Source organism: Sapajus apella, unplaced genomic scaffold (genome assembly GCF_009761245.1).
Source record: "Sapajus apella isolate SASKATOON/1434 unplaced genomic scaffold, GSC_monkey_1.0 scaffold45, whole genome shotgun sequence".
Classification (NCBI taxonomy): domain Eukaryota; kingdom Metazoa; phylum Chordata; class Mammalia; order Primates; family Cebidae; genus Sapajus; species Sapajus apella.
The window spans coordinates 1,893,270-1,965,358 of record NW_022436985.1 but is presented as its reverse complement, the minus strand read 5'-3'; positions in this window follow the sequence as shown (position 1 = coordinate 1,965,358).

The following is a 72,089-nucleotide window of genomic DNA, read 5'->3' as shown; positions in this document are numbered from 1 at the left end:
CTTGGTTCTTATTTATAGCAATTTTTTAAAATGTGGAACTTAACAATTCATGAATTTGTTTGATAGCTGCAAAGGTATATATATTGCTTCGTAGAGTGTCTTTGGTTGGGATTTGCTCAAAAGCAGAATATTTGTAGAGGCAGCAGGTTTCTACAGATATGGTGGTAGTATATTTCAGTTTCTCTTGGTTAACTATGGACAAAAATCACAAAATATTAATATTGAGACAGAAAATGCAATTACTTTTCCGTCCTATATTTATACTGCTAATATACATGAATCGTATCCTTGAAAGTATGTTTTATAGTATTTTTTCTGCTGAATACAAAATTTAGAGTAAATTTTGTATTCTGTCTGGCTCTATAGAAATGGCAAGAATTCTAATATATGGATTTCATTAGATGTGCATTCAGAATTCCTTTTGTGCTTCAAATGGTTACTAGGAAACAATGCACACTGCTGTTTGCCAACATAACTGGAAATACATGGGAGAATTACAAAACCATATAAGTTTTGAACTACTTAACATGGTGATATTAGGGCTTATGGATATAACATGATTGTGCTAGGGATATTTTTGATTGTTATAAAAGTGAATTGAAACTTAGTAAGATAGAAATGTTTGTATTGTTGCTGTTAATAATAAAACAATAATAATTATGGTAGTGCTAATAAATGGATAGGAGGGATAAAGACAGAATAAATGTGCTATATAAGGGCTGCTTAAGGCTTCTGTTAATGTTCATTTAAATACTAATCAAAATGCAGTAATGAAAGATAAAATAGCTAGGTTAGCTCTGATATACAAAGAAAAATGTACTTTTTTCATTCAGTTGGGTTTGGTTTGTGATCAAAGGCAGCCATGAAAGAAACAAGCTGAAGTGCAAGGAATCCCCAAACATATTTCAAAGATTATGTTTGTCTATCAAGGAACAGAATAGCGCTGTCATAGGTTTATCAAAATAAATACAGAGATACCATTATTCTCTCTGTCTTCCCTGGGTGCATTTCGACTGCCCATCAGTGAAAGTAATTTTCCTATTCCAGATACTTAATGTTCCTTGTGTGCTTTCTTTGCAGGTGTTGTCTGGCATACAATATGTTGGTAGAAATAGACTTGTCACTACTTACTACACTTTAGAAATGAAGGCATTTGTGAAGTCTTGCTTTTGTAATTCTTTCTGAGATTCTCTTTTAATTCTCAAGCGACAAATTAAAAACATTTAAAAATTTTGCAATGTAAACTTTTAAAATAAGCTGTGTATTAGTAATTCAACAATAAAGTGAATTTTCAGCGATATGCATAAACGATTTAAACAGATCCTCAAAAATCCACTAAAAACACTAAAAGGAAATTCTATTCAGCTTCTAGTACAGCAGTTTACAAATATTTTTAAAATAAATTTGTAATAGATATTTTGAAAAGACAAATTTTTCTGCATGTGTGTTGATTTTTAAGTTGAATTTTCCTTTGCCAAGTATGAAGTGTTTTTTTCTTTTTTTTCGGTGTCTAAAAATTTGAAACAACCAAATTCTACAATGTGCATTTATCTTTTTTTATGGCAACATTTAGCCGTATCACCCAGGCTTTAAGTATCCTTAGTATCATTTTTAACTTTTCCACCAAAAAACAAAAACAAAACCAGATTAAGATGATTGACTGTCCAATTAAATTTTCTCTTTTCTCTTATTAATTGAATTCTTCTCAATTTTGAGTCAAATTAGCAACAAATAGTTGCACGCTGGTTACAAGCACCTAACTATATTTGCCAAATACCCAGCAGGGGTCAGCCATCAGTTCAAGGAAAACTACAGCTAGTAGTGCATATACGCTTTTATAGGTAGCCCAATAGGTCTTATGTGATTCTGAGAAGTATCATAAGTTCAGGAAATTCTGCAGGCATTGGTCAGATATAACTTTTATGTTCCATTTACATTGATGATTTTAATAAAACATGCATTTTTTCTATTGCTTTTATTCTTATTTATCATCTCCATATTTTGCTTTATTGCAAGTTTTGTTTAAAAACACATCCCAACTCTGTTTCTGTAACAGATGAAATAACAGGGAGCAAAAACACCCTCCTTTCTGAAACAACCAAAAACCCAAATATATGAAATGAAGATGTGTAATCCAATTCACAAGCAGGCAATGAAGTACAGTGATTTCATAGAGCTAATAAATAAACTAGGTGAGTCCAGTGATTGCCCCAATTTCCTGTCCTGAGAGAGTTTTCAGTGTGATTCAGGAGGCAAGAACCACTTGAAAGGACTAGAAATAATAGAGCCCAGCCAGTAATAGTGCCTGTTGCCAATTAGCCAAACAGAAAAATTTCACAGTTCTTGGGGAATAAGGTAGAGTTCTCAGAATAATCAACTCTAAACTAAATGATGTTCTGGCTCTTCCACAAAGCATAAAAGGAAGATCCAACAGGATCAAACTCTTTACAAGTAAATCAGCTGTATCCCAGAATTTTTTTTCTCAGGTGTATCTATAGGAATATAAAAATATTCAGCACCCAAAAAGGTAAAATGTACAATGTTTAGCACCAAGTCATAAAAAACCCTGTGCTATAGACTGAATGCTTGTTTACCTCAAATTCATATGTGGAAATTCGAACCCCCAAGATGACGGCATTAGCAGTAGACCTTTGGGAGATAATTAGGTCATAAGGGCAGAACCATAATGTTTGGGATTAGTGCCCTTAAAAAAGAAGTCCCAAACAGCTAGCTAACCCCTTGCAACATATGAGCATAAGTGAGAAGTCATGGTCTATGAATCAGAAAACCAGCCCTTGCCAGACACCAAATCTGCCAGTGAAATTAGACTCCCAGCCTCCAGTACTATGAGAAATAAGTTTCTGTTGTTCATAAACCACATATTTATGGTATGTTTTTATAGCAGCTAAAACAGACTGGGACACCTGTCATGCAAAGCAGCAGTAACATACTATCCACAATAAGGAGAAAAATACATTAAAACTGACTCAGAACTGATGTTAGAGTTATGCTGCAAATATGTGATAACAGTTATTATGATAGCATTGCAAACTTTCAGAAAGATAAGTAGAGACACTGAAGTAATAAAAGACCCAAATGAAACTTCGGGAAACAAACCTACCACATCTGGGATAAAAAAATATACTGGTTGGGAATAAAAGTTGAATAGTTATTACAGAAGAAATGAGCGGTAAAGGTGTAGACACACCAGTAGAAACTATTAAAATCCAAACACTCAGGGAAAAGAGAATAATCAAAATGAAATTAAAAGTATTTTATTAAGAGTTTATATTATATTATTTATATTATATTTTATATTTTATATAATATTTCATTAAGATTTAATAATATTAAATTATATTAGTAAAACATTAATTTTATTTATATTAATTATATTATATTAATAAAATATATTATATTAATTTATATTTATATTAATTATATTAATTTTATATTAAATTTATATTTTATATTAATATTTTATAAGTTTATATTATATTTTATTAATATAATCCAAATATACTCTTACTGAACAGAGTATTAGTAAGTTCTGTGTGACTTCAAGTGGCCTAACATGCGCACACCTGGGGAGTCTGCTGGGGGATGGGGGTGTAGGGACAAAGTATTTGAAGAAATACTGGCTGAATATTTTCCAAATTTGGTGGAAACTATGAAGCCAAAGACCCAAGAATTTCAAGACTTATAAATCTATGATCATAAAAAAAGACATGTATAAAGAAAATAAATAGATCAATGGAACATAATGGGAAAAAAACTGATTATGGACACTTTGAAGACTGATGGTATGTTCATTACCTTTATTTGTTTCACGGATGTATACAACAATTTTATATGCATTGGTGAAGATGCATCAAAATTTACACTTTTAGTGTCTGCAGGTTATTTTATGTCAGAACTCAATCTAGCTGTTAAAAAATAAGACATTTCCTTAAGTGCAAAAATTCTCAATGTAAGCTCAGAATGATTTTGGAAATAAAGAAAAACACTTCCAACTGCTTTATAATTCAGCTCTTACGAAGTTGAAATTCCTTAAAAATATTTTCATGCTTAAGTTATACCTGGTTTGAAGTATGACCTATTTTTGTGTTTTAGGTATTTACGGAGCAATCACATCATACATAGCAATGTGTAGGAGCCAGGTGTGGTGGTGTACACCTATAGTTCCAGATACTAGGGAGCAGAGGACAGAATAACACTTGAGCCCAGGAGTTCCAGGGTGTAGTGAGCTATGGTCACTCTAACCTGGGTGACAGAGTGAGACCCTACTCTTAAGAAAAAAAAAAACAAACATGAAGGCTATTGACATATACAGTCAAGATGGTAAAGATGGTATATGCTTCCTCCCTTCATTATCTAATAATTTACTTGTGATCCCTTTATTACATAAGTAATTATTATTTTATACTCGTTTATCTGCATACATTCATTTGATACAAAATGAAATATCACAAGGATGGCATATTCTAATTTATTTCAGTCTCTTAGAACTACACCATTACCTGGTCACTGAGACATTCTTATTATGTTAAAAACATTCTACCAAAAGAATTCAAATTTGTTATCAAATGAACTTATATCATGTATTTTAAAAGTTGGTGAACTCTGTAGTTTGAAAAATTATTACTATTTCACTCATGTGAATCTCATGGTCTCAAATCTTTCTGAATACCTATAATAGTCCATTAATATTTTGATGTGACTTTTCATCATTTGACAAGTTTATACATTTTTGTTTTCTACTTTTAAAAAGAAACAAAAATACAATATACATTTATATTAATCTGAAGAAAAATAGTTTGTATTTTCAAAACTAAGTACACAAAATAATCAGATTGAGAATGAGAAAAATACTAAATGGAGAGATCTTACTTTTCTCTAAGGTTGCCAAGCTCATTCTTTCATAATAAATAATCTCAGCGCTTATACATATTTCTATCTCCTGTGGCAATCTGTTATGAAGACTCATTTTTATTTTATTAGACAAGTATTTAACCTATAACATGTCATTTGATTCACTTATTTCACTAAAAATTGGTTAACATAATTTACTATTTAGAAATGTCTCATCTTTTCCAAGAGAAGTTAATCAGCTCAAAAAATATTTAATAATGAAGAAATCATAAGAGAAAATATCATTCTTTAAAAGTGAATGACAGAGACATGGTTAGTGGTAAATTACTTGAAATAAAAAGGGAAGTCAGAGACAATAGCGGCTCTTATTTGTACACTGCTTTGGTGTTTACCAAGCACTTTCACATATATTATCTCATTTAATCTTCACAACACAGCTATGTGCTAAATTTTATTTTGTGGAAGACCAAGTTGACATGCGGAAAATAAAGTAAATTTATTTCTTCCATTTTTTATGGTACCGTGTTTTATTCCACAAATGATTTAGAGTGGCAAGCAAAATGACTTGCTGCAACTTCACTAGTAAGTGGCACAGCTGTGATTTCAATTCATGTTTTCTACCCAGGTCATTGTTTGAAGTTGGCAAAGTATATTGAAAGGTTTACTTAGAATAAATAGCTTTCCAATGATGTATCCTGACAGCTTAGGCTTCTCTGCATTTAACTGTATGATAAATGTGGGTGCCAATGGGCATGAGAACATGCTTAGGCAGCATGTGGCTGATTTCGGCCCGTAAAAGAAAAGGAAGATAGTGTAACTATGATCAGTACATGAACAATTAGGACATGAATACCAATCATAAATAATAATCACAGTGGGTAGGTCAACACCATTTCACTTAGATTGGTCAGTGAAATCAAAATCCACAAATATTTCAATTTCAAAGATTATGTTTTTCATGATGTTGACATTTATTACTGTTCCAAATGCTGGTTTCTTTCCTCTTCAAAATATACTACCTGTTTTCTCCATAATACTAGTCAAACCTATCTATTTGCTTTCACTATTTGCCATTGTCCCTCTTAGAGAAGAGATGATTGTCAAATCACCAAGGCTAGAAAAAGAACGAAAATCACTTAAAATTAAAGTGAGTAGTCTATTAGATGCATAAAACACTGGGATAGAAGTAGAAGCATACCCCTGGATACTGTGTTCCGCTTCCTAATTACATTCTCCTAACTCACCCTCAGAAATAACCAGCATCCTGAGTTGGTGTTGACTATTTCTTTGCTTATAGTTTTTTAAACCTATGTTTATTTTCTTGAAAAGTCACATCTCTTTATGAATAACTTATTAAAAGAAAAATTTCTTAGGGAGAAATATGAAATGGATATTTCTCTGAATTTTTTTTGTGGAATTTCTCTGCATTTCATATTTCTCTCCAGAAACGTTTTATACAAATGTACCACCTAAGAATTCACTGCAATTTATAAAAGAAAAAATTGAAGTGAAAAAAGGAGTAGAATTTCTTTGATAAGGAAGTCACAGTGTAAATTTATTCTTTCAATTTTTAATGTTAATAAATAAAGCTATTACCAAACTAAATGCTAATATTTCCATTTGGAGATACCATCTGAGTTTGCCACTTTCTAAAATATGACTAACTGAATATTCGACTTGTTGCAGATTTCATCAAATGTGTTGTTCGTCCCAAAGTCCTGACAAAGCTCAAATCTTAATCTCTTCCAATGAAATCTAGTTCTTCTGGACAAGTTAACTTGATGATAAGATCTTGTGAATCCATAAAACACTCTTCAATTGATCATTTATTTTAAAAATTGCAGAAAAAATTATTGCCTATATAAAATATAATTGTTCAATTACAAAGGTTCTTAGTTCTGGAATCACTTAAATCCATGGAGTGCTTTAAAAAATAAAATTATAATGCTATATTCCATTGTCTTCACTAGTTAGTATATGAATACTAATCATAAAACGTTTCTATATAGTCTACATGCTACATACCTCTATGCTAAGCATTGTTACTAATTGGGCTTTAATCCAAAATTAGTTTATTTCTCACCTAAAGATTATAATACTAATTATACTGGAGAAAGACAAAGGGAAGATGTCCTCTCGCTAGGATAAGTAAAACAAAGATGCAGAGACACATCCTTGAATTAATTGAAAAGTAAGTATTTAAGAACATTTTAACCAGCAGAAATATGCAGAGCCATCTACAATACACAGGCGTGCACACACACACACACACACACACAGAGACACACACACACACAACGTGTTTGCTCCTTTTGATTTGAGAGTGTAAGCATAAAGAGGATATAATAATCAGCTGTTTGGTTTTCTTCTTATATATTGCAATCACACAGAATTACACTGAGGAGTTCCTGAGGAAGATGAATCCAGGAACACTGATTATTGAAACTAACCAGTGTTTCAATATCATTGTTAAATTAAATTAGTTGCCTTTCTATAGTTTTATGTAGAGCTCTTTCTGTGAAAAAGGAAGAAACTGGTATGAAATTACAATGCTAAAATGTTGTAATGTGAACCTACTAATTATTTTTATTGGCCTCAACAAACTTTTAAATTAAATCCTCAGGGAGAGGGGATGATGTTGAACTGCCAGTTTCAGGTAATTTATTACACAATTTGAAAGCTTGAAAACAAATTCAAGATAGAAATTTAAATGTTTTATATATTTATTTTGCTTTTAGCCAATCAGAAAACCTTCATTGATCATTTCCCAATTCTTGAGGTAAATCATCTCTTAGAGGCTTAAAACCATCAAGCAGCAAAACTTTGGCAAAAGCAGCAAAGCAGAGTATAAGGAAGACACTTGAAATAACCACAGAGGAAAGGACTTTGAAGTAATGGCAGAACCATTACCTTGCCATGTAATAAACCAACTGGAAGATCATGTTTCCCCTAATTTTTTTAAATCCCATAATCAGGGTCAGGAAGTGAGTGCCAATGAACGGAGACCATGACTCTCTTAATAATCATGAAGCATCAGGGGCAGGTGTACCATAAAACCTTCCTTATTAAAGATACTTCCTCCTTCTTAATACATGGTTTCCCCTTGATTTCCAGAACACAACAATCTCCTGATTTTTGTCTCACTCACTAGACATTCCTACTGATTATTGCTGATTTGTCTTGTTCTTTCATATTTTTCAATACTGCAGTATCTCCAACCTCAGTCCCAGCCCTTTCTCTTTCTCCTTCTACATCTATATCCTCATATGAGCTTATCTCATTTCGTATCTTTAAATAGTATGTACATGCTGAGAACTCTCAATTCTGCTTTACTTATTTATTTATTTACCACTAAAATTGCCCTTGTACTTCCATTTGTCCTCCACTACTTCATTTGATACACAGCTCTCATAAAAATCTCTCCTATTACATATTTATTTCCTGACTTCCTCCACTGGAATATAAACTGTTAAAAAACAATTATTCTTGCCCATTTTACTATTGTAAACTTTTGGACTAATACAGTACCTGGTATATGGGAGGGATTTCTTGCCCATTATACTGTTGATTTCTTGTCCATTATACTTGCCCATTATACTGTATCTGGGAGGGATATTCTTGCCCATTATACTGTTGTATGCTTTTGGACTAAGACAGTACCTGGTATATGGGGGGGATTGAATACTTGGCGAATAAGTCAACTAAACACTGAATAGTGAATAAATATTTTAAAATCTCCAGGTTGGTTTCTTTTTTTATGCTTTTAGTTGCTTAATAATGATACCCTCTGTATTAGTCTCTTCTCGCACTGCTATAAAGAACCGCTTAAGACTGAGTAATTTATAAAAAAAAAAAAAAAAAAAGATTTAATTGACTCACAGTTCTGCATGGCTATGGAGATCTCAGGAAACTTGCAATCACGGTGGAAGGCAAAGTAGAAGCAAGGCACGTCTTACATGGTGTCAGGAGAGAGAGTAAGCACAGGGGTAATTACCACTTTTCAACCATCAGGTCTCACAAGGACTCCCTCACTACTGTGAGAACAGCATGGGAGAAACCGTCCTTGTGATCCAGTCACCTCCACCCAGGTCTCTCCCTCCACACATGGGGATTACAGTTCGAGATGAGATTTGGAGGGGACACAGAGCCAAACCATATCACTCTCTATCTAAAGATTCTTCTTAGAATCCTTTCTTTTAAGAGTGACATCCTAGCGTTCATTCAGGAAGTCAGGGATACACGTGAGGTCTTTCTCTCTCTGTTTCACTGCCTCTAATCTTTCACAGAGAACAACAGTCCATCATCCTAATCTATCATTTCTCATACTGATCCTTTCCATGGTCACTACCACTGCCTGAGTTCCGGTTCTGGTCATATTTTATTTTGAATTTTATAATAGTTTCTTTCATGCCCTCTTCCCCCACTCTCCCTACACTACTCTCATCCATCGTACTATATAGAACCAATATTTCAGATTGATATATCAGGTCATGTCACTTCATCAATGTTCTTTTATATCCCTGTTGTTTATAAGAAGAAGGGAAATAATGTAGCATACAGGTCCCAGACTCATTTCCTTCCTCTATCTTCCTGCTCTTCAGTCAGAGTGAATTATGCGCAGTTTTCTGAAAGTTTTCAGTCTCAGTGTTTGCATATATTTTTTCTTCTCCATAGGATACACTCTTTTTCCCAATTGGCCTAAAGTTATTTTCTGACTGATACCATGTGGCTATTGTAAAAAGCTTGCTTAGAATCCACCGGTGACACACTTTCCCTTCTGTCCTCTTATATCACCATTTGAGTACTGTCCGTCTATTGTAATTACTCTTTTAAATTCACCTATTAGGCTGTGAGGCCCTCAAAAGTGAGGGGAATATTATGTTCTTATTTTTCAAATGATTTTTTACCTACAGTACATCCTTTAATGTTTGGCATTTAATAGTGTTTTAGGAATCAAATGTATAAAGAATATTTTAGTGCAAATGAAACTAATTTCATTCATGTTATATTTGATGAGCTTAATTTATTCCATTTGGTAAATTCTGTTTTTGTTTTTTTTTTAGTCTTGTATAAAGTCCAGTTTATTGTTTGTTGGTTAATATTCATATATCTGTAAAAACTTTGCTTTCTCCCTAGATAAATTTTTAAAACCATCAAAACTTTGAAATATATTTTTACAACAAAATCATTGCTTTTTATTCTTTCTAATCAGTAAAGAGAACATGAGTAGTGGAATGACATTAAATAATGTTCAGGATTTAAAACTTTCATTTCCTTTGTAGTTGACTTTAGTTCATTAACACCATAATAGATGTTTTCCATATTCTTTTCAGTTAATTGACTTACATATTTAAGGTTTTTACACGCATGTATTATAATCGTTTGTTTTCCCAAATTGTGGCTACAATCAGTCAAATAGTTTCTGAGTTTGTTCCCTTATCACCCCAGCCATGATTTCAGGAAAATTGAGTGCTTTGTTAGCTGTGTTCCATTATGAGACCACAGAGAACTACAATTTCACAAAGATCAGTTGAGAGACGGATGATTCTAATATTTTCAGAACATTGTCTCTATATGATTTTTAACGATGTTTTAGTTAGTCTTCAGACAACATTTCATTTAGATTTATGTATTGTGGCAGCCATGCAAATGAGCCACTTAGGTCTCCTGCTGGGAAGAGTATAATGAACTGTTGACTCCAGCTGCTGAATGTCAGATGCACCATTGCATTGCATTTGTGACCACACTCTTCTTTCCATGGCCTGCTCCCGGCATATGACTAAACAAGCAGTAGTACTACTGCAGGATTATTGAGTGAGATGCAGGATTCCTCTTATAAACAACTGGGGCTTGAGGTCTCATTATGTGTCTAGCCAAACTTTTCTTGCATCTTTGTTAGAGCCTGAGGTTCTCCCTACCTCTTTTTTTCCCTCTTTAATTTTATAGGCATCAGACGTGCACTGTGGCATGAAGTCTCCCTCTTCCTTCTTTTCCCTTCTCCTATTCAGTCCCCAGTACATACTTTCCACTTTTAATTCCCTCTAGACATTTGCTTTTCTACAGATCCAAACTATTGAATATCTTAAGCAGGGTTGACTCACTTTACTATCACAAAATGTTTGCTAAGTAAAAGTACAGAGAAAGTGTGATAGAGTAAGAAGATTTATATACTATTTTTCCAAGGTAATCCAGCAGTTTCAGAGTCATTCATTCATTCATTCATTCAATTAACTCTTCTTGAATGACTACAATAAACAGACATTTTTGAGGAGAACCAGGATCAAAGATAAAAATCCTACACTGTACTGCAGTTTCCTTCTAAGTGTCAATCTAATTCTTCTCTTATTTTTATGATACAATTCAGCAATATTGAATTACTACTTTCCTAGACATGTTAGAGTGTCTCATTTCTGTATACCTATGTTAGTTGTTCCGCTGCTTACAAAGCCTCTTTCTACTTCTTGCTGTCCACTTAAACATGCCATCTTTCCAAACCTCTATCTACTTAACACTTTCCTATGTCACTTTCAGGCCTCATCTCAAATTCCACCTACTCTGAAAAGAGTTTCCATGATTCTTTCAAGTGGATTAAAATGTGTCTCAGGTTGCCAAGTATGCGATTTTTAAAGGACAAGTAAAATGTTACCACTAAAATCTAAAATATAGATAAGTTGGGATACCTTTCTGTCAATACCATTTCACATCATGCCTCTTATTTTTTGTTGTTCCACAATTCTTTCTATGAAATACATTTAAACACATTTGTTCATCAGTAGGTGCTCTGTCCCATTGACAATGCACTTCGTATCTACTGTCATCATGAGCATTTCCTGATATTAATGTATGTTTTCAGTGCATAACTGTCTTGCAGTGAAATTCTAAGTTTTCTGATCACAAGACAGATGCCATTCATCTTTGTGCCTCTACAGCCAGTAAATAAATATCCATTTAATGAAAAAGAAAGATGCCAGTTAGTAGGGGAAACATATGCATGCACAGATAGGTATAATTCAGTTAGACAAGTTCTTTAATGAAATTGGAATTACTTGTCGTTCACAATAGCTAGCACCTATATATATATATCCAAGGAATTAGAAAAGATATCTCAGTGTCTTGAAAGCTGAATATCTGCCAGTGATCAATGGAGTTCAAGGAAAGTATGTTTTTTTCCTCCCCCAAATCTCATCATTTCAATTATCTTTGATTTTTTTTTTTTGAAATATATGAGGATGTGGAGAAATAGGAACACTTTTACACTATTGGTGGGAGTGTAAATTAGTTCACCACTGTGGAAGACAGTGTGGCAATTCCTCAAGGACTAGAAACAGAAATTCCATTTGGCCCAGCAATCCCATTACTGGGTATATATCCAAAGGATTATAAATTTTTCTATTATAAGGACACATGCACGTGGATGTTCATTGCAACACTGTTTACAATAGCAAAGACTTGGAACCAACCCAAATGGCCATCGATGATAGACTGGACAGGGAAAATGTGGCACATATACACCATGGAATACTATGCAGCCATAAAAAATGATGAGTTTGTGTCCTTTGTAAGGACATGGATGAACCTGGAAACCATCATTTTCAGTAAACTGACACAAGAACAGAAAATCAAACACTGCATGTTCTCATTCATAGGCAGGTGTTGAACAATGAGAACACATGGACACAGGGAGGGGAGCATCACACACTGGGATCTGTAGGCAGCAACTAGGGGAGGGACAGTAGGGGGTGGGGAGTTGGGGAGGTATAACATGGGGAGAAATGTCAGGTATAGGTGATGGGGAGGAAGGCAGCAAACCACATTTCCATGTATGTACCTATGCAGCAATCTTGCATGTTCTTCACATGTATCCCCAAACCTAAAAAGCAATAAAATATATATATATAAAAGAAATATACATAATATAATGAATTGAATATATTCAATTGGAAATATTTAGCCAGGCAAAGAAAGATAAATACAGCATGTTCTCACTTGTATATAGAATCTAAAAAAGTTAATCTCATAGAAGCAGAGAATAGAATAGTGGTTGCTAGAGGCTGGTAAATGGTGGTGGATAGACATAATTGGTTGAAGAATAAAAAACTACAGGTAGATAGGAATAAGTTCTAATTTTCTATAGCACTATATGATGACTATAATTAATGACAATTTATTGCAGATTTTCAAATAGCTAAAAGAGCAGATTTTTAATGTTTCCAAAATAAATAATAAATATTTGAAGTGACAGATATGCTAATCACTCTGATTGGATCATTGCACAGGGTATACATCTATGGAGACATCACACTGTACCCCATACATATGTACAATTATTATGTGTCAATTAAAAAAAACAAATAGAAATGTAACAGTATTTATAAAAAGAAGGGACACTTTTGTTGAAACTTTGCATATCCATTTTCTAATAATTTCTAATCATGTTGCAACAGAGTTGTATAAATATTTGCTTTGCAAATGGAAATGAAATCCTATACTTTTTAATAGAAGCATCTATATGTTTCTGGGGGGAGGGAAAAGTCATAGCCCTTATAACTCAAAACTTTACATAAGTCAAAACCTTTTCCTCCTAAAAAAATGTAACTCATCAAAGATTCAACAAATAGTTGCTATTTCTATGATGTGTCAGACACTCTTCTAAGTTTTAGGATATACTCCATAAAATTTCTGAGGTGAAGAGATGCATTAATAATATACAATAAAAATGGCCTTTTTGGGTAGATTTTAAAAGTTTTTTTTAGGTAAACTTATGTGCTAGACAACAAAATTAAATATAATTAGTTGATATATATATATATGAATTATATGTAAATACTAATAATATATAACTTGCAAGACTCTCTTATTGTATATGTGACATAGTCATTTTTACAATAATACTCTTGTCCTGGAAACAAAAATGGGCAAATTACCTAAATAGCTTTTTCTTCACTTACTTCAAAAAATAAAGACTGCTTATTACTATTACGTGTGTGTAGAATTATAAAGATGGAACAGCCCGAAAAGCACACAGAAGAGCTGCAGCATATGTTGTGCTTTCTATATTTAGTTCCATGTTTGCCTTCCAAAATAAATAAAATATGTGGGATTATCTGGAAACAACATCTAGGGAAGATCTTCAGGGGAAGCATGTAAAGTATGAGCTACCAAAATGGCTGCCTTGTTGCTCCTGGAAAAGTGCGGTGGAAACTTTCCCATCCATTGCTCTGAAATGCCTAATTCAGGTCCCGGCTGACATGCCTAATGGCATTTAGGTCTGTGACAAATCTGATTTATTTGGGTGTTCTTTCTCTGCTTCCATAAAGGAACTGCTGATGTGGTGACATATTAGTCATCGCGCCTCTGGAGCAGTTTCTTCTGCTGGTAGCTGAATCTCTGTTCAGCAGGACTATAAATTTCTTTCAGAGCCAATGTCATGTTTCTGTTCTGCGTGAAGACTCTGTTAGGTCCTCTGTCAAGCAAATCCCTCGACATCCATTTTCTTGAAGTCAAGATGTCTGGCTAGACAACAATTTAGTTAATTAAGAAGAACAGTTCACAAAACGCTGATTGAGTGTGAGAGGAGGGGCTTGTGATGTGTGGGAAAACAGTGGGGCTTGCAATTCTTTAAGAAAAATTAGAATTGAAATGCATCATTAAATATTATTGCCTCTAATAACATCTAAAGCAGTGTTCTGTTCTTTTCTGCCTTAAAATCTAATTACAGTACAACTAAAACTGCCTTCTTTGTAGTAACATTTTTCTTAAATTTTATTTGTGGAGGTGTTTTCTTTCACAATCAGAGAGTCTAGAAGTTGCCTTTAGACCACTAGACTACTGGGGGTTAAACTGCCAATCACTATTTTTTTTTTAACTGAGCCTCATCATTCATTTTTCCTCATGCCATTAACTGAGCTGCGTCTTCCACAACATTCCTACTGTGCTTGCTTGCATCAGCTGTGTAGATCACTTTCCTTTTTTTTTTTTTTCTTTTTTTTCTTCTTTCCTCTCAGGCTAATGAAAAATTTATTGTCAATGTTGCTCTTTATTTGGTAATATTTTAAACTAAAATCTTAAAAATAATATTAACACCAGAGTAAACAGTTTCCTTTGCTTGTTCTTGTCATTCGGTATACTCTAGTGCACATATTATGGTCACCGTTAAGTTAACATATTTTAGAAATAGTAAGTTTTACATTACTTTCCTATTTTTTCTTACTTGACTTTTAATTATTTTTCTTTTAATTGGATTTTTAAATGAACTACATTTAAAATTGAGGAGGTCGTCTCAGTGGTGTGAAAAGTTCAGTGTGTTCTCTTCCTTTTTCACTGAAAGTCTGTCTAAAATTTTTTTTGTAATAGAAAATTTTCAGGCATACTAAAGCTCATGCTTTCTTTATCATGGCAAATATCCATTAAGTATGAACATTCAGGAAAATTATCTTGTGTCATCTTTCATATTACCTGAATCATAGGTATTTCCTTTTGGCTTATAACTATCAATATTATTTTATTCATATTGTGTAATGAAGCTATATTTGAATATCTCAATTTAATCAAAAGTTTTAAAAATATAATGTTATTCTATTTTAGATTATTTCTCTCTAATAAGATGCTAATAATTTGTTCTTATGTGCGAGCAGGCCTGCAAAGCATGTATTAGGGTACCTGACATGTAATAAATACCAAATGTATTTTAGGAGCTAACAAAAAGTATATTGTTAATTAGAAATTGTCATTACCTTGATTCTTCCAATCAGTAATGTATATCTTTTAGCTCCACATGGGTTTTAGCATGACTTACGAAAACAGGAATGAATAGCTTTCTCTCAGGTGCCATGCTGTAAGCTATAGAATTCAGGTGGTCTTTCTGCTCTCATCCAAGGTTAGCAATTATAATTATTCATTTAGTCAAGCTGATTCCTAAGTATCCTCTAAAATTGAGACAGCCTCCTCAATTTTAAATGTACTTTCATTGGCAAATCCAGTTAAAAGAAAAATAATTAAAAGTTGAGTTTGAGGGAAAAGGAAAGTAATACAAAATCTGACTAAATTATTTACTACAGACTTTGTAATAAAGACAAAAGGGATTATTTGAAAATAAAACCTATGCTATGAAATAAATTATGTACAGTTTAAAAATCTGTGGAATGACAGTTCCTGTTGCACAGTATCCTTGGTAGAATTTAGTATTGTCTGATTTTTTTTTAAACATTGCCATTATAATAGATGTGTAATGGTATTGCCTTGCAGTTTTAATTTGCATTTTATAATGAATGAATGATATTGAATCTTTTTTGTATGCTTATTTCCCATCCTGTATCTTCTTTGGTGAAGTGTCTGTTTATATCATTTTCCCACTTTTAAATGGGTCATTGATTTTCTTATTGAAGAGTTTCAAGTATTCTTTATGTATTCCGAATATGACATTTGTAAAAATTTTCTTCCCATCTATGAGGTGTGGTTTTATTCTCTTAAGAATGACATTTGTATACAAAAATGCTTTAATTTGACAAAGTATAAATTTTTACTTATGGTCATATTTTTGCTGTTATATATAAAAATTTATTAACAAATCTAAGGTCAAATAGATTTTCTTGAGTATTTTATAGATGATTTGTAGTTTCACTTTTTACCTCTAGGTCTATGATTCATTGATCCGTTTTCAGTTAAGTTTTGTATAAGTTGTGAAATATGAGTCAGGACTCATTTCTTTTAAATATGAATGCCCAAATGTCTTAGTACCATTTGTTGTAGAGGTTATCTTTACTTCACTGATTTGATTCTCCAACTTTTTCAAAAGTCAATTGATTACATTTGTGTGGGTCAATTTCTGGACTATTATGTTTCATTTACCTATCTATCTATCCTCTTAAGTATTAAAATTATGTAGTGAGATTTTTCTAACTTTCTTCTTTTCTCAGAATTATTTTGAATATTCTAGTTACTTTGATCTTCCATATAGATTTTAAAATAAGCTTGTCTATGTCTATAAAATGCTTGCTTAGATTTTGAATGGAATTTTGTTCAATATATATGTTAAATTGGAAACAATTGTCATTTTAACAAGATTGAGTTTTCCAATCCATAAACACAGTATATCTTCCATTTTGTTAGAGCTTTTATTTCTTTCATCAGAATTTTGCACTTTCCAGCATACATATCCTGTGCATATTTTTTACTTCTAGAGGAAATGGAAAATGGTACAGGTAGTTTGGAAAACTTCGGCAGTTTCATATAAAGTTAAATATCCATTTGCTACACAAACCAGCAGTCCCATTCCTACTTATTCATCCAATGAATTAAAAACTTATTATACTTCCCTACACAAACTTGTATGGTATTGTTTGAAAAAACCAAGGTATTGTTGGATTTAAAAAAAAAAAAAAGAAGAAGAAGAAGAAATTAGGTACACTTATACAATGCAATACTACTTAGTTATTAAAGGAAAAAGGAAATGATGGAACTTATTCACTTAACTTGAAGTAATTTCTAAGTGAAAAATACTGGACTGCAAAGACCACTATTGTATTGTGTTTATTTTGTCCTCTGAAAAGATAAAACTATAGGAATGGAAAATAGATCATTAATTGTCAGAGTTTGCTGTAAGGGGTAGGTTTGACTACACACAGTCAACCCAAGTGAAGTTTTAGGGTGATGGAATAGTGCTTTGAGAAGCTTTAGTGGAAACTTGACTGTATACATTTATCAAAACTCAAAACTGGACACCACAAAATGAGAAATTTAATGTATGCAAATTTTAAGAAAATCAACCAGGGCATTGGAGGATTCTATCATGTAATACAGAATATATCTAGAAATGTGTGACATAATCTCACTTAAAAAGATGGGGGAACAGGAACCAACATAAGTAATTTTGAAACAGTGTTTGACTAGGTACTATAAGGCCACCATACATAATAAACAGTGTACTCAGTTAATAAATGTAATTCTCACAGCCCAATGAATTAGCAATTTTAAAACAATTTTACATGTATTTTGATTTGAACAAATACATAAATAAACTATGGATAATGGGATTCAAGTTTCTCATTGCAGAGGTAGAGTTTAAGCAAGAAAGAGAAGTCTAAGATAAAATTTGTGGTGCTGAATTAAAGTTGGAGATTGGACTATGAAGGTATGTTTCTTTTAACATAGATACTGATAGGTAAAATATGTAAATAAATATAAATGTATGTGTATAATTCTGTAGTATACATACATATACTTCCTAACTCTTTCTATTGAAAGGGCCTAGAAGTTAGAACTTCAATAGCAAAGAACATACCAAGCTCCCAGATCTAAAATTGTAAATATTCGTCTCTAATAAAAGAAAACAAGCTTTCCTGGAGAATTGCTAATTCTATGAACTAATCAGTGAAAAGACAAGATTAACCTAAAGCATTTTTCAATGCCATTAAAAAGAAAGTTAAAATAATTTTTAATTAAAACATTTTAAAGAGGATGTAGCAGTCAATCTGAAATAATTTTCAATAGCCAAAGCTGAAGCAATTTGAGAAAAAACACCCACCAATGATAATAATAGATTATAACATAAGAATATCCATGAATTTATATTGATATTAAATGAATGATTGAATAAATAAAAAATGAGAGAGAGGATCAAATATTTCTTTCTTAATTCTAAATAGTGAATGTAGAAATAATGACAAAAATAGAAACTTAAACATGATTACTATAATTAGAGGATAAAAAGAGAAGACCATACTTGTAATACTCAAAGTATCTCCTGAATGCATTACTGTGGTAGTTTTAAAATTTGACCATAAATTTTGATTCCTCCTTTCAGGAAGTAGAGTTTAACTCCCTTCTCTTTGAGTGGGGACTGGCCTTAGTGACTCACTTCTGACTGATAAAGTATAGAAAGGCAAAAATAGTAGTAACTTTAAACGTGGTGAAATCTGGCAAGCACCACCAGAACCAAGTAACCAAAGCTGAATCACCAGGAATAAGTAATGTTGGTAAGATATACCCCTGATGGGAAGGGCAGGACACCTCTGTGGTATTCTTGCCTTAAATCTGCCCTCTCAATCTAACACTGAGAAACATTCGATAAATGCACACTGAGTAATATTCTATAAAATACCTAAAAATTACCCTTCAAAGGTGTCAGGGTTATAAAAAATACGGAACTGCTAAGAAACTATCACAGAATGGAAGAGACTAAGGAGACATGAATCATAGTAAATAAGAATAAATTTCCTGGAGCAGAAAATTAACATAAGTGAAAATACCATAGCATCTGAATAAACTTTGAGTCTGATGAATATTTTTTGCACTAACGCTAGTTTATTAATTTTGATGAATGCACCAGAGTTGTATGAGATGTTACTATCAGGGGAAACTGAAATGAAGGGTATATAAGAACTTTCTATTTCATCTTCATAACTCTTTGGCTAATCTAAAATTATTTCAAAATGAAAAGTTTAAAAAATATCTGTAAAATAATTTCTGTGCATTCAGAACTATTAGTCTGTCACCAGAGAATATCTGGAAGTGTTTCTCCCAACCTCTGATTTTATCATCCCACCAGTTCCACACAATCTGCTCAACTGTCTCTGCATCCTGTGTTCGAAGTTCTATGATGACTCCACTTAGAATGATCACTTCTTTATGTAGAAATACTTTTTTAAATACAAAAATTTGTTTATTTTCACCAATCTCTTATAGATTACATACCACATATAATACTTAGAATTCCCATAGAAAAGCCAATGCATCTGATGCACAATTCCTGGAATTAGTTCTGAAATGCATATATGCATTCCAGTTAAGGGCTAGATATTGATGTCTGAGAGGACATAGTGCGTTTTTTAGACTTGAAGGAAGCATAGATGTGTATATGAGTGGGCAGATATGTGGCTGGGAAAACGGGCAAGGGCCAGCTCTTAGAAATGTCAGTAGATCATACTCTGCAATAAGATTTTTACAATAGAAAGGGTGAGAAGCCATTCAAGGATTCTAAACAAAGGGAGAAGAAATCAGAAGCACATGTTAGATAAATTCTTCTGGCAGTGTGAAAAACAATGTTCAAGGGAGGTGATTGTGAAGGGGTAAAATATATGGCTTTTACTAAATAATTTAAAGAACTGAAATTTAAGAAATCTAGATAGGGTTATTCTTTATCTAATATTTGTATGGCAAAGTTATGTCTAAAGGTAATTTGCTAAAGAAATAATCCTACATACAAATTTTGTATATCAATAGTGCATAAACAAAATTGAAAGATAAACACGGAAATATAATTGTCAGACATGTAATGCAGGATTTTATGTCTACTCTTCTTAAAACTCATAAAAACATAGGAGCCCACCAAAAGAAAAATTAACAAAGATTATAAACTGGATATTATGGATTGAAATAAGTCCTTCCAAAATTCATGTCTTAAAGTCCTTATACTCAGTAGTACCTCAGAATTTGTTAGTATTTGAAAGTAGTATCTTTGTAGATAATAAATTTAAGATGAGATCATTAAGGTGAGTATGAGTCCAATTTGAATGGGGTTTTCACTAAAAGGATTTTACACAGAGACCCATATACAAGAGAAGACACTGTGAGGGCACAGGAAAAATGCCATCTGCCAATTGGTGTTATGCTGCCACAAGCCAAGGAACTAACAAAAGCTAAAATAAAGACCTGGAATAGATCCTTCCCTGACACTTTCAAAGAAAGGAAAACTCTATCTACACATTGATCTGGAACTTTTAGCTTCCAGAACAGTGAGACAATACATTTATGTTGTTTAAGCCACCCAGTTTATGGTACTTTGCTATAAACTAATACATTACATTTTAACCAAAGAAAGCCATATAAATGATTAGTAAAATATAAAAACATGCTTTACCATATTTGCCAAATAAAAATTCAAATTAAGAAAGTAAAATATAATTTTTAATGGCCCAAGGTTTTTAAAATAATGGTGAGAGTGAGTACGTTAAAATTGGCACTCTTTTATACTGCCCCTGGAAGTACGAACTGTTAGACAGAATACATGTAAAGACGCACTTAATGTATTACAGCACTTGCCATAGTGATAGGTATATTGTAGGAACACAATAAGTGATAACTATAATGAATGGTGTAATTATATATCTGTATTAAAATTATACTTGTTATATTATGATAGCAATAGCAATAAAGTATCTCTTGATAGAAACTTGGCAAAATGTATCAAGCATTAATATGATACTCTCTTGTCTACCAATTCCACTCATGGAAATGTATTTCCTTTCTGTATTTAATAGTACCTTTTCCATGCTAAAGAGAAAAGAAAAGGATTTGGATGATGAAAGAAGTGAAGGAAACAAAAGTGCAAGGTGAGAGGAGGATTGAAAAATGTTTGGAGTGAAAAGAATTAAAAATATAATTAAGTTTTCTTGTCAGAAAAAAGCCTTTTTTTTAAGGTGACTTTTGCACAGAAACGTGAATGAGAAGCAGAAGTCACTCACAGGAAGATATAGGAGGAAAGATTTGTGACCCCCAGTCTGTGGGACCAATCACGAAAGAGCCAAAGGAGCGGTGAACTATTCTGCATTATTTTAAGTGAAGTGAGAAGGCCAAGAGCATTGCACAGATATGTCACTGTGTCCCAACTCTCTTTCTCTCTTTCCTTCGCGCACACACACACACACACACACACACACACACACGCACATATTCTCTCTTGTTCTCTCTCTCTCTCTCTCTTACTCATGTTTTTACTACCTTTGTAATCATTTACTAATGTGCTATTTTCGAAGGCTTAGGCTTCTAATCGCACAGAAGACTGTGCTATCAATCTACCAGTCTTCCAAACTTACTATAAATAAGAAGAGACGTTGACAATTTTATTCCAATAGATGAAATAGAGTTATTTTTTGGATATCCATAGGAGAAGCCCTTCTTAATCTCTCTTGAGGGAGAAAATACTATGGAGTTTTGCAAAAGAGAATGAGCAAAGCAACTAAACTTACCCACAGGAGTTCAACAATAAAAGTCACAGAGGATAACATTTCTGTCTTGGGTATCAAGGAATGCTTGGTCACTACACAAGTGAAAATGAGAGAATCACCTATTACAGACAGACTAAACCACACATGTATAATTGCAGAAAATGTTTTATGAATGGAGAAGAGAGGAAAGGGGACGGAAGGAGACTGTGCAGAGGAAGTAAACAGAAATTGAGTTACTAAGTACCTGTGAGATTAGCTTGTAAAGGATTTTATATATTCTGATAGATAATAAAATATTATAAAACAGCAGGAATACCATATGGACTAAACTATTATTTTCCAGTCACAATACTTTTTGAATATCATTTTATAATTAAATCCAGAACATGTTCACGTTCTAAACATAACATGTATTTAAGCTATTGCTCAATACATTTAATGTACTGCTCTAAGAAAGATTGATGAAATCCTCTTTCCGTCATAAAAAGTAATATATCATATTTTAAATAAAGATGTGTCTTAGTCTGTTGTGTGATACTAAACAGAATACCCGAGTCTGAGTAATTTATAATGAATAGAAATATATTGTCTCACAGTTCCCAAGGCTGGTAAGTCCAATATCAAGGTGCCAGCATATGGCAAGTGCCTTCCTGCCATGTGATAATATGGCAAAAGACATCACATGGTAGAAGGACAATGAGAGAAGGGGAAAAGGGGGCCTAAGTCGCCCTCTTATAATGAACCGGTTTCCACCATAATGAATGTGCTCCCATTATAATGGTTTTAATCCTTTTGTTAGGGCAGAGCTGTCATAACTTAATACCTTTAAAGGTTACATCTCTTACTTCTGTTACAATAGCAATTAAATTTCAATATGAATTTTTGAGGGGAAAACAGCTTTCAAGCCACAGGAGGAGGAAGAACCCAAATCAATGGGGTGGCATTATTATTCTTTAAGTGTTTTTTCACATTAATCTGAAATCTTAACTTTCTCCAAATGATGATATAATATTGTCCCATTTCTCTAAATTTAAGTGTTATGCCTACAATTCTATTTTTAATAAAACTTTTTGTTTTTACTATTAGCTCTTAAAATAGTAATAATATATGTACCTTAATAAACTTGAAGTCATTCATGGCATTTTATGTATGTTGATGTCATTTTTTTTTCTTTTTTGCTTAAAATTGAACTTCAATTAATAGTTATAAGAGTAACAGCAAACATTGACACAGAAGTTAGTATGTGGCAGTAATTGCTTCAAGCACCTTCTATGTATTTACTTATTTTATGCCACTCAGAAACCCTATGAGGTGGCAACCATTGTTATTATCACTTTACAGCTGAAGAAACAGAAGTACAAAGCAGAAACCTTCCCAAGGCATGTATTAGACAGGTGAAATGTCAAGATATAATCCCTAGATATTTTGTTTATTGAAAAGAAGAAATATCACTGCTGAATGTAATTATATGTATTTTAAATTGCAAAATTATAGGAAATGAAATCAGTGTTACTACATTTTCCATAGCATCTTACCTGATTTGGGTCTAATTCTCATTTGTGAATGTCTATAATATTGAATCTATAAAAGAGATTTTTTTTTCAAATAATTTGTTTTATTCTTTTTAGTAAATTGGGATACTAATTCTTTGTAATAGACTAGAAGATCAAAAAATACCCCCATAAAATCATAGGTTCTTTTGAAACAATTAATTGACAATTCTCATGTATGTTTGAAAACCAGCATATGGGGAAAATGCAGCAATCATCACTACTGACAAGGAGATGACAGCAGAATTACAGAGCTCAACCTCCCCGGGCCCTGGGAAGATTCCTTTGGAGAATCAGGGTCATCTTCTTTTCTCCATTTTCTGAATATTCACTTGGATTTTTCTTTTGAGACTGCTTTGTTATTAACAAATCAACCAACCAAGTATTAATAAGGTGCTTATTAATAAACTTCAGAAGCTCTAACAGATCCAAAGAAGTAAAAATATGACTATTTACAAAAATCATGTTATAATTAACTGAAAAAATGATATGGATTGCTGTAAATATACACATACTCAATTATCAGAAACAAATCAGTATATAACACATGCTGAAATAATACAGATGTTTTACTCTATAGCTGCTCTGAAATTGAAGCCATCACTCCTACTAGGTTGTCAAGAAGGTCTTCATTAAAATGAGGTGGGGGAGAGAGACAGAAAGAATCGTAATTTTATCTTCATTATGCTTACCTCCTATACTGTGATTATTTCCCAGTCTTTAGGAATCTAAAGCCATTCCAAGAATCCCTGGGTGCAGGAACTTCCTTTCTATTGCTCCCCATCTTACTTCCCAGCATGCTTTCTGTTCCCTGCAGTGATCAGGATGCAAAACTCAACTATTTCACACATTGACACAAAACATGGTAATTTAGTAGACTTTACTAAATATTCAACTTATGGTGGGGTGTTAGGGAACAAACATGCTGTTACCAGGAAATTTCCACTCACTAAGTCCCCAGACTCTCACCATTGCACTGCCTCCTTCTGTTCTCCTCCCTCTCAGTCTCTCCTTAACACAAACTGTCCAGTTTGCATCACACTCTTAGGCAGAATGCTTCTCATATTTTTATCGGAGTCTTTTCATTTTATGTAGTTGCTCTGAGAAAAAAAATTATAATCATCTTTGCATATCCTAATCACAAACATAATTTGTGATTATGTTTATTTGATTTCATATGTGGGATATTTTTGTCTATTATATTAGAATCTCATCATTTGGAATAATGAATGAAATAAGTTTCAGATAGGCACAAGAGAGTTCGCAAAGAGATTGAGGTGTGATGATCCATTTGAACAGAAGTAAAGTTATGATGCCAATACAAGGGTTGTGAGACATTTACAAGAGATGGTAAATGCCGGTTCAATTAAAATAAGGTTTATATCTCAGATAGCAGGGATTTATTAGAAGTTTTTAAGTAGAATATAAAAACAGTTGGATAAATGGCAAATAATCTAGATCCACAGACTCCTGCTAAAAGGTCATTATAATTAATCTGACCTAAGTGATAATATCAGAAGACATGATGGTACCATCAAGAGTGAAGAGATCAGAGAAACACCTTGGAGAGATTGTCAAAATTTTCTACTACTGTATATTGAAGCCAATAAAATGCTAGGTGCTTCTGGATTTATAAAATTTAAGTGAACAAACGCATATCTCTAACATGGGAGCTAATAATTTTAAACAGAACCATTGCATACATATTTCTGAATAAAGCAACATAAAGACAGGCAATGTATCTAACTCCAAAAATTATTTGAAAAGCTCTAGTAGAATTGCCATGTAATTAAGTATATCAGTGATGAAAGCCTAACTTAACCTTAAAAATATAGAGTCCAGTGTCATGAAGTAAATACATTCATGTTTGTAAATCATTAGCTTATAACATTGAGTCATTCCTAATTTTCTAGCATCAGAATAAAAAAAATCCAAAATCAAGAGGCATCAGAAGTCATTCATTCAACTGTAGTACTGAGCATCTATTCTGTGCTTTAGCACACCAGACTGACAACCCATGCAGGGCGAAGGGCTCATATTCTAATGGGAAAGGTAATTAGTTAGGAAACAAAAAAATGTTGATGCTTATCTTGATAAGATGACTGCATTGAGCTGGGAGAAAATTACCAAGGAGGAGTGAGGAAACATGTAGGTCAGGCTTCTCTAAGAGATGAATTATTCTATACCTTATTGCTCTCTAAAAACCTGATTTAAGAAAGTATCTTCTGCACATCGCTGTATCTAATTACAGTTTCTATCATGAATGTAAGATGAAAGAGAGAATGTGGGAGATTATTTCAACTATAATACAAGTCTTAAACCAGAAAATAAAACAGAACTTCTAGTATTGATATGTGAACCATATTGCTAAGCAGGAGTAAAGAATCTTACTTATAATTACTGCACGAAAATATCTCTTTTGAAATCCATGATGCAGGGTTGCTGCAAACAAGCTCTCCTTGTTATTGAGGTAGTTTTGTACCCACTGAAGTATCTCCAATTTAATCAGGAGTGTCAAAATCTTCCCTCATTTTCTTACTGAATTTCTTCATGTTGAATTAATTTTATTCATTCAGAAACTATTTACAAGGTCTGCATCAAGGACATGCTGGAGTAGTAGGGCCTTGTTCATAGCTTTGGAGAACTTAACCAGTTAGTGAGTTAATGAATTCCCCCTCCTCCATCCCGCTCCGCTTTTTATTTGCAAAACTTCTTGGTTCCCATGTATTGTTTTCATTCTATCCTTGCTCCTGTCAATTCTTAGACTCTTGGTTTCTCCTCCTTCTCTTTCTTGCTTTATTCACTTAAAACCATCTAACTTTTTCCTCTAGGTACTGTCAGTGAATGGCCTGCCCTGAGGTTCCACAGGCAGCACTAATGGAAACATATGTGTTTAGTAAGAAGGCTTGGAGGGGGAGGAGGGTAAGGGAGGAGATTGTAGGGGAGCTTTGTAGGAAGCACTAAATCTGTCTTCTTTTATCATAGGTTAAGTAAATGTGAAAGGAGCCCTAGAAAGCTTAAGTGCTTTTTGATGGTGCTTTCTTCAGAAGATGGAGAGAGGAAAAAGAGCCAGTGATGTAGCATCTTATGCAAGATGCACTTAAGGTCAGATCTCTATATTATTACTCAGCAAGTCTTCCCAATCTTGAAGACATTATCTGGAGGATTTACAGTCCACAGAAATTGTAACTTAGGCATTCTCTCACAAAATGCCTAAGGGGAAGAGAAATATTCAAAGAAAAAATAAGAGTCAATACTATGTCTTTTTAACAATGTAGAAAGAAGTAACTATGAAAATAGTTGAAGAAAAATAGCTCTATTTCAGGGATAATAAATAAGGCATTATTATAACCTATTTTGCAGAACAACCATACTATTTTATGGCAAAGGTATTTTGTCAGATTACATTCAAAACAAAAAGCATATTCCCAATATAAAAGATATACAATGGCAGGCATTTATCAAGAGGAAAAAAATCCTACAAAACCAAAAACAGAGGATTTAAGAATCAGTAACGATTATTTTTTTCTTTTCAAAAATTCTGGATAAACTTTTATTTTGATAATATCTCACTTTTCTGAAGGAAGAGATTGTCATGGTAGGACTGTGTGTGTGTGTGTGTGTGTTTGTGTGTGTGTGTGTGTGTGCATAAATACACACACATACACGTGTATACATAAGAGGATTGTGTACGCATATATATAAAAGGTACTGATGGCTCTGCCTCTGCAACTAAATAGTGTATTCGTGAAAGATGTCAACTAGTGCAGGGGAAAAGAAAATATCTTTTTTTTTTTTTTTTTTTTGAGACAAAGTTTCACTCCTGTTACCCAGGCTGGAGTGCAATGGCGGGATCTCGGCTCACCGCAACCTCCGCCTCCTGGGTTCAGGCAATTCTCCTGCCTCAGCCTCCTCAGTAGCTGGGATTACAGGCACGCGCCACCATGCCCAGCTAATGTTTTGTATTTTTAGTAGAGATGGGGTTTCACCATGTTGACCAGGATGGTCTCGATCTCTTGACCTCATGATCCACCCGCCTTGGCCTCCCAAAGTGCTGGGATTACAGGCTTGAGCCACCGCGCCCGGCCAAGAAAATATCTTTTTCACCCATCTTTAGGTTCATGACAGAGAGCCCTCAGGAGAAAAATTAACAAGAGAAAAGCACACACATTGATATAATAAAAGTTTTATATGACATAAGTGCTTTCATAAGAAATGAACAACCCAAAGAAATGATACACTTGCATATTTTTATGCTTAGGTTTGATATAGATGTGGATTGTTGTGGAGAAGTATGGTTGGACAAAGGGAGTCTGATCTAATGGTAATAAACTGCAGGGAACTTAGCAAGCCCTGCTTATTCAGATACTTTTCTGTATCTTTAGAGAGAAGGGCAATCCTTTTCTCTGGGTATAAGGAGGACACATCTTGAAAGAGAGTCTTGTGACTCCTTGTAGAGGACAGGAGAGGAAGAAGGTCAGAGTGACCTTTCAAGATTTTATGACCTGTTTCAAGGGAGAAGGGCAAGGGGAAAGTAAGGGTGCCCTGCCTTTTTCTGCTATTTTCCCAAATGCAAAGGTGCCGTACTTTAGGATAGTATGTGCTGAACCCAGTGAATTCTATCCTCTACCACACAACTAGAGCAGAAGTTGATAGTCATTTCTGCTCTATCCACTGTTCTCATAAGTGACAATTTTGACTGAGGTTTCTCCTTCCTCAAAGCAGTGCTCAGCCCAGCCTGTAAGCACTCCATCTTCTTTATTACAGATAGTATTTCCTACTTTTTCATAGAGCCTGGGTGGCTGCCTGAGACTCACATTAATGTTACTGTCCTTTAAACACCTGTGTCTCTTGCTGACTGTCCATCATGCCTTTTGATCTATTTTATCTTGTGACATTCTGTAATTTCCACTGTACATTTTGAGCATTGGTCAAATGGAAATAGCAGCTTTCACAACATCAAACTGTGAAGCATGTATTTATGCTGTTGGGTTGTCTGTTATCATAGTCCCTGCTTGGTAGTGTATTGTGGCTACAACACACTGTGCTAATCTAATTGTTTAAAACATGTTGCTTTGAAAAGGTTTACTACAGGGTGACTGAGCAGGGCTTCTATACTTTGGATTTACTGAAAACTACAGAAATGTAGCCTATTTTTTCCAAAGTAGGTATTCTTAATTATGGTTCCAGGTGTTCATTTTAATATTTAAGGACCCGAGATTGTTGGGTGGCACTGAAAAATGAATATCAAGTTTCTTGCTGTTTGCACAATTTTCCAGTGGTAAATAAAAAATATCAAGGAATATGTGGGAAGATCTATTGACTGTATCTCTTTTAGCCATATCTTCATAAGGAAATCATTTTAAGAATGTCAGGCACAGATTTTTAGCTTCATTTCAACATCAAAAATCACAAGTTGTACTGACAGATGAGTCATGAATCTCTTCTCTTTTGGTCTAAGTAAAGAAAAAATAAAACATCAGGAAATACAATGGCATTATAAGTGATTGTTTAATTTAGATCTTGAACATGGGAAGGTATTTTATTTCACTAAACTATCACATAACAAAACATGCTGCTTACATCTTGAAACTCGTGTCTTGTCATTACAATTTATCACACATATCTTTTGGTATGTTTGTTTGGGGCATCTGTGTTCTGTAACTCAATGAAACCTAATCTTGCCCTGTTTAATGCCAAGGGCAGATCCTGGGCAATAGAGTCATACTTCAGAAATGTCAGGCAGACTGAAAAAGTATAAACCACCCGTGGCAACTGCTCCTTTTATTGTCTTCTGAAAGCAAGCACTCAGGCAACTCTAGGTCCGTCATCCTTAGCAGCATTGTTCTTGTTGGAAGTAATTGCATACAATGACTTTAGTACAGAAGGGCATCTGATAAGTATAGGCTAGTTTTGAAATATGTTTTTTCCTTGAAACACATCTTTCAGATGGAAAGGGTGAGATTTTAAAAAAATTTCCATTTGGCATATATGGAAACAAATGCACAAAAATTATTCAGGGTGTACCTAAATAGGTCATTTATTTGTGACTTGCCAGGCCATAAACCTATCTCTAATATATCAATTACAATATTCACCAACTACTTAAAAACAGATATTCAGAACACTGGGAATGGGAGAAGAATATTTTACATTAGTTGTATGCATCTATTTAAAGCGATTTCCAATTTTAAAAATGTTAAAAGAAGCAACAGAGAGACAGAGAGCTGTCCTGTGACAGCTGGTGCCAGGACCACAACCAAATCTCAAAGATCTCACATGTTCAGTTTCCTTTGTTTCTTGAATATGGCCAGGAATATAGCCAATATTATAAATGAACAGCAAAGAGAATAAAAATCTGTGTTATTTTCATTCTAAAAATATAATGAAAGATGAGAAAACTTAAAAATATTTCAAGGTAAACTTTCATCACTGTGCACTTTTTTCTTTACTACATGTTAGATGGCTACTATAATAATAAGCTAGAATAACTAAAGACAAAAAATGATAATAAAAGTTTTCATAAGCATGTAAATTTGGGTCTTATTAAGACCATAAATTAGTAAGTAGTACCTGATTTGGATATATTAATTTCTTTTAAGTTGAGACATTATTCTTGATAATGAGGAATGATATTCAATATAAATGATTGCTTTTAGCTAACAAAAGTTATGCAAAGCACATTTTCTCACAGAGTTTATGGTTTCATTAACGCAAGTGATTCACATTTATTAAGTGTCTACTATGAGCAGGGTTTTGCTTCTCATAGTCTTTCATTTAATTCTCACAACAGTTTTCTAAAGCTGAGATATTCAGAGGTGAAGCGATTTGTTCAAATAAAGTATTAAAATGTAGCAATTGGCAAAACCAAAATTTTATTTTAGATTTGTAAGCCGCCTTCAGAAGGTAAATTCTTTTCATTTTATTCAGTAAAAATTTTAAAAACTATTTTACAGAAAGGAATTTTTAAGGAGATGGCAACATTGAAGAATAACAATCTTAGAATTTTAACAGCTCATTTGTAATGTAATTTTTGTATTTAAAATACTCAATAGAAAAAGTGAACAATATAAGACTGAAAACGGAATTAATAGTTTGGGAAATCAAATGACAAAGTTTCCCACAACAAAAAAATACCCTGTGAAGAATTCAAGAGTGACAGCAATAAGAGAAATTGAGAAGAAATCCAGGGAAAGTACTGAACAATAGGCATTCTGGAAGGCAATGTAAAAGACATTATAGGAAACACAGATGCTGTGAATAGAGCACTCACATTGGTTGAAAAAGAGATGAGGTTTTAAAGTCATGCTGACCTGGTGCCAAATATGGTTAATGAAAACATGGTACACACCAAGACCTAGTCTAGTGAAATTTTATCCACTCTGAGGATGAAGTGAAAAAGCATATAAACTTCATGAGAGCAAAGTAGAGTCAATTTTGATCACACATCACATCTGCACCAATGAATTCTAGAAGACAGTACAATTCTCTGAACCAAGAATTCTTCAATTTGTCAAGACATTTAAAAAAACTAAGAAAAAAAAGTTAAGGCAGCAAGCAAGCAAGCTATGCACATACTTATACACACACACAGACACACAGACTGTTCTCTCTCTGGAACAGTGTGTGTGTGTGTGTGTGTGTGTGTGTGTATGCATATATATAACCCTTGCATACCTGTATGTAAGGGAAATAGACATTATAAGTACTCACACTTTCTGGAACAAAGTGTATATATATATATATCCCTTACATATCTGTATGTAAGGGATATAAACATCATAAGTACTCAAGAAAACAATAAGAATCATGTTATTTTTAATTAAAAAAAATCTCAGAATAGAGGGCAGTTTACTAAGAAAGCAAGAAAGCACAGTTAAAAATGAATTTAGGTGGCACATGGTGGCTCATGCCTATAATCCCAACACTTTGGGAGGCTGAGGTGTGAGGATCACTTGAGACCAGCCTGGGCAACATAATGAGATCCCATTTAAACAAAGAAATAAGAAGTAAAACTAACTGTGGTAGTGCTCACGTGTAGCCCTAGCTACTTGAGAGGTGAGGTGGGAGGATCTCTGGAGCCTGGGAGGTTGAGGCTGCAGTAATCTATGACCATGATCACACCACTGCACTCCAGCCTGGGTGACTGAGCTAGACCCTGTCTCAAAAAAAAATCTAATAGAATTCACAGTTAATCCAAATTTATGATGACAGTATGATTGTGAACACAATTAAGAAGCATTCCGTAAAGACAAAAATAAACAAACAAAAAAAGATTACAATTTTATAGTCCACTTAAAAAAACTTTAGAAGTCATGAAGATTGGGAAAATAAATAAAAAAATAAATTTGTCAAGAAGATTTCCTGTTAGAGGAAAGACTTATAAATTGCCTTTGATACACAGTATTAATAAATAAACATATGCTTAACTGTTATCATTAAAATGATGAACAGCTCATTTGTAATGTAATTTCTGTATTTAAAATATTCAATAGAAAAAGTAAAAAATATAAGACTGAAAGCTGAATTAACAGTTTGGGAAATCAAATGGCAAAGTGTCCCAGAACATATATGTATATGTATATGTATATGTATATGCATAAGGACTTGAAATTACTGACTTGGGGAAAAATAGACAACTTATTTTATCAGACAAAAATAGAAGGTAACATATTGGGCAGAAGATATGTTCTTATTACTCTTAAACAAAACGATTCTAAAATGTTTAAGGAAAATATAAACAAACATCATGATGAAAAAAGGATATGCTCAAGAAATTTAGAGAAAAAGAACTTGAGAAGTCTGATAAACTCATGAGTAGATGTTCACTCTCATCAGCAGGGTGCTTCAGGGGCAAGCTGACTGTGCAACCACATAGGTTCTTGCACTGAGCAGGCTTCTTTGCTTAGGGTTTGATGCTCTGAGGCCATCATCTTGGAATTCTTATATTTTTCCTTCTGAATTTCGGTTTTGTCAGTAAACGCTACTGCGACAAGGGAGCATACACCTCTAACTTGGAATTCCAGGCTAGATGAGGCCCACCTCGGGCCTTCTTCCTGCCTCCTGGCCACCTTCCTGGGTTCTTCTCCTTCCCACTTCACCCACCCCAGTCCGGGGCAGAGATCAGCTTGTGTTAGCAGAGAAAGCCCTCATTTTGCGGTGGCCCTCCCTGCCAGCAGGGGGCATACTCCTCGGTACTGAAAGGGGCGAAGTTAGCACAATCCCCAGTTAGTTTCCGGGCGGGACAAGGCAGCGGGTATCCCGCCGCGCTGGCTGCGTCACTGCACGTTGAGCCGCTACTGGGCGGGGCTCGCGTCCAGGTACCGTGGACCCAGATGTAGAGGCAGCAGTCGCTCGGAAGTCACCCGTCTGCGGTGGCAGTGTGTCTTTCCTGATCCCAGCAGGTGCCTGCATGTTCATTTTTGTACGGGGCCCCACCCACGTAGCCAGTCTTGCTCACTAGTAGTTAAGGTAAGGAATTTAACAACAACAACAACACACTGTGCTATTTTCATCAGACTGACGAAAAAAAAAAAAAGGCATTATTCTGTGGTGTAGTGAGGGAGTGGGGAAATGGGTTCCTCTGACATACTGCTGGTGAGACTGAAACGAGCATCTACGCATTTTTTTTTTTTCAAATTTTGAAAGCTCTTCGGCTGCCTCAGCAATGCCACCCTAGGAAATGTTTCAGACATTAAATTAGTATTAATTTATGCCGGGCGCGGTGGCTCACGCCTGTAATCCTAGCGCTTTGGGAGGCTGAGGCGGGCGGATTGCCTGAACTCAGGATTTCGAGACCAGCTTGGACAACGCGGTGAAACCCCCCGTCTCTACTAAAATACAAAAAAATTAGCCGGGCGTGGCGGCAGGCGCCTGTAGTCCCAGCTACTCGGGAGGCTGAGGTAAAAGAATCGCTTGAACCCTGGAGGCGGAGTTGTGGTGAGCCGAGATCGTGCCACGGCACTCCAGCCTGGGCGTCCTAGACAGTCACAAAAAAAAAAAAAAAAAAAAAAAAAAAAGAAAACATGTAGTATTAATTCTAAATAGATTTCAAAGATGTTTATTGCATCATCATTTATGGAAGCAAAAATCAGGTAAAACCCGAATTTCCACCTAAAGAGGAATGGTGAAGTTGGTTCATTTAAACTGTGGAATGCTGGGAAGCTTAGTAAAATGGAATAAAAACGTATGGCTCCAATAGTCAAGTGAAAAAAGGCACAGTATATTATAGTAACTGTAACTGCAGGCTGTGAAAATAATTTAAAAGCTGTATATGTTTACATATGACTATTAGAAGAGCAAAATACATGGAATAATATGTACTTCTCTGGCAATGGTGATTAAGTATGTGGGACAAGCGGGTGAGGCTGAGGAAGGCAGAGCCTCATGATTTTAAAATTTCATGTTATATATTTTGGCATTTAAGTGGTGTGAACATGTTTTATATGTACCTTAGCAAAGCATATGAATGGAATTATATATAGTTGACTCTGTATCCATGGATTCAGCATACATGAATTCAACCAAATGCGAACTGAAAATATTAGGGAAAAAATTTCTGCAAAGTTCCCAAAAGCAAAATTTAAATTTGCCACCCTCCGAGTACTAGGTTGAATCCATGGCAGTGAAGTGTAAGAGACTTGAGCATCCTTGGGTTTCCTCAGGGATCCTGAAACCAATCCTGCAGGGATACTGAGGAATGACTATACATGTATGTGTGTGTATGTGAATAAATAAATGCATATATACACATATATATGTGTATGATATATTTTCACACATGTACAAAGAGGCACAAAACCCAAATAACTGAATACCTTCTAATTGCATAAGAACTTAGAGTTGCACCAAAATTTATGAGTTTTGAGAGTTGACCAATTACAACAGTAAGCAAGTATTAATAGTCTGTGCTTTCATGAATTCTGTGATCTGATTTTAAATATTCATCATGGCATCACTTTGAAGAAAACAAAGAGAGGCAAACACTTTTCTTTGCATACTTCATCTAGGATTAAGTGTTGACTTTTTTTTTTAACTTTCTGCGGAGAAAAAAGCCCAGATTTTATGGAACTTGTTGATTTTATGTAAATCTGTTTGTGGTGTATTAATATACTCACTTCAGTCCTTAGTTTAGCTTGTGCTGTGCTTCTTCAGTTTGATTATAAGTTGATAAGCTCAGGAATGGCATCTCCTTATACTATATTCTTAGGCTGTTTCAGACTTACTTTCTTTAAACAAAATCCCTGTTTTCCTAGGTTTAGATCCAGCCCTTGATGTCTTAGATGTTGTCCACTGATGCCAATACCCCTTTTCTGTATTTTTATTCCAAGCGATTATTCAGAACCTTGCCAGATAGTAGCCAATTTAGCCATGCTACAAGGAATAGAACCAACAATGTTCTTTATCCAAGAATCAGAAAAAAAAAATATCCTTATAAATTTACCTCTATGAGTTGAAGGGTATAATTCCTTTTATATTGATTTAACAGTATTCTTTTCTGTATTTTAAAAATATTTTGCTAAGGGTAGAGATAAGGTCACCAACTATACTACCCATTGTTATCAGAGAAAGCACCTCTTGCACTGAAAAATTTTATCTAAATAACCGATATTGCTGTTAAAATTATATGTGACTTGAGGACATGCAAGATGGATATGCTGCCTCTCTCCCATTCTTCTCTGAGCTTAGCATCATGCTTGTCACATGACAGGCTTTAAATACATGCCTAAATTTTGGTTATTGTGTAAATTTTGACATCATTTTTAATAAAAGCACACACAGAAAGCAGAGTAGCGCTTTATCATCATCCAATTCACTTTATACCAAATCACACACCAATTAATGTGCTGAGTTGAAAAATAATATAAAATAGGAATGAAGATAACGTGGATGTCCTTGGATACTGATGCTGTTTATAGAAGAAATTGGGAATATGTTTATAGTCATAAGGATTTAGTAGAACTTTTGCTCTCCGTGTCATGGCATCCATGTAAAAGTTAGTAACCCAAAACTTCCTTCTACCTTATTTCAGGTGCAATATTTAGGAGTGCTTTCAAAAAATCTAAAGCTTTCTATGTGTATATGATTGATATTTTTATGAAGATATTTCTTCTCTTTGACTATCTAACTTTATCTGACAGAGGAGAAGGAAAGGGGTTTATGACTTTCCTGTTGATTTGTATTTGTTTTTGTTGAGGTTGAGCCAGTGCCCTCTGACATGAGATTTTTGTAGAGAAGCGTGTTTCTTTTTTCCTTTAGATGTGTAAATCATTGTCGTACAGTCTGTTCTATTAAGCTTTATGACTCACTATACTTACTCACTTGCCCTCAATCCTTCCTTCTCTTTTTTCCATTAGGTATTAACTGGGACCTGCTTTCTAACTCTGGGCAATTAAGGGGACATAGTTAATCTTCTTAGTAGCTAAATGTAAGGTGACAAAATATGCGGTAACATCCCTTTAGTACTCCATTTATTCCAATGCAATTTCTGAAGAAAAAATTCTATACTTCATTCACTACATATCTAGAAGTGAGATTGAGACCAGAAACAACTCTCCACAAAAAAAATCTATAATTACTATCAAATTATTTTTAAGATAAAGAAAGGAAAGAGATTTAGAATACTTAATTGTCTGAAGCCCTGTAAGGAATAAATGCTGTCCCCCAGCTATTGTCAACTTTATAGTGGTAAATGTATTTTAAAATTAAGAATGAAAAGCAGTGAGTCTAGCATTCTTGCTATCTCTTTTATTCCCTCTTCATTTTCCTCCTTCCTTCTTCTCCCCTTTCCCTGTAAATTTTTACCTCCTTTTATTTTGTAATCTCAGAAAATACAATTTTGCTTGACTTTATCTACAATGTGGTTATCAGATAAAAAACTCTTTTGGTAAATTTGGTAAAGGGTTAACAGATACACTTATTTATATACTGAGCCACTCTTTACTGTCCTAGAATTTAGAACTCAGTTACTTTCCTAAGGTTTTAAACATTGCAACAGTTTTCATTTTATGTACAACATTTTTAGGGTCAAATTGATTTTACCTATAATGATAGTTTTGGTATAAAAAGATATTTAGGACTTAAGTCAAATTTGAATTATTTAGGAGTTTGTATAGATACTTACCTCCAGTGGTTCTCCATTCAAAGAGATTTTGCATATTATTTGCATTAAATTAATTGTGTTACAAAAAGATGAGCAAATGGGGAAGTAGATTTTTATATTTTATATGCATATGCCTAAATTATTTAAACACTTAGACTTATTATAAATAGTATGTTTTTTTGTGATTTTTAACATTTGTATTTCAGTTGGAATTATTAAGTCCCTGAAAGAGTTAACATATATGGGAATGTCTGTAAAGTTCTCAAAATACTTTCTCCAATATAATTCTATGAAGACTACTGCTAAGGTTTTAATTTAAATTTTCTCACATTATCAGATGCACCAAATATAAAAAAGATTGTGATAAAAAGTCTTCAAATTATATTTAAGGAGCCCTCCAAGTCTTTGCAGAAATATACAATTATGTGAAACCCCTGTGACCAGAACTTTGCCATTTAAGGTTTTTACTCTAAGGTTAAATTATAATGTTTCTGTCTAGAATTTCTGTGATGCTTAGGATTTTTTTTTTATAAAGTAGCATTAAATTAAAATAATATTTATGTAGGTAACGGGAATAAAATAAAGAAATTAAAAATGGAAGAGCTATAAGGAATCATCCCAGATATTATCCAGAATGACTCTTCAGGGGTTTCTCTGATCTGTAGAATGTTATTGCACCTTTGCCATGTGTGTATGTGTATATGTGTGTGTGTGTATATATATATATATATACACACATGTATATATATATATATATATACATGTATATATATATATATAGTCATGTAGTTATATGTGTGTGTGTATATATATGTGTATATATATGTGTGTGTATATATATACATACACACACACACATATATACACACACACATGACTACATGACTCTCTCTCTCTCTCTCTCTCTCTCTGTATATATATATATATATATAAATGTGCATCTACTACTGTCAGCACTCTTAGTTTAAATAAAACAATTAGAAAAGCTCATTCTCTTTCTATACTCAATTAGACTATTTTGTATATTCTCTGCCTGTTGGCTTTTTTTTTAAATTCAAATGAATTATTTTGTTAGTTAATTAGTTGCAAAATCTAGTTGGAAGAACAAGTTGACTCTGTGTCCAAAAACTTCTGTAATACGTGATTACCTTCCTAATAATTTAAGTAATTTCACATTTCTCTTTCAGCCAAATAAACATATCACTCTCATTTATTGAATATCCATTAAGCACATGAAAAAATGTGAACCAGTTCTCTTATATGTAGAAAACAATTTGATGTTATAAAGTCTTAAGTGTTTCTCTGTGTCCTTGATAGTTGGCTAGGAAAACCAGATGATTCAATATAACTGAATATGCTGTGTCACTGTGTTTTAAACTAATAGGAATAGAGAAGAGAAGAGGTAATGGAAAGAAATGATTCAAAAACACCTCTAGAGAGGAAAGGTCTGTGTCAAGGAGCCTTGGCAGTGAACCAACAAGAAATCTGCAAGGGCTTGTTGAGTCAAGGCTTTCCTGATTTGTAGTTCATATTAATTTCTGTATTCATTGATTCAACACTTACTTATTGAATGCTTACTTTGTGATGGGCACCATGCCCTCATGCCCTGTGCTTCCCTAGCACAATCTCCTCCTGAGCCACAGAAGTTCATTCATTGTCTTATATAATTTTCACCTAGATAAATTCATTCTGACAATTTCATTGCATTTATTGCACTGAGGATATGTCTGGATTTTGCTTCGTTTTTATTAGTTGTAGGAAATATATTACGCAAAAACAATATAAAATAAAATAAAATGTCTATGCGTTTGAGATTCCTCTGGGAGAAAGCAGGATCATCAGTAAGAAAATCACACTTAAGGAGATAAGGGGCTCCAAAATACAAAAGAATGTTCTTTTGAGATATAAAGAATTGACTCAGAATTTAAACCAATCTTTGAAGATTTTTGGTCAATCGTTGATGTATATGCTTATATGGTAATATTATTTAAATTGACAAATTGCGGTTAGTGTTCTAGTTATTACAAATACTTATTGTGTTCGATTTTGTATTGGATTCTAATAGGAATTATAACTCTGGTAATTTCAATTTTTACTATCTAGTGGATTTAAAAGTGATTGCTATACAACATGAGCTAAAATTTCCCACAAAGAAATCATGCAGTATTTTTACCATGCTTCTATTATGCTTTGTGTTCTGTTATGCCTCTGTTATATATGTGAAATATGTCATATAACTGCTATATATGTGAAAGAAGTCTTAACCCAAGAAATAATTGGTTTAAATATAACCATTAACTACTGTGAATAACAATTGTCTCTAAATATTCTTGAGATTTCTTGGTAGCATGTTTCCTACATGCAACTGGTAATAGTTATTCTCTAGCACCACATTATTTTCCTAAACTAGAAAAAAACCCAAAAAGGTAGAATACTATCAAACTGTTGGACCATAAAATATGTAAGCTACCTGTATCTCTTCCAAAACCTTATTGTGCTGTAATTAAATGCATTTAAAAGCTGTAATTGGTAAACCTGGATTTTAACAGAAAACATATTGAATCATAAATATAATAACAGAATACTGATTATTGAATCAGAAATAAAATAATATTTATAATAAAAATAATAAATATTATTAAGTATTTGCATTGTGCCAGGGACTAAGCTTTATGTTTTAGACAAATTACTTAGTTTCATCTTTATAAAATTACTATGAAATTATTTTATTAATCATATTTTACATATAAGAAACTGAGATTTTTGAGATTCAGTGATGTCACTGAGCTAGTAAATTATATATCCAGGAAAAAGTCTAGGGAGTGCCTGACTTTAGGATCTTATTTTTTTTATTTATTCACTGTTTCTACTCTGTTACTTTTATTTAACAAACCCGATTCTGAAAGGGATGTGAAGTATCACCTAGATGCAGTGAGACCCTCATATCTTTAATGATTGTCAATTATTGTAAAATTATATTATAAGATTTTTAGTTGGAAGATTCTACTAAAGACTAAAGGCTTATAAGACCAGTTATCTCAACTGAAAAGATCTAGCTGCATTTATTTTGAGTACCACAGAGAGCTATCCTTAGCATTTGCAGAGGTGACTGTTGATCATATGCTTTTTGGGAAGAATGGTATTCCGGGATTGGTGGATTTTCAGGGGCATAAATGGGTTGAAAACTGTTTGAGACTGCTGTTGATTGGTTAGCCTCAAAGGTGGGTGAACCTTGAGACATTATGCTAAGTGAGATAAGCCTGAAACAAGAAGAAAATTACTGGATAATCTCTCTAGTATGTGGAAGCTAAAATAGTGGAGCTCATAGAAGAAGAGAATAGAATGGTAGTTACTCTGGCCTGTGGCAGAGGAGGGATGGAAAGATATTGGTCAAAGGGTATAAAGTTTTAGTTACATACTTGTGAAGCATGTATATGTCAAATGTTCTCATCATTAAAATTACAAGTGTGGGGGGTGATGTATATGCTTTATTTAATCACTCCACTATATATTATATATATAACATCATGTTGTACCCCATAAATATATACAATGAAAATAAAGATGGATGTATATAAAAGTAAAATTCTTTCAGATTTACTTGAATATTTATGTTAAATGAAACTTTTAAAAATCATGTTGTATCCCATAAATATATACAATACAAATAAAGATACATTTCTAAAAACAATCCTATTTATTGTTTTACTGGAAGGGCTTAATGTTATATTTTGCCATTATGTAAACAAAATTGTTTCTTGTTTCCTTCCCTTGATTCTACTCTCAAAATTTCTTGCTTGGTCTCAGGTAGTATTTGTCTTTTAACATAGGAAATATATAAATATACAGAAGGACATAACTGAATGAAATTCTCCTCGAAATTACATTTGAGATTCCAGTTGGATCTGAACAGACATTGTCTTTCGGAAAGTTAATATATGTCACATAAAATATTTTTATATGAGAGAGATACTTAGTCTTTCTATGTATTCGAATAGCATTTAGTGACCTTTGTTGAATTTAAATACCTTGAAATAGTTCATTTTGTCTGGGTCTTCTCCATCTCTTATCAACTTTATTCTTAAATTTTAAAGTTTACATATTGACTTATAATTGAAACAAGTTTCTCTTTGAAAGAATGCTAATACTACCGATGAAGTAAAACAGCTTGTATGAGATACATTGTTACGCTGTGTACATGGGGGAAAGCAACACTGAGATTGTAATAAATAAACTAATTTTAATGGAAGCACTACTTGATTCAAAGAGTGTGCTTCTTTTTACAGTCACATTGCAGGATCATGTTTAACTTCCTCAACTAAATCAATCATTAACCTTAGTTAGTTTAGCCACATCAAATAGAAACAGTTGTTACTTTTACATATCATTTTTCTTTGGTGAGATTTTAAAATATAGGCCTATTTAAAGACAGGGAAATAAGGAAAATTGCTTCTCAAGTGTTTTGTATTTTAGAATTTACATACTGCTTCCGTCTACTAATTATAGTTTATTCTCATAATCTTCTCAGATGACCTTAATTAAATAAATGTAGAGTGGTTGCTACTATGTACTAAGCACTGTGCTGTGTCCCAGTGGGTTATAGATATAAGCCAATCATTGTCCCTGCCTTAGTAAATCTGAGAGTCGATAGCAAAGAATAGTGCTTTTAAAATGCTAGTAAAACCCTCTCTCTATGCATATACTTAAATGCCTTCTGAATTTACAACATATTTTTTGTCTAATCAGTTGATGATGATATTAAATGAAAATGAAATTACTACACATTAATCAACATGAGCTAATTAGGTCACTTTGAAAAAGAAATGCCTGCCTATGAAGCCATGGTGAGGTATTTGATAATCAAGATTACATTATTTAACACTTTTCTGTGATTGTGGACTGAACGTTTAAAGCTAGGCAATTCTTGTAAGAAGGATTTTACCTTCTTACAAGGCAAAATGGGGGATGTTTCAACATTTATCTCCATTCCTAGAAAATATTTTTTAAGTTCACGAGTAGCATTATTTTTATCTATACAGGGCAAAACATCTTCAACAAATAAATATTAATATTTTCTTTGGAATGTATTGTTGTGAGAAAATCACTTTCTTATGTTTGGGAGATATACCACGTGTCTTTGTCTCTGATCTCATCCTCTGTAATACCCATTGCAGGTAAATTTTGAAGGAAACATAGGAAACATAGTATCTTCTGCCAGTGTAGCAATAGCAATCCTCCTCCATAGAATTAGGACTACAGTCTCCAACTCTGCTTTTCCAGTGTTGTGTTGTACTATGAAACTAAATGTTATATCAACATGAAAGCAGTAATTTAACAAATATATTTGAATTTAGCAGACAATCAATATCCTCAATTATAGGATATAAATTCAGATAACAAATCAAATATCTCCAGAGTAATAGTCATCCACTATCTTTTTAAGGTATGATATAACATAACAGTGTTATATTAAAAAGTTTGCTTTTGAAATTTGACATAAAAAATAAACATTGGCAAAAAAAGATCACAGGGTAAAAATTTTACTGATAAACACTGTATAGCTTTTAGAAAACTCAAAGATTGTATTGAAAGTTTTATACCTAGTATTATATATAATAAGCTCATTATATAGATATCTGTTACTTTGTTGAGTTTTCATTTTCTCTCCCTTTCAAATCTCTTGTGAGTACACTATTATTATTATTATTATTATTACTTTTGCAACAGAGTAGAAATGGAGGCACTTCTTTGCTGGGTGCTAAGCAAGGAATATTGAGGCAGTTCATGCTTAAGAGCAAAACTTCCCAATGGCTTGAAGGTAAAGGTTTTTAAAGGCAAGGGTAAATTTCGGGAATGTAGGAGCCGGAAATCTTTTTTAAAAAATTCAACTTTTAGTTACAGAGCATAGATGTACAGATTTGTTACATGGAAATATTACACGATGCTGAGGTTTGGGGCATGGAACCTATCACTCAAGTAGTGATCATAGTACCCAATAGGCAGTTTTTCCACTGATGCCCTCCTCTCTCCCTCCTCTGTCTGGTAGTTTGTAGTGTCTGTTGTTCCCATGTTTATGTCCGTGTGTGCTCAGCATTCTGTTTCCACTTATTAGTGAGAACATGCAGTATTTGGTTTTCTGTTCTGGGGTTAATTTAGTTAGGATTATGGCCTCCAGCTGCATCCGTGTTGCTGTAAAGGACGTGATTTCTTCCTTTCACGTCACTGTGTGGGATTCCATAGTGTATATGTACCACCTTTTAAAAATCCTGTCTACTATTGAAGGGCACCTAGGTTGATTCTGTGTCTTTGTATGGACTCATGGCAAACTGGTGTTTGTATGGACCCCCTGTTTGGGGAAACTGGTGTTTGTATGGCTCCCTGTTTTGTATGGACTCATGGCAAACTGGTGTTTAAGAGGTCAGGAGACCTGCTGATCTTTCAAAGGACACCCATGTTGTCTACTATTGGAAAGGTCAAGCAACGTTTTCATATTGGTCTTGAATGTCCACACTTATGGGTTGGATTTTGGCCAGTTGAAATCAGACATTTGCGATCTTGGGTTTTTGCATGGAAATTATTGTAATGCTTATAAATGAAAATGAAATCATTCAACCATCTAAGTCAAACACACAAAAAAATAATAAAAGAAACATACTGGCCTTGAAAAAAAAAATGATGAATGTATGAGTGCATGTGTCATTTGGGTAGAATGATTTATTTTCTTTTGGTTATATACCCAGTAATGAACTTGATGGGTTGAATGGTAGCTCTGTTTTAAGTTCTTTGAGAAATCTCCAGACTGCTTTCCAGAGTGGCTGGACTCATTTATATTCCCACCAACAATGTATAAGTGTTCCTTTTTCTCTGCAGGCTTGCCAACGTCTGTTGTTTTTAGTATTTTTTAGTAATGGCTGTTCAGACTGGTGTGAGATGGTATCTCATTGTGGTTTTGATTTGAATTTCTCTGTTGATGATGAACATTTTTTCCGTTTATTGGCTGCTTGTATGTCTTCTTTTGAGAAGTGTTGGTTCATGTCCTTTGCACATTTTTTTTTTTTTTTTTGAGACGGAGTTTCACTCTTGTTACCCAGGCTGGAGTGCAATGGCGCGATCTCGGCTTACCGCAACCTCCGCGTCCTGGGTTCAGGCCTCAGCCTCCTGAGTAGCTGGGATTACAGGCATGCGCCACCATGCCCAGCTGATTTTTTGTATTTTTAGTAGAGACGGGGTTTCACCATGTTGACCAGGATGGTCTCGATCTCTTGACCTCGTGATCCACCCGCCTCGGCCTCCCAAAGTACTGGGATTACAGGCGTGAGCCACCGCGCCCGGCTGCTTTGCACATTTTTTAACAGTGTTATTTGTATTCTGTTTGCTGATTTGTATAAGTTCTCTATAGATCCTGGTTATTAGGCCTTTGTTGCATTATCTTTTTTTTTTTTTAAGAGCAATATATCTGTTTAGCCCTCAGCTATTTTGCCCATGACTCTAGCCATAAGGTAAAATAGTCAATAACTTGACAGAAATAATAGTTCTTTCTGTCTTACAGCACTCTCCCCATGAACAGCATTCTAACTCCATAAATGTGGGAGCAGTAAGGCTGTTTTCTTAAGATTTGACATGTCAACCAAATAGGGGTTTGCCAAAATGATTTTGAATTAACAGGTGGTTGGGATATAGGCATTAGACAGGATAAACATTTAGAATTTAAGTACTAAATAAAGGAGGATGGCTTGGCTTATGGGATATAAATTTAAATGAGATTGGGGTATAATTATGTAAAAATGTGTCAATTATTTCAAGTGGAAGTGGGCACTGACAAGGAACATATAGAATGTTCAAATCTTATTTATACTTCTTTTAAATAATGAAAAAGCAACTTGCAGTTTTTGCTTACAATGTAAATTTTAATTCTACCTTGATTTTATTAAGGTATTGTAAAAAATTGTACCAATTGTATAAAATACATTTTGATTAGAAAATTATTCTTTATGATAGAAATGTGGATAAACAAAAAAATATGGAAAGAAAGGTATGCTGGGCAGAATTTTAAGTTGAATCTCAATGACCCTTTTTCTTGTAAAACTTTCTTCCCTTTTAGTGTGGGTAGAACAACTGACTGTGATGCAACATGATTCCCATGAGTCCTTGAAAAGTGGGACATTTTCTCCAGTTATAAACAAAAGAGTAAATCAGAGATATTAGAAGGATGAGAATGATTTCACACCAATAGCTGGCCTTGAATACTGAGGGGCCACATGGAGAAGTCACAGGAGAGAATCTGAGAACAGACTTTAGAAATTGAGAGCATCATTTGAGTGACAGCCAGGAAGAAAACAAGGGCTTCAGTTTTGTAATACAAGGGAATGGCTTCTACCAACAATCCAAATGAATCCTTCTCAAATTCTCCAGATGAAAATGCAGATTTGGTAGCACTTAGATTTCACCCTTTTAATACCCTAAGCATAGAGTCCACTCCATGCTGCCTAGACTTCATTTAAAATGATTGCCTGACATTTAGACATCAACATTGACAGCCTATATAACTATTCCCTGTTATTGGGCATTTGGACTGTTTAGGCTGTATAAGTTTTTAGTTAAGAGTATAGTCTTCGAAAAGAGATTAAGTTTGTATTTCGACTCCATTATAAGCTTGCTGTGTGACTTTGGATAAGTCACTTAACATTTCTGTGCTTCAGTTTCCACACAAGTAAAATGGGTCTGATAATAGTACTTATTTCATGGAGTTTATTAGTTAGATTGAGTTCATACTAAGAAAATATTTAGAATTCCTGGCCTATAGAAAGGTCCTCAATAAATGCTAGCTGATCACATTGTATCACAAATTTTTTTTTTTTTCCAATTGTTATGACAGATGCCTGGATTAGCATTGTAATGGGAAATAATTAAATAACTGAATCAAAGTGTTGTACATGGTAAGAACAAAATCATTTTCTACCAAAAAATAGCTTGTAAATTGTAACCTATGGAGAAACTTGAAAATGCATTCTCTTTCTTAAATGGAAGAGAACCATTTGCAAAAAGTGTTTTAAGTGGTTGATTCTGCCTGCAAATCTTAGAGCCTAAATAATATTTAAGTTTATACTTTATCTAAACTGAGAAATACTTAGAGTAGAATTCTTTATTCTTATGACTCACATAACTTTTCAACTTATTAGTCTCTTCTGAATTATTTCAAATTATCATAAGCCATTAGAAGGAAAAAGAAATATATCTTAATAGTGTAAAAATGGCACACATACTGCTCTAAAATTGTGAATCAATAGTTAGTGCTAAGTACAAATATAAATACAAATTCCCTAGGAATAAAAAGGAGCACTTTCTATTTTGGTATAGCTACATGGTAGTAACAGTGGTTCTCAGACCCAAGATTATTAAAATGTAAATTCTGATTCAGTAGTTCTGAGGCAAGGCCCAAGCTTCTGCATTTGTAAGAAGGCCCCAAATAATGTACGTGTTGTTGCCCACAGACCATACTTTTAAGATAAGTTAGAGCACCATTATAAATCACCAGAACTGGAGGTTAACATGGCTTATTTGCCATAGGCTGAAAACTTAAAGTTCATTTGCCGCCAGGCGCAGTGGCTCACGCCTGTAATCCCAGCACTTTTCGGAGGCCAAGGTGGGCAAATCACGAGGTCAAGAGATTGAGATCATCCTGACCAACATGGTGAAACCCCGTCTCTACTTAAAAAAAAAAAAAAAAAATAGCCGGATGTGGTGGCACCTGCCTGTAGTCCCAGCTACTCAGGAGGCTGAGGCAGAAGAATAGCTTGAACCTAGGAGGCGGAGGTTGCAGTGAGCCGGGATTACGCCACTGCACTCCAGCCTGGCGTCAGAGCAAGACCGTCTCAAAAAAAAAAAAAAAAAAGTTCATTTTGCTAAAAGCTTAACCAAATTTCTTGGAAATAGAGAAATACGTTCAAAATTTATGTTTGTAAGCATAATTTACAACAACCTCTCCAATCACTGTTTTTTACAGTTGGTTTTAATTGTAGAGGAGTATAGTTTCAAAGATCAACATGAAAACCTTTGTTTATCAGGATTCAACTCTTGTACCTAGCTGGTGACTTAGAGATCACATGTGGAGAATAGACAAGGTTACCTAGAGAATGTCTTCACTACAAATAAACCACTTAATAAATTCAGCAGTCCAAGGGCACTCAAAAAACAATATTGACTTAGAACCTGTTGGTAATTCTTGGGCCACTGCCAATTGTATTGGAGAACCTGCTGTAGAGGCATATTTACAATGGCTTTGCTTTTAAACCTATTTTATTTACAGCATGAATTGAAATTACCAGGCAGTAATAAGCTTTATCTTTTTAATTTCCTTTTTTTAAGTTCCCGTCATGATTCTGCTCTCTAAAAGCTTTTCCTTTTGTTTGATTAATTAAGCAAATTTATACACCCATTTACAAGGCATTTCCCCAAGTGTTACTGGAAAGACTAAGCATACATTTAATACTCCATGTAAAGAAGGCTTGAATTATAAAGAATCCATCTAAATGATACATAAAATTTTCCCTGTACAATTAATATGCACACACAAAAAAACTAAAGCTAGCAGGTTAAGGCTGGATTAAAGTGCTTTCACTGGATCCATCATTTTCTCAGCACCAATCTCTGGCCGACTCTCTCTGCTCTTAGATAATTAAACAAAGCTCCTATTAGGTTTAATTTCATTAAATCAATGAAGTATTTTCACTTTGTCTCTAATCTGATGACAACTTATCTAAGGAAATGGAAAGTGAGGTAAATTCAGCTTGCTACACTTTTACTTTTTGAACAAAGGGATATCACATCTCCTGCTGCTTGTTACCAGAATACACTTCCTTTGGTTTATTACATGTCCCCAGTTGGGTAAAAAAGGCATCTGAGATTGAATGGTTCAGTGATGTTTGGAAATACATGGGTAGATTTCTTTTTAATTGACAAAGCAATGAGACAATAGTTAAAAGTGAATCTCTAATTTTTTAGTAATAAAAGAGAAAATTATTCATAAGAAAATAATTTAGAAAAATAAAGGTATATATGAACTGGTAAAAGATATGAACTGAAAATTTGTGGAGATTCAGTTTCTGTTCTCTGTCTTTGTGATAAGAACTTTAAAAAGCGTAATATCTCCTGCTACTCCACAGTGGTATGAAGCTAATACTATCAAAAGAAATCAGCAACTTGGCTCTCTCCTCAGTGTATGGTTTTGTCTGAAAGAACTAAAGTTTAGTTTTTAAGTTCATTTACCCCTTTGTCATAGACAAAGGTAATGGGACTGGCAATGGTCATTGTGTGTTGGGACTTATATGTGAGTTGGGGAACAAAGAAAAGGGAAGGAGGTAAGGGTAGGCATGGGGAGGGGATTTTTAAAAACAAATTCTTTCTACTTCAAAATTGAACCTAAAACTTATCCTGAAGTAAGGAGTAGAGAGAATGCTTCCTCTGCTTCCTGTCTCTCTCCCTCTCACTCTTCCTCTTCTCACTCCACTTCCTTTCTTCCCTGAACCTCCTTTCATTTCCTCTGTCTCATTCACTCCTCTTCTTTGTCCTGTATTCCCTTCCAGGCCTCTACCTTTCCCCTATCCTCCTTCTCTCCCTCCTCTTGTCTCTTCTCTTTCTGTGCCTACCAACTCCCCATTGGTACCTATTCTCCCCAAATTAAAATTCTGGTTATTTATGGATTCAACACTTCAGTAGCATGTGCTAAAAATATAACCACTATTTAGAATGTTTCCATGGGTAATGTTTCTCTGCACACAACCAACCCAAGAATGCACTGGTAGAAGTTGATCCTTCCCAAAGCATAGAGGCACCACCAGTGCTATCTCTTACAGTATTATGCTTCTTTCAAGGACAAGGTTTATGTTTTGGTGGGAGTCTGAAGCTTGCAGATTGTTTGATGCTCCCCATAAAAGAAAAATAATGCAAATACATAATTGGGTAGAAAGCATGTATTTATTTAAAATGAAAAAAAGAAATGACAACAAAGGAGGCTTGTAGATCCCAGGTTCGTTGTCCTTTCCAAGGTTTTTAAGGAAGTATATCAGAAATGCTTTTATAAGAAAGGATCCTGATTGCAACGTGATTTCTCTTCCACACATAGAACATTTCACAAATAATCACAACTCTCTGAGGTCAAGGAAGTCAGGGTCTCTGAAGCTTAAGCTTCTTTAGTTTTATGGTAAATCCACTTCTGCTTCTCTCACCCACATCCTTTTAGAATGAATTTATTTTATCCTCATTTAAAAAAATATTATATATATTATGTACAGCATGTTGTTCGAATATATATACACAGACACACACATACACATTATGTAATGGCTATGTTGAGTTCATTAACATGTACATTGCTTCACCTACTTTATTTTTGGTGGCAAGAACAGAAAACTTCTTACCAATGTTCAATAATACAACACATTGTTACGGTGGTCATCATGCCCTACAGTAGATCTCTTGAACTTATCACTCCTCTGTAATTGAAATTTGTTACTCCTCTGTAATTGAAATTTGTATGCCTTGACCAATCCTCTCCTTTTTTAATAGAATGAAAGAGTAGGCCCTATTAAAAACATAGGTTAATTGGGCTTTTATTTTTAATAATGTCAGAGCTTATATAACACTGGTAGTGTTTATCACTCTATAGATTTTTAGGAAATATTCTGTATTTGGTATGTAGGAATAAAAAATACTCAAAGATTTAATACTACTATAATAAAATTTTAATTATTCTGAAATATTTAAATATCCATTCTGCATTAATTAAATAATTTGCCATATTTATTTATTCTAATTGCATTTATCTCTGTACAGTGAATAAGGCCAATGTGATTGTGATGCATATCAATTATTAAATACACATCAAGTCCAGTTGTGCTTCTTGTTTTTTTAAAATGTAGTTTGAAAATGTGGAGAATGCACAAAGCTGTTCATTTTCTTTCAACAACTCAAAAATACATTAGTGAATTGAAAAATAAAGCTTCTAATATGTATCACATTTATTATTTTAGTGGCAAGTTTTTCACACTTCATTATTGAACCAAGAATTCTGTCATCTTGTGAAAAGATAGCAAAATTGCCTGCACTGGTGAGATTTGTAAATTGGAGCAGAGTGTGAAGGTAACATGATGAGAAAAGCACATTAACTAACCTGGAGTTCAATACAAGATTAACACTTCAGCCAAGTGTGTGAAAGGTTGCTAACACAAGCTGCAGATTCAAAATTTAAGATAAGGGAGTTTTGGTTACTCAGTACATGAGTAAGAGCAATTTCTGAAAACGAGAAGCATAATGTATCTTGTGTCTGAGTTTAAGGTAATCTAAAAATGTATCTCAAAGTAAAATAAAACTTAACTTCATCCTAAACCAGATTCAATAAGCTACTCTAAAATCTGACATTTTTATGTGTCTCCCCTCAAAAAAAGAAAAGATACAGGAGTTAAGTTGAGGCACAAGAAGCTTGTTTAACAAATGGAAAAGTAAGAGAAAACCAGAGAACGTGGCTTTAGCTCCCAGCCACCCAATTTATGCCTTCATTACTGAGTACTTACAGAATTTTCAACTGTAATGAGGTTCTCCAAATTATCTTACTCCCAAGTTACCTGTAATGGCCCCCAACTGTAGGCTCTTTACTCATCTGACACTTATTTCTCTTTTTGAAAAATAAAAAAAAAAAAGATTATCAATCTATATACTTGTACTCTTTGTTAAAAATAGACTTTATGTTTTATAGAAGACCCAGGTTCTCAGCAAAATTTAGCAGAAGATACTGAGATGTTCCATAAATCCTCTGCCCCTACACATGACAAACCTTTCCCATTATTAACATTCCCCTCCAGTGTGATGCATTTGTTGCATTTGATAAACCTATATTTATTGACATATCATTGTCACTCAGAGTTCATTCTTTGCACTAGGGCTCACTCTGTGTTTTACTTTCTAAGGTACAAATTTATGCTGGACAAATGTATAATGACATTTATTTACAGTATCAGAATAGTTTTATAGTAGTATCAAAGTAGTTGTTTCACTGTCCTAAAAATCCTCTGTGCTTTTCTCCCTTGCCCTACCTCTAGTCCCTGGCAACTGATTTTATCATCTCCATAGGTTTTACCTTTATTTAGAATGCCATATAGTTGGATTCGTACAGTATGATTCTGACTATATACAGCCTTTTCAAACCAACTTCTTTTACTTAGTAATATGCATTTACTTTTTCTCCAAGTCCCTTCATGGCTTAATAGGTCGTTTCTTTTCAGTGCTGAGTAATATTTCATTATCTGGATATTTCACAATTTACCCATACATCTACAGAAGGATATCTTGGTTACTTCCAAGTTTTGGAAGTTATTAATAAAACTACTATGAACATCGATATGCATGTTTTTGTGTAGACATACATTTAAGCTCCTTTGAGTAAATACCAAAGTGTGTGATTGCTGGATCACATGTAAGGAACTGCTACACTCTCTTCCAAATTGGCTTCCCGTAAGTGGTTTATGAGAGTCCCTCTTGCTCCACATCCTCAATATTTAGCATTACTGTTTTGGATTTTGGTGTTCTAATAAGTGTGTAGTAGCATTTCATTGTTGTTTTTATTTACATTTGCCTGATGAGATAGAATATAGAACATCTTTTCATATGCTTATTGCCATCTGTACATATTTTGTCAACTGTTTGTTCATGTCTCTGCCTCATATTTTTTAACCAGGTTGTTTTCTTACTGTTGAATTTTGAGAGTTCTTTGTATATTTTGATAATAGTCTTTATTCAGTTATGTCTTTTGCAAATATTTGCTGCAGTCTGTGGCTTCTCTTTTTATTCTATTGACATTTTTTCAGACAATAAGTTTATCATTTTAATGAAGTCCAGATTATCAATTTTTTTTCCTTCATGGATTGTGCTTTGGTGTTGTATCAAAAAGGCATTGTCAAACCCAAGATTATATAGGTGTTCTCCCATGTTTGCCTTTTTTTATTATTTTACTTTAAGTTCTGGGAGGAACTTTGAACTTTTGTGTTTTACATTTAGGTATATGATCTATTATGAGGTGCTGTACTTTATTAGGTGGTTTTTTTTTTTTTTTTTTGGAGTCTCACTCTGTCACCAAGGTTGGACTATAGTGATGCCATCTTGGCTCACTGCAACCTCTGCTTCTGAAGCTCAGCCTCCTGAGTAGCTGGAACTATAGGTGCACATCACCAGGCCTAATTTTTAAAATTTCTTTTACAGATGCAGTCTTACTATATTACCCCAGCTTGTCTCATACTCCTCAGCTCAAGCCATCCTCTTGCTTTGGCCTCCCAAAGTGCTGGGGTTACAGGTGTGAGCCGTCATGTCCAGCCATTATGAATTAATTTTTGAAGAATGTAAAGTGTGTGTTTTTATTCATATTTTTGCAGCTGGATGTCCAGTTTGTTCCAAGACAGTTTTGTGAAAAGACTGCCTTTGCTTTATTTTATTGCGTTTGCTCTTTTGTAAAACATTAACTATATTTATGTGGCTCTATTTTGGGGCTCTGTTCTTTTCCATTGATCTTTTTGTCTGTTCTTCCACCAATATCACACTGTCTTAATATTATAGCTTTATCATAAGTCTTGAAGTGTGGTAGTATTAATTCTCTACATTTGTTCTTCTCTTTCAATATTGTGTTGGCTATTCTGGATCAATATCTTGTAATATAAACTTTAGAATCATTTTGTCAATATCCACAAAATTACTTTCTGGGATTTTGTTTGAGATTTCATTGAATCTGTAGACCAGGTTGAGAAGAGCTGACATCTTGACAATATTGAGTCTTCCTATTCATGAACATGGAGTATCTCTCCATTCAGCCTTCGATTTTTTTAGTAGAAGTTTATATTTTTTTTCATATTTTGTTAGATTTATACTTAAGTATCTCACTTTCTTGAATGATAATGTAAGTCATATTGTGCTTTTAATTTCAAATTTCACTTGTTGATAGAATACAGGAAAGCAATTGAGTTTTGTATATTAAACTTGCATACTTCAACTTTGCTGTAACAGCCCTTTAGTTCCGGAATTTTTTTTTTTTTAGACAGTTCTTTCAAATGTTCTACATAGGACATAAGTCTGCAAACACAGTTTTATTTCTTCTTTTCCAAACTGTACAACATTTATCTCCTCATCTATTGCATTAGCTAGGAGTTCCAGTACCATGTTAAAAATCATTGATGAGAGGTATTTTGACTTCTTATTGTTGTTTAACTTTTAAATTCAGAGGTACATGTGCAGGCTTGTTATATAGGTAAACTTGTGTCATGGAAATTAGTTGTGCAGATTATTTTATACCAGGTATTAAGCCTAGTAGCCGTTAGTTATTTTTTTCTGAACTTCTCCCTCCTTCTACCATCCCCCTTCTGATAGGCCCCACTATGTGTTGTTCCCTTATATATGTCCATATATTCTCATCATTTAGCTGCAGTGAACATATGCATGCATATGTCTTTATAATAGAACAATTTATATTCCTTTGGATATATACACAGTAATGGGATTGCTTGATTGAATGGTGTGTCTGCCTCTAGATCTTTGAGGACTCGCCAAGTTGTCTTCCACAATCGTTGAACTAATTTATCACACTCCCACCAACAGGGTATAAATGTTCCTCTTTCTTCACAAACTTGTCAGCATTGGCTATTTTTTTTTTTAATATTTTAATAATAGCCATTCTGACTTGTGTGAGATGGTATCTCATTGTGGTTTTGATTTGCATTTCTCTAATCATCAGTGGTTTTGAACTTTTATTTATATGGTTGTTGGCTACAGGTATGTTTTCTTTTGGGAAAGTGTCCATTCACGTCCTTTGCCAACATTTTAATGGAGCTCTTGGGTTTTCTTTTGTAAATAAATTTAAGTGCCTTATGGATGCTGGATATTAGACCTTTGCCACGTGCATAATTTGCAAACATTTTCTTCCTTTCTGTTTATTGTCTGTTTACTCTGTTGACAGTTTCTTTTGCCATGCAGATGCTTTTAGTTTAATTAGATCTCATTTGTCAGTTTTTTCTTTTTTTATAATTGTTTTTGGTATCTTTGCCATAAAATACTTGCTCATGCCTATATCCTGAATGGTATTTCCTAGGTTGTCTTCCAAAGTTTTGAATAGCTTTGAGTTTTACATTTAAGTCTTTAATCCACCTTGAGCTGATTTTTGTATATGGTGTAAGGAAGGGGTCCAGTTTTAATTTTCTGCATATGGCTAGCCAGTTATTTCAGTACAATTTATCGAATAGGGAATCCTTTCTCCATTGCTTGTTTTTTACAGTTTGCTGAAGTTCGGATAGTTGTAGATGTGCAGTCTTATTTCTGGGTTCTCTATTCTGTTTCTTTGGTCTATGTTTCTGTTTTTGTACCAGTACCATGCTGTTTTGCTTACTGTATACCTATAGTATAGTTTGAAGTTGGATAGTGTGATGCCTTGAGGTTTGTTCTTTTTGTTTGGGATTGGCACATGTATACCTATGTAACAAAGCTGCATAATCTGCATATGTACCCCAGAGCTTAAAGTATAATAAATAAGTTTTTAAAAAGAGGGAAATTTAATGCAGTAAATGCCCACATGAAAAAGTTAGAAATATCACAAGTTAATAACATAACATCATAGCTAAAAGAACTAGAGAAGCAAGAGCAAACATCCCAAAATTAGCAGAAGACAATAACCAAAATCAGAGGTAAATTGAAGGAGACTGAGACACAAAAAACAATTAGATCAGTAAATCCAGGAGCTAATTTTTTGAAAAAAATTAATAAAATAGATATCTAGCTTGAATAATAAAGAAAAGAGAGAAGATTCAAGTAAACACAATCAGAAATGACAAGGGGAATATTACCACTGACCTCACAGAATTGAAACAACCATTAAAAAATCATTAATACTTCTATGCACATAAACTAGAAAATCTGGAAGAAATGGATAAATTCCTGGGCACATACCCTTCCCCAAGACTGAACCAGGCAGAAATAGAACCCTGAACAGACAAATGATGAGCTCTGAAATTGAGGCAGTAATCAATCATCCACCAACCAAAAAAACCCATGACCAGATGGATACACAGCTGAATTCTACCAGATGTACAAGAAGAGCTGATATCATTCCTATTGAAACTCTTCCAAAAACTTGTAGAGGAGAGACTTTTCCGTAACTCATCCAGCGTCATTCTCATACCAAAACCTGACAGAAAAACAACAACAATAGCAACAACAACAACAAAAACTTTAGCAAACATACTAGATCATCAACATCAATACAAAAATTCTCAACAAAATATTGTTTGATGTTAGTGGAAAAGCTTTAAGTTTCTTATCTTTATGATGTTAGCTCTAGGTTTTTTTGTTGATATATTAAGCCGAGCAGATTCCCTTCTATTCTTATTCCTAGTTTGCTGAGAATTTTTGTCATAAACAGGTATTGGATTTGTTGAATGCTTTTTCTGTATCTATTTATGTCATCATGTGATTTTTCTTCTTTAGCCTATTAATATGGTGGATTACGCTAATTGATTTTTGAATGTTGAAGCGGCCTTGCATACCTGGGATAAATCCCATTTGTTTGTGGTGGACAGTTCTTTTTTATATATTGTTGGATTCATTTAATATTTTGTTGAGGATTTTTGCAGCTTTTCAATGAGACATATTGGCTTGCAGTTTTTTTGTGGGTTTTTTTTTTTTTTTTTTTTTTTTGTAATGTCTCTCTGGTTTTTGTGTTAGGTTAATGCTGTCCTCACAGAATGAGTGAAGAAGTAATAAAACCTTCTTTTGCACCAACATCATGCCTTATTTCACCAATTCTCTCTTGGAATCTTTAATGATAATAAAACTAGCATGAGTTGGTATTTTTAAAATGTTGGCTATGTTTTAGACCCTGTGCTTAAAGCTTTATATTTAATGTTCACAATATCTTATTTAGTTTCTCTAACACCTATTTAAGTATTGCTTTTATCCCATTTCAGATGTGGAGACTTATCTGCCTTTTCCTTTGCTTTGTTCTAAATCTGTGCCTTTAAATAGATTTCTTCCTCTCCATTTAAAAATACAGTCAGTCAGGTCCTTTTTCTTTTTACTTTCTTTCCTGTAAAGTTATCGTCTCTTTTTTACTTACCTTATCATAAAATTAGATGCCTCCAACTCTACCTACTCCTTAGGCTACCTGTTTATTTTTTTTTTCTGTTCAGTAAAAATACACTTTTTTTTGAAAAAGCCATTGATATTTTCTGTCATCAGTTCTTGAACTCTGGTTAACTTTGACCCACTCAATGTGGCTGAGTGGGTCAGCCTGCCAACTTACTGAAACCACTTTGTAAAGTATCAGCACTATTGTCCAATCAAATTGTTCTTGTTTGGTGCATAGGACATTTGACTTCCATATAGCAAATAATAGCTCAACTTTAATGAAGTTATAGACTCTCAAACTGAAAATTTCATAAATACCACCATTTCTCCACTGCGTATTATTAACCATCTATTGCTGTGTAACAAACCTAGTTGTCTAAAGAATTACACATTTATTCCCACATTTTCTGTGATTCAAGAGTTCATGTATGGCTAACCTGGGCCCTTTTTTAAAGGTTTCAAGATTTTGCCATAACAGTGTTGTTCTGGTGCTATCCTATTTGGAGCACACATAGAGGGAGGATCGGGTCAAGCCTCGCTCAGGTTGTTGGCAGAATTTAATTTCCTGGGGTTTCAGAACCGAGGGCATGAGTTCCTTGCTAGCATACCTTCTAACCTTCACTAATCAGTAGTTTCTAATGAGAAAGATGATCTGAATTGATAATCACATTATTATTATTTAGCTAATATTTATGAGCATTGTATATGTGCTAACCTCAGCTATAAATACTTTACATATATTACTCATTTAATCATCACAGAAATTTTATGAGTAGCATTACTTCTTCTTGTTACAGATGAAGAAACTGACACAGGAATAAGTGAACTAAACTTCCCAAGGCCGTATAACAATTGATGGAGTCAGAATTCATGAATAAAATTTTGAGTTAAAAAATCCATATTTATAAACAATTCACCATATTGTATTTTTAGAATAAATTACTCATTCTTTTATGTTTGGAAAAGTAAAGGAAGACTTGCAAGAAAGTTAATAGTGTTTAGTTTTGCAAGGAAAATTCACGAGCATATGCTCCATTTTTTTCTAACTCTAGTAAGCTTTGCATCATCAAAAAAGTCAAGCCAGTCATTAATTCTGATAAGCACCACCCTGTCTCTGACATATTTTATATAACGACCTTGGGGAAGATGGTTGAGTTGTGAATAGACCTATACTACAATAAAAGCAATGAAGTGAAATGAAGAGAAAGTTGTGAAAGATACAAGCCTGAACATAGACTGAACTGTTGCCAGAGAGAGAATTCAGAGAGAGACTGATATGCCTTCTAGGCCTCCTCACTAAACAAATCACTAAATTGACATGTAGTATAGTCATGTTTCTTTAGCATTTCCTATCCTTGTGCCCAGGAAGGTTCACATTCACTAAAGACAAAAATGTCCAGATACTGGAATGTCTTGCTTTGATACCAGGGCTGAGATATGATGGGAGATGGGCTCTTGATGTCACCACTTTGACTATTGCTGGTAGAGACATGAATGGGGTTTCCAGTAATTAGACAATTGCTTCAGGAGTATGGATATTGCATGTGCTAAGTTGTACTGTTGACTTGTACTGTTGACTATTGCAGGTAGGGGTATGAATGGGGTTTCCAATAATTAGACAATTGCTTCAGAAGTATGGATATTACATGTGCTAACTTGTACTGTTGACAGTGAATATGGTCCAGTGCAATGGCCACAACCTTTCTACGCCTCAGTTTCCTAATTTTAAAAGGTGAAGGGTGCCAACTTAATACTAAAGGTTAATTTAGTAAAAATTAACTAGGTTAATGTGTTAAAAAACAGCTCTCGTCTGTAAGGGTTTGATAAATGCTATTAATTGCTACTAGATTTTAAAATATTATTATTAGAATTAAATATTATTTTACATGTTTATATAACATCTATAGTGCTTAGTTTTTGATAAGCAATAGTTAACATTTAGCATTATTATTTATTATCTATTATCATAATTACAATATTATAGTATACTTTTCCTAAGCGCTTGCTTTATGGCTAAGTTATGTGCAATCCATACAGAGGCATTGCCTAGTAAGATTTTGGAAAATAAACAGTCTATGTGGTTACCACATACATTACTGGAAAATTTGGCATTATCTTATTAAGACTGAAAAAGAACCTGAAAATTAGTTATTGGATTTCTGTATGGAATTGAAACATGAGGAGGCCTCCATGACAGGCCAACCTTTGCTCAAAAAGCAATTTTAAATCTTCTCAAATAAAATTAGGCTAAAATATATAAAGTATGTAGTAAAAAAAAAAAATGTGAGGATTCTTTATTGCCTGCATTAGTGGAGCACTGGAGCTTTGAGGGATCAATTCTGTAACTTAGATTCTTTAGGTCCTAGAGGTTATTTGGTACCAACTGGTAGGGATTTTATTACCAAACTTGAATATCAATATCATTAGGGATACTTTATGATCTGATTTAATAACAGGGATAACGGAAGAGACTACCCATCACCAATGGCATTATATTAGCCATTACTAGAATTTACTTGAGGAAACACTCAGTTAACTCTCTCCTAAACTTCATATTAGAACACGAAAAAAATCCTTTCAGTTTGGAAGGATTTAGTTATTGTCTAGAAGTTGTCCAGATGTTGCAACTTATGAAATGGCTAATATTAGTGGTGGTGTCTCTTCATATAGGCAGCCAGGTAGAAAGGCAAGAATATGAACAAATGCTCAGCAAGTTGACTGGTGGTGTTCTCATTATCCATTAAGTATTGGAAATTAATGGTTAGTTCTTCATATATATCCAGAAATGAAACATGGACATATTCTCCAGCTTAGTCCCAAGCCTTAAATGTTTGCCTGGCCCAAATTCACTCAAAGCAAGTTTTATCAAAAATATTCAGAGCAATTGAGTTATTCCCTGCTACTCCTCTAACAGAGAATATAATGAGCTTAGAGTAAGTAGAAAGGAGGATAAAGAGAAGGGCATTGATAAGCCAAATTGGGCCCTCTTTTAATATGTCAGAGTTGACTGAATATCAGTCTGAAAAACACAGTTTTGGTTTCATAAATCCTCATGGTAGTTAAAGCATTTTATCATAGCTTATTAGACTGTGATAAAATGAATAGTTCAGTAGATGTCCTCATATATTCTGGAAATTACCAGCACCCATTTATATGGAACCTGTACTACCAGTTTTAATTAACTGAAATCATCTGCTTGGAATTATGCTCTCAATTTAGCTCACATTTCAATCTCCATAAATTCTTTCTCAGCACTTTACTCTGTAGAATGCAAATGGGTCCTGTGCCAATCCCCAGGAATGTCTAATGGCACCAAGCAATGGCACATTGTAGAACATTCAGCAGTCATGCAGCATTGGGGAATGTTATATTAAACTAGCTTTTTAAATGTTGATTTAACTTGAAAAACAAACAAAATTTTCCGTTACACTGTAGTTGCTACCTCTTGTTGCCAGAACAATGTTAATATTTGAATCAATGATGGTTGACTTGATCATATAGCTTCATAAACTATTATTTTATGTACTATATGAAGAAAATACAATTTCTCATCCAAGGGATGAGAAATATACCAAATAATATTTGATTATTTCCCCTAAAATTGTGAGTAAAATTGATAGTATTCAATGTAAAATACTATTAAATGTTTTTCTATAATACGGTATCTAATGCATTTATCTAAAATAAAATGGTATTATTAATGTATCAAATTTTGGCCATACCAACATTCCTTATCATCCATTTTCTTATTACTTTTCTTTTAAAAATCAGAAATGAAATATTATTAAATCTGAACAACATTTAAGATGTTGAGATATGAAAGAACATGAAATGATAAGCATGTAATAATATATAGGCAAATAATGAGTATCATCTGTAAGTTAAGAAAAATGGAATATAGCTAGCTTTAAGAGGGATGAACTGGGATGAGGTAAGGCAGGGTGCTATAAGTGTTAAAAAGGAAAACACCTTTAAAATTTTACTTAGTAAAGTTTACGAGTGATGAAAAGTTAATGATTTGCTTCTTTCTTTACTGCATGCCGTCTACCAGTTTTGCAATGAAATATGTGCATATAAGGTATTGCTGCTTTTAATTTTGCAGGCAGATTGAACAAGCCAGAGTTTTGTGGGCTTCTATTTGATTTGTCTCTGCATTAATATCGTCTAGTACTTTTGGGACTATTGCCATTCCATGGATAGTTCTCCGCAAACAGTAGGTGCTTAATAAATATTATTGGCTAACTATGTAATTAAATTGATAGTACATATTCCTTTTTCTTGTGCTTCTTGGCAAACAGACTAAAAGAATACAATGAGCTAATTAGCCTCACATGGGTGAGCACAGAGCGTGTTTAATTCAGTATAATGTTCTTTCTAAATGGTTCCGTATTTCCTTGAATTGAGTCTCTTTCCATGAACAGGCAGAGTGAGTAAGATGCTCTCTGGGAATAAAGTGTTCATCCATGTGATGAAAATTAACTCCTTCAGAGCACCAGGGAGTTAATGGTAAATTATTTCTTCTATAGTACCAAAATGAATCAAATTGCCAATTAATCATTTCCCACGGTATGCCAAACTACAAGCTGAATTAAAAAAAAATATGTCTCAGGAAGATAGTCTGCACCTTCTTACTAGCTTGCCATCTTTTGGGGCCTTATGACTCTTTTCCCCTCCCTTTTTCTCTTTGCTTTTCTTCATCCAACCCAGATTTTATATATGTATGTGAAAGGAAGGGCATGAATATCTGTTGAGTAGATGAATTGGCCTGTAATATCAGTTGGTTGCCTACTCAATAACATTTACCTCCACCATGCTGGGAGAGTCCTGATTTTGTTCCAATCTCAAAATCTTTCCCAAGTGACTAAGATAACCTGATGGCTTGAAGCCAGTGTGGTGGTCTCATTCCCCTTCTGACAGATTGGCTTAGGTGTGGCTCGGTTATCCAGTATGATCTACAGGATATAAGGAAAAGTCTCTTGGGGTTAGTCTTTGGTAAAATCTCAATCACTGGTAAAGCAGGATAAAAGATACTAACAACCTTTCTTCTACCATAGAATGTTTGGATCTCCAACTGCAGTAGCCATGTTGCCACCCAGAGAGGAAACAGGCTTGAAATGAGGTTGAGACTAAGGGCCATGGAATAGAGATACGGAGAAACTCTGTCCTTGAAGACATTGGTGACCCCTCTGATGGTGCCAGTTCCTACCTCTAAGCCAGTGTTCCCTAACCTTTTTGATACCAGGGACTTGTTTAGTGGAAGACAATTTTTCCATGTATGTGGGTGAGGAAATGGGGGCAAGGTGTGTTACCAGGGATGAAGCTGTTCCACCTCAAATCATCATTCTCATAAGGAGCATGCAGGCTAGATCACTCACATGCGCAGTTCACGATAGCATTCATACTTCTATGAGAATCTTATGTTCTGCTGATCTGACTGGAGGTGGAACTCAGCAAGTAATGCTGATTCATAGCCACTCATCTCCTGCTGTGCTGCCAGGTTCCTAATGGGCCACAGACTGGACTGTTACTGATCCACGGCCAGGGGTGTGAGGACCCCTGCTGTAAACCACAATTTAATAAAAAGAGTAAATGGAAAAATGAAGAAACTTCTGGGATATTTTTTTAATAAAATATTCTTTATTGCTTATACCAGCTGAGATAGTGTTGACTGCTAATTGTAGGCAAATAAAACTCTTCCTCTGTACCCATCTTAGACCACAGGGCATAGATATGTGTTTTGATAGGATCTGGGAAGGACTCTAAAAATGATAGCTTCTGTCAAAACAAGTCCCTTAACACAGATAGGGTCCTGGCCTAAGATATTCATCAAACAAGGCATTTCTTACCATTCTACACTCCCCAACAGACCATTGTAAAAAATATTTAATATCTCTGTTTATTGATAATTGTTTACATATTCCTGAGTGAAGTCAAAGTTACTGTTTTTATAAACTGAAATATATTTATTTCTAGTGCTTTGAAAGATTTAGGAGGAAACTCAAGATCCCCATTTCTAGGAGGAAACTTTTTAATAGCAAAGTATAGCCAATATTTTGATTAGGCTTTATCCTAAGAAAAGAACTATTATGTGCACAGAATTTTCCTTACAATGGGGGACCCCACAAAGAATGACTTTGTTGCAACTAGTTTAAAAGAATATAAAAACTAGGTGACCTACTCGAAGATAAGCATACATATTCGTAAATGTAAACTTACCAGATATGAAGGAGGGAGTCAGAGTTTGGAGGGTATACAAGAAAGGAAAAAAATATAAAGTGGTGCTGCTATGTAGAAAGGATTTTTTATTTCAACAGCACCTTAAAAAATAATGTGTACTCTGAATTCTTGTCCAAAAATTATAAATTTTTTACATAAGTGGTCCTACAGCTAAATATTAAGAATTAGTAATATCACAATGACATTTCAGAGGAAGAAAAGCATATTTCATTGAACTAAAAGGAGTAAAACATATTTATCTGAACATCTGGTCATTTCATCTGAAAAATTTAAAGAGTCTGCACAGTGTCTTCTTACATTAAAAATCACAGACAAACAGTGGTTGAGAAAAGAATCACTTGTGTGCATTTACAATGTTAGACTTACTTAGATAATTAATTAGTATTAGTTGACACTCATGAATGTTTTTAGTTTGCAATAATGCCAAGTGAATGGCTCAATAGATTGCTCACCAGGTAGAATACTGTTAACCTTGACTACAAAGTGGAATGACATTCACAGCATACGTTTATCTATCTGTAAAATAATAATGATATCGTGTTCTTTCCTTAAAACAATCCCATCTTTCATTGCTCCTGGCTGTGTGAAATACTGTTATAGTTGAAAGAGAATTTGCATAATGCTTTGGAAAGGCTTAATAGCTATAATAATTTTAATCTATATGAAATGTTTATACTATATAAAAAGCAGAATTTTTTTTATTGTGGGAGAGGATTATTAAGGCATATCATCTAATCAAGAGAACGATAGTAATAAATGGGTAGGTGACTCTTGAGGGTTTATGTTTCACAAATAGGCTTGAGATATTTCTGTACTGAATTGGCCAATGACTCCCTTTGGAAAAGAATTGTTTAGGAAATGAAGTCCCTTTATAATGGTTTATCTTAAATTATTTGTTTTGTTGTTCTCAATGTGACACCTGCTGTAGTCTTAGAGATTTTAACTCATGTTGTATAAAAGGATCTCTGTAGAGAATATTGCTTTATGTTTTTACCTCACTTTTGATCTGGCAGAACCCTTTCTGCATCCCAGAGTTCTAGATAACTAACAGGGCCAAAAGGCAAAGTGGAGAGTCTACTGGAATAATTTTCCTGGCATTATATAAATCTGTAATCTGTAATATCACTCTCCCATGATGTGTCAAATAATATTTGGCACTTTGACACTTATTATAATAATTAATAAAATCATTTTTATGGGAAGAACTAATTTTCTCTTTGCTAACTATGTAAGCTTTCTGTTCTTGGCCTTAGTTTCTTTGTATATAAAATGAATGTATTAATAATGACCCAGAATTATTGTAAGGATTACATGAGTTGATTCCTGTGAAAGTGACTAGCACATTATATGTACAGGTAGATACATAGCTATTTGTATCTATTATCTACCTATTGGCTATATTAGTCAGTAATATTTCTTCTAAAATGATGCAATATTCTTAAGTTTTTGATGAATCAACTTTATTTTCTCATCCAAAATGAGCTCCTTTAATTTCAAGCGTCAGTGAAAATGATAACTTTTCCATTGTCTAGTTGTCCCAGAACTTTTTAGAAAAATCAATGAATAAATCACTGCATAGCAACATGTACCTATATATGAATTTATTGTTTTAAATAAAAGTAATAGTTTGAAAACAACTTTTTAAGAAAGTAAGCATCTTCAACTGCACATGCTATTTTTAGCTCTACCCACAAAACGATTTCACAGATGTTGTGCACTGATTCTAGAATCTATCAAATTTTGTGAGCAACTGTGTTTGCAGTTAGTATATAGAAAATGCCAAGTTGGAATTCTATATTATACATGTGAAATGTAATATTTATCATTTACTAACACATGAAAGTGTGTAGAATCTAACACCAAAGAATATAGAAGGCCTACAAATTATGTGAAAAATACATACGTGCTTGGCACATGATTTGTAAGAAATATTCTTTTTCTGAATTCTGAGATTTTAGTGCACTTGTTATTCAAGTTGATTTGTAAGAAATATTCTTGTTGCGTGATAAATCAGAGAAGGGACATGTTTCCTATCCAATGCTATAGAAGTTTATACTTAAGTAGCATTACCTGAATAGGTTTTAATAATAAATAGGATTACATGAGTTGATATATGTGAAAGTGACTAGCACATTATATACAGGTAGATAGATCTCTAGCTCTGTTTTCTATCTATTGACTATATTAGTAAAGTTCCTTCTAAAATGATGCAATATTCTTAAATTTTTATGGGAGTGGGATATTTTATACTCCTTTACCTTTGCTTTTTTTTTTTTTCTTTTTGCTTTTCTAGATACATTGCCACATATTTTATGTAGCTTTTGATTATTTAGAGATAATACTTAGGTATTTTTAATACAAAGTTTAGTTAAGACTTTAAATGCATTGACATAAGAAGTTCCAAATCTACTTGCTCTAGGCCTTGTAAATTATTGCTGTTTCTTCTGGTTGTTTGCATTTGGCACCATTAAGACAAGTATTGCGGTAAGAGGATATTATACATAGCCTATCACCCATTTAATGAATGTATTATGTGTTTATTTGAAATGAGGGTCTTCTTGTTTCCAGTCCTATGTTATGTGAAGGAACAGCAGTATTTCACTTGAGATAAGTCTTCACTTCAAAGAGAGTTGAAGTGGCTCCTGAAAACATCACTTGTTGGGTATCATGGGAGAAAAAGCACTGGGTAAATAAAGTAAAATTATATGATAAATGTAATAACTTCAGGAAATGAGCTAATTTTATTGTAATGCATAGAATAATGTCTGCACATAAAATATAGAATCTATACAATTATTTGGACCTTCAAGTGTTTCATGTTTTATAAAAGTAACTCATTTACTATACAATCATAGTATATAAATATGATTTAAAAGTTATTTCAAGGACTTGCCAGTCTTGCTAACATCGTTCTCATTGGCCAGGGCAGTGCCTGGAACATACTATCATTTTATTAATGTTTTAAAATGAATATATAAATAAACTATTAATCATTATCCAGGGATATACGTTTAGCACAAAAAGGAATATTTTCAGAATGAAATTGCCTACATGAACATGTCTATTTGCCAAATGATCTGCTAATTGTCTAAACAACGACAATTAGGGCATGCCAAATATGCTTTTTCCCTAATAGAATCTTACCTGCATTCACCCAAACAGAAGTTCTCAAACTTTAGTCTGTGTGAAAGTTACTTGGATGTCTGTGTGAAAGTTACCTGGATGTCTATTGAATTACATACTTTTGATTGTAAATGTTTTTAGTAAAAACAAAATGAATACCTGTTTATTGATGGCCAGCTTAAGAGCAGAACATGATATCAAAGACTGTCTGTGTGCATCCCTGTGGTATCAAGCTCTTTCCCTACCAGATGTGAGCACTTTCTGGAACTCTGTTTTGGTCATCCCACAGATTTTCCTTTTGGTGTATCTAATATGAATGTCTATAATAGATAATTAATATTTATTAGAATAAATAAATAAATGTGTATGTATCCATTAACACTTAGACTTCCTGATTTTGACCTCTATATAAATAGAAGGGGTTAATTTTAAACATAGATTTTGGGGACCCACCCTCATATATCTTGCTTAGGTAGGTGTGAGATGATGCTCAGGAATCTGCATTATTCAGGGAATTCAGAGGTAGGTAGACTCTGAGTGACACTAACAAATACCACATATGTATTTATTTATAGGCATACGGTTAGATAATGATAGGAAAGTGGACATGGTCATTGCAGACAGAGACATCAATCTTTTATCTAGTTTAACAAAGACTGCCAGCTTGGAAAACCATGGCTTACAGTGGTTAAAATAAAGGCTACATGCCATACTGCCTGGGTTAAAGTTTAGGCTATGGCACATATTGGCTCTAAAACCTTGGACAAGTTATTTGACCTCCATAGATCTCAGGTTTTTTTTTTGTTTGTTTGTTTTGTGTTTTTTTGTTTTTGGCTGAATGAATATAATCCCAGAATCTACCTTACAAGGATATTGTAGGATTTGTTTATATATGAAGTCTTTAGAACATTCTCTAGTACATGGTAAGCACTAAGTTATAATTATTATCACTACTTTCTCAAATGCTGCTTTGCTAGTTGCTTTTCAATGCTTTATGTAGTTTGACCTTTTTTAAAAAATATTTTTCTATATATTACTATTGTGGGTAGCTTAATTTTCATTTTATAAATATAATACTTTTACCTAATGGCTATAAGTTGACATTTTTACATGTTACTTTTAATGACAATAAGAATGTCAGTGGGAAAGGGACATTCTTAATGCTGTTTCACACTGTAAACATGCTGGGATTGGAACAGAATTTACCATTAAGACCCATAACTACTCTAACATCTCTCTGACTTTAATATGCCTGACCTCTTTTCTTTATTCTTTTCTATTTGATGAAAAGGGGGGGCGGAAAGAAGGTGCGATAACAGAATGAATTTACATGTTTGTTACCTTTATAGGTTCTCCATAATTCTATATGAAAGCACTTGGAAATTAAAAGCCATGATCTCCAACATATAGTTTGCCTCCAATTATGCTTTTCACAGGGACCCTGCTGTGAGCTCTGAAGGCAACCAGTAACTAGCTTTAAGAAACAGGTGGACACACTCAAATCTTTTCATTAAAACCCATGGAAAGTGTACTATAAGTGATTGTAAATTGCCTTGTAAAGGAAAGTTTCCACCTTAATTCTATAGTTACAATGATTTGATAAATATCCACACCAAGACACTGTGCTGGGCTTTGGGTATTTAATAGTGAAGAAAACAGATCATGGTGCTCTACTTATAGATCTTATAATCTGTTGTTCAGGAAGTGAGTTGGGAGACAAACATAAACAAATACATTCTTACCAGTTGTCAAATTCTTCTTTGTAATAAAAGAATTTGAAGAAAACTTATGCATTTTTTCTTTTTTTAACAGAATTTTTCAGTTTTCATACAGTTGTACCATGCAATACCAGTAACTGTGTACTCAAAATAGCTAATATAACCATTTTCTCCAGTTCTGTTTTCTCAAACAAACCAGCTCACATTGAAGATTTTAGAATCTAGAAGGATGAGGCTAACTGAACATCCTTGCTAAGTTCCAGTTAAAACTTTAATAGTATTTGGTCATTATAGATTTTTATTTTAGTATTTGTGCTAGAATATAGAATAGAATTAGTATTAATATAAAGTAGGGTAAAATGTAGTAGCAGTAGAAATGAGGTTGTAACATTTGGCTAAAAGCAAATGTCTGGGAAGGAGAAATCAATGAATTTCAGACTAACCAAGGAGTATGGATTTTGATAATCTTCGAAGATGTTTAAAGAAAACAGCAATATTCATCAGGATTGAACTTAAGGGAAGTATAGCTGCAATAATCTATAGAATGAATGATCTCCTCAAATATACTATTTCATCTTTAAAAAAGCAGTTGAGAACAACCATGCACTTTAAGACTAGTCTGTTTTGATCTATTATTGTCCTCTTCCCATTCCCCATTGTAAGAATCAATGTCTGGATCAAGCCACATGCTTCCCACATAAATGAAAATCTTATTTATTCTTTAAATCAATATATATCAGTATAACTATCGACTCAGAATGGGTAGACAACATCTATTGTTAGGTGTGTTCATTAACTTATTCAACAACTACTTATTTATTGAGTCCTTACTCTGTATAGTGTCACCATTCTAGACCCTGGTATGTAGAAGAAAATAAAACAAGAAAATCTCTGCCCTTAAGGAACATACATTCTCATGGGGAAAGAAAAGCCAATGGATAAAATATATGTGTGAATTACACACTGTATTAAATATGATAATTAGTGTTATTTGGAAATATGAGGTGGGGAAGCTCACTATGTAATGTTAGAGCAGCAGTGATGGGAAGTTACCATTTTAAACAGGGGAGAGGGTAGATAAAAAGACCTTGCTGAGATCAAATTATCATAGTAAATGGGATAAAGTGGGGATATATTTACCTCCCCTAGTACATATTCACATGTACCTCATTTAACATTTTATATACTCATTTAACATTTTAAAGTAATTTGATGAAAACTACATACCCTACCCTCTTGCCATTAGAAATAAGAAAATCATACATTTCCTTCTTTATAATTGACATTATTGCACTATCAGAAGTCAGAACATTTCTTAAGCAGCCAAACAAGTTGGATGTAACTCCCAGAGACTATCAACTCTATAGCAGCTAGGATAAAACTAAATTTGCATTTGGCATAGCATAGTAAATAATTTCATCAAGAGTTTTTCAGGAGTATATTATGTAGCTCATGGGCTCAAAACAAGGCAGTGAAACTTGTAATCATACGGTGTGGAGAAGCCAATTGAGATTTACCTCTTCCAAAAGTGATCTAAGCCAGAGTCTTCCCAACTCTATGGTGCAGATCTCTGTGGTAGTAAATCCTGGTACATAGATAAATAGGATGCCTGTTCTCTTGTCCATGGCAGATTTCCCTAATAAGTCATGACTTTTTTTTTTTTTTTTTTTTTTTTTTTTTTTGCCACGGAATTCTGAAACTGCCTCAAAATTCTTCTCAAGTTGGCCTCCTGGGAAGCCAATATGAGTCTAGCTGAGATGGCTTTTAAGATAAAACAGAGAAATATCTTCAGCTGATGGAAATTAAAGGGTCTTTTTAAAAATTGGTTCTACCCATAGGTCCCCTACTGTTCACCTCCATGTGGACAGGGGATGATCCTCCAAGTGGGCAAAAATATAATTCAACTCCTTAATTTCCATAACAGACTGTAACCTTGCTGCCAGACCATCTGGTATATTTTCAATCATCAACATGGAATATGTGTGTGCTGGGCAGTTGTCTGAGAGCTCAATCTTGAAATTACAATTTTTTTAGCTCCATGCAAAATATGGTTGAGGCAAGTGTGTCTCAGAAATATCCATCTAAAAAAACATGGTACCAGTTCATTTCTCTAGGTAGATTCGAGTTAGAACACCAGAAAATAATGCGCGTGGGTTTATTTCTCCTTAGCAGTGATGTGCAACATCACTACAAAGCCTCATCAGGTTTCCAGTTTTACCTATATAAGCAATAGCTGAAGGACGGAACTTTCTACATTTTCTGCAGATATAAAGATATTGTTATTCAGTGTCTTTTTCATGTGATAAATTATATCTATATTTAAAATAAGGAAATGTTTATTTTTCCTGAAAGCAAATTCTTTTCCTTTCAGATGACAGGAAGCTATATTGTTTCAGTTTGCTTCTTGCCTTTAAATTTAATTTTCAGTTGCAGTAAAAATCTCCATATTTTGTAATTTACCTCTCATCTTTCCTTCTGGCTAGTCTATATTGATTTTGATCTTTTGAAAATACTATGTGAAAAACATTAGTTTAATTCACACATCTCTAGTATACATAGAAGTATTTGTATTAGAAGTTGAAGGTGCTCCTTCCAAAAGCACCTTCTGCACAAAAGTCCCCATTTCAGAGTCTGTTTTCAGGAAACCTGATCTATGTCAGTATCTCAGTTTCTTTTCTTTTTTTTTTTTTTTTTTTTTTTTAAGATAGGAACGGCATTTTCTAGGCAATAACAAGTCTAAACACAATGTTGATAAATCAGATAATGAATATTACTTATATTGCTTTTTCTAGTGCAGCGTATTGTTTTACCAAATAGTACTGTGGACTCATTAAATATACATGTATATTAGAAGTTGGTAAATCAATACAGACTTTACTTTGTGGATACTTGTAATGGTTACCACAGTGCTCAATCTCCATTCTCTTCTTCAGGCTACTCTAGCCATGTCCAGCTGTTAACAATGTAGGCTGCTGCCAGCTCTCAGCTCTGTCTGTCATTGAGGATTGCCCTCAGTGTCAGGAAACTGCCTCATGTCTGTGTCCTTCCTAGAGGAGGGCTCATGGTCAGTCACCAGCTGCTGCAAGGATGTAAAGGCTCCACCACATTCATTTCAATTTGGAAATGAATGGAAGCTCTAAAGGGTCCTTCTAGTGCCAGATTTCCCTGCAATCTAATCTAACTTGCAATCACATCATAGATAAGCTTTTCCCTCTGCTCAGTCTTGCCTGTCTGGCTTCATAAAGGTCAACCTTCCAAGAGCACCTTCTGCACAAAAGTCCTCATTTCAGAGTCTGTTTTCAGGAAACCTAATCTAAGTCAGTATCTCAATTTCTTTTTTTTTTTTTTTTAAGATAGGAACGGCATTTTCTAGACAATAACAAGTCTAAACACAATGTTGATAAATCAGATAATGAATATTACTTAACATTGCTTTTTCTAGTGCAGCATATTGTATTACCAAATAGTACTGTGGACTCATTAAATTAGTTTAAGTTACCTATTATGCATGCTTTTAATTAATTTTTCAAAGCAGTTTTTAGAGTTTGGATAGGACGTAAGCAGATATATTAGACATCATTGTTTTTATTTTGTTTACTTTTGTTGGGCCTTCAAAACTAGTCTACAAATCTTTATGACTGGCTGATCAAGATAATTAAAGAAAAGATGATTTTCCTGAACATGCATAAAGTTATTATGTAAGTAAATAAAATGTATTATGGCATAGCAATGTATTTATCTTTGAAGCAGAAACACTAATTGTAAATTTGAGAAATTACATTTCTGTTTGTAATACTAGTCCCAAAGCAGTCTTTCCATTGACACCTTAATCATTAGTTAATGTTTTCAACTGATGAGTAAAGTTATTCCTTTTAAATGGACTTTGCATGTGTTAGTGAAATGTAGCATTAAGCAAATGTATCTAAAATAAAAAATGCATCCATAACCCATCATAAATTATGCTATTCCTACCATTCACTTTGAGAAAATTTTAAGCATATAGTTCTAAGTCTTTAAATTTAAAGACATTATATATGTATATATTTTTAAAATTATAAATATCAGACTGGGTACAGTGGCTTATATCCATAACCCCAGCACTTTGGAAGGCTGAGGTGAAAGGATCAATTGAGGCCAGGAGTTTGAGACCAGCCCGTGCAACATACTGAGACCCCCATCTCCACACACACAAAAATAAAGAAATTAGCCAGGTACTGTGGCACACGTTTGTGGTCTTAGCTACTCAAGAGGGAAAGGAGGAAGTATCGCTTGAGCCCAGGAGTTTGAGGTGGCGGTGAACTATGATGGTGCCACTGCACTCCAGCCTGGGGGACAAAGCAAGACCCTGTCAAAAAAAGAAAAAGATTGATAAGAGTTTACTTGTCAACCTTAAAATTTCCCTTTAAACAGTAAATAACATTCTTGATAAATATTTACCAGTTGGACAAAATTGGTAAAATCCTACTTACATGATTTCATCTAAGAAATAATCATTAAAACAAATTTAAATGTAAAAGATACTCTTTTAATTATTAAATATTTATCTTTATTATTTCTCCGTTCATGTCAGGTTGTTAACACTTCAATGTGCTTCAGAATATTATGTAATATATTTAAACAATTATATTGATTTTTCCTATTTTTATTAGTCAGTTAATGTATATCTCTCATAGACACAATAGCAAATGAAGATAAACAATACTTATCTAATGAATATCCTAAAATGGAATTATTTTACACATAATTACTAAAATTTTAGGGTGAAATATTTCACATATACAGAAAAATATATGTGAAGCAAAACTGGTAACCTTTTGCAATAGTAGTTCAGATTTTTTAAAATAATGAAACAAATAATTAAAGCTTTTGTGTACTCTTTCCTGTTTCTAGTCTCTCTTTTCCAGTGTTAATCGTAGTTGTAAAGATAATGGCTATCTTTTTTGTCATGTTTACTACATGGGTACCTATCCATATGTCATTATTGTTTTACGTATTTTAAAGTTTTACATAAGTACTTTCATATTGTGGGTATTATTACACACTTAGCTTTTAGTTTTTTATTCTGTTTTTTGAATTTTAGTCTTGTTTTTGTACTTGTGATATTTACTACATTTAGTTTCACTATAATTATGTACCATTGTAGAACTATGCCATCATTTATTTAACTATTCTCCTGAGAAAAATTAGCTTGTTCTGGTGTAGTTGTTGTTGTTATGTGGTTGGTAACAAATAATACTGTAAGTCATTCATTTATATCATATTCACGTGCAGAACTTCTTCTTGGCTCTGTTGGACATGTACCCAAAAGGGCAATTGTGGAAGATAGACTATGTCAACTTATTAGATAATGGAAATTATTAATTGGGTTGATTTAAATATTTATACACTTAAATTC